This window comes from Trachurus trachurus (assembly GCF_905171665.1).
Source record: "Trachurus trachurus genome assembly, chromosome: 1".
In the NCBI taxonomy this organism is placed as follows: Eukaryota; Metazoa; Chordata; class Actinopteri; order Carangiformes; family Carangidae; genus Trachurus; species Trachurus trachurus.
Window position 1 is genome coordinate 8,540,006 of NC_139891.1, and position 71,010 is coordinate 8,611,015.

General features: G+C 42.3%; 6 protein-coding genes across 8 annotated transcripts in view; 1 reads left to right on the plus strand and 5 right to left on the minus strand.

Moving 5' to 3' along the window:
* Positions 1–4,343: 4,343 nt before the first annotated feature.
* On the minus strand, positions 4,344–16,979 carry cpz (carboxypeptidase Z). 2 transcript variants are annotated; one of them, XM_083969452.1, is made up of 13 exons: positions 16,670–16,979; positions 16,212–16,247; positions 14,587–14,638; positions 13,402–13,724; positions 13,099–13,314; positions 9,291–9,487; positions 7,011–7,172; positions 6,773–6,931; positions 6,543–6,678; positions 6,274–6,413; positions 5,695–5,794; positions 5,339–5,484; positions 4,344–5,226 (listed from the first exon to the last, which is right to left on the minus strand). In XM_083969452.1, the coding sequence occupies exons 1-13, from the start codon at positions 16,761–16,763 to the stop codon at positions 5,023–5,025; spliced, it is 1,965 nt and encodes a 654-aa protein (XP_083825578.1). In that variant the 5' UTR covers positions 16,764–16,979; the 3' UTR covers positions 4,344–5,022. The 2 variants fall into 2 exon arrangements, with proteins under 2 accessions (XP_083825578.1, XP_083825577.1); XM_083969451.1 differs by having other exon boundaries at positions 9,252–9,487.
* A 1,087-nt stretch (positions 16,980–18,066) lies between these two features.
* Positions 18,067–20,512, minus strand: gpr78a (G protein-coupled receptor 78a; the record flags this gene model as incomplete). Its single annotated transcript, XM_083977028.1, is given in 6 exon segments — positions 18,067–18,307; positions 19,073–19,186; positions 19,347–20,041; positions 20,045–20,142; positions 20,145–20,242; positions 20,430–20,512. Coding segments are annotated over 6 exon segments (1,329 nt in total).
* A 12,945-nt stretch (positions 20,513–33,457) lies between these two features.
* Positions 33,458–39,855, minus strand: htra3a (HtrA serine peptidase 3a). The gene is made up of 10 exons (XM_083983427.1): positions 39,425–39,855; positions 38,057–38,162; positions 37,545–37,767; positions 36,843–37,037; positions 36,691–36,723; positions 35,027–35,141; positions 34,861–34,911; positions 34,699–34,747; positions 34,052–34,147; positions 33,458–33,818 (listed from the first exon to the last, which is right to left on the minus strand). Exons 1-10 carry the CDS (start codon positions 39,849–39,851, stop codon positions 33,650–33,652), a joined length of 1,464 nt encoding a protein of 487 aa, XP_083839553.1. The 5' UTR covers positions 39,852–39,855; the 3' UTR covers positions 33,458–33,649.
* Positions 39,856–43,456: 3,601 nt separating this feature from the next.
* On the minus strand, positions 43,457–57,454 carry pi4k2b (phosphatidylinositol 4-kinase type 2 beta). The gene is made up of 11 exons (XM_083984346.1): positions 56,933–57,454; positions 51,776–51,927; positions 50,963–51,043; positions 50,722–50,841; positions 50,002–50,133; positions 49,145–49,298; positions 48,754–48,818; positions 47,588–47,690; positions 46,588–46,721; positions 46,366–46,425; positions 43,457–44,862 (listed from the first exon to the last, which is right to left on the minus strand). Exons 1-11 carry the CDS (start codon positions 57,285–57,287, stop codon positions 44,689–44,691), a joined length of 1,530 nt encoding a protein of 509 aa, XP_083840472.1. The 5' UTR covers positions 57,288–57,454; the 3' UTR covers positions 43,457–44,688.
* Positions 57,455–59,498: 2,044 nt separating this feature from the next.
* LOC310997873 (cysteine-rich protein 1) lies at positions 59,499–61,419 on the minus strand. Of its 2 annotated transcripts, none has more exons than XM_083987697.1 (4): positions 61,294–61,419; positions 60,117–60,211; positions 59,935–59,989; positions 59,499–59,826 (listed from the first exon to the last, which is right to left on the minus strand). In XM_083987697.1, the coding sequence occupies exons 1-4, from the start codon at positions 61,334–61,336 to the stop codon at positions 59,816–59,818; spliced, it is 204 nt and encodes a 67-aa protein (XP_083843823.1). In that variant the 5' UTR covers positions 61,337–61,419; the 3' UTR covers positions 59,499–59,815. The 2 variants fall into 2 exon arrangements, with proteins under 2 accessions (XP_083843823.1, XP_083843822.1); XM_083987696.1 differs by having other exon boundaries at positions 59,919–59,989.
* A 9,440-nt stretch (positions 61,420–70,859) lies between these two features.
* The window catches only part of rnf38 (ring finger protein 38), a 25,145-nt gene continuing 24,994 nt past the window's right edge, over positions 70,860–71,010 (plus strand). Inside the window, exon 1 of the mRNA XM_083972624.1 lies at positions 70,860–70,954. The gene's annotated coding sequence lies outside the window, so the exon portion shown is untranslated. The remainder of the gene's footprint in view (positions 70,955–71,010) is intronic.

A 71,010-nucleotide genomic window follows, 5' to 3' on the forward strand; every position in this document is an offset into this window, starting at 1 on the left:
CATTAACAGTTCTTTCTTCATTTGAAGACACAGTTTACAAGACAGTAAATGTCTATGTGGCCATACAGTATGGACCACACAGTGATTAGTGCTTTGGCATGACCTGTGAGTGTGTTTGTTCACATCCGATTGCCAGTTGCTTGGGAACATGCAGTGCTGCTTACTGTATGGCTAGGGCATAAGCATGTGACAGTTATCCTGATGCACAAATTAAAACAAACTGGTATTGGTGAGGTCACTGTGACTTGACACTTGACCACAGACCACCAAAGTCTGAAAAGTTCTTCCTCGAGTCCAAATGAACGTTTGAGCCAAATTGCACTGAGGGGTTTTTGAAATACTGGGTCACCGTGACCGTGACCTTTAGTCACCAAAATATAATCAGATTGTGGGTTGTGTCAGAGATCACTCACTCACAACTCAATCAAAGGAAAATATGACGAAGATCACTGGCAAAATAAAAAATCACTTTTGGAAACTACCAGGGTCATTTTCCCCTTGGCCTTTTACTGCCTTTCAGCACATGCGTCATGATGGTACATGTTGTTCTGTTAGTGATCATCAGTTGAACACTAGCCTATATCACTTTCACTATTAGGGCTGCACATCATCGGTTGCAGCCCTATACCAGTGTACATCTGGTCATCACTTCAAAAAGGCAATATCACTATTTAGACTACAGGGAGTAGTGAATCATTTCAGACACAGTCCAGGTTAAGCCTAAGACCTTACTGAAATATTGTGTGTGACAGACACCCCAAATGACGCAAGTGACACATTACACAGGAAAATTAACCCAAAGAAACTTGGCTGTGGAATCCCATCAATCACAAGATTATTCATATTCTTACCCAGTGTACTTCCACATGGAAAATCATGATAGTCGCAATAAAATCGGAAGAAATGAACTCCACTCATGCAATAATCAGTGTTTTGCTGCATCTGATAATCATCATCACTTTAGTGTGTATCTGATATACCATGCATTGGAGTTTTTAAAGTGAACAGGTAACACGCACACACACGTTGTGCTTGTGCCTCCGGAATAACAAGAATTCACTCAAAGACTTTAGCGTCTTGTAAAGTACCAGTTTATAACATCTATCATTTGCATCCAGCACGAGGAACAGTCTGACCTCCAACAAATGACTTTTAACACTAATGAAACACTTAACAATTATTACTGTTGGACTATTTGTGCAAGATTCAATTTAGTTCACTGACCAGTCTTATAATGAGGACATTTCTCCACCTTCTGCAGACAAGCACGACAATGAACCTGATCTTGTAGCAGCCTACCACTACAATACTACTACTTAAAGGGATAGTTCAACATTTTGGCAAATTGGCCCTTTGCCATAATCCCTATAGTTTTAGGAGTAGGTTTGCTACTTTTAATTGTTGGTGCAAGCTGTTTTTAGATCGGCAGAGCAGAGCTGCGAGCTGCTCAGAGCTACGCTACTGAGGCTAATGGAATGTCTTGGTTTCCCTCATCAAATTCATCAAATACACAATCCAACAACTCCAAAACGCTCTTGTGGACAAGTTGTGACCTGCACATTCACCACACTATGAGATAATAACGGAACGTAAGAGTTGTTTTCAAGACAAATGCAGAGACTGCTTGCCGAAAAACCGCCCCCGCGGGGAACATGCATCTGCAGTTTTGCATGAATTTTATTATCTCATAGCGTGGTGAATGTGCAGGTCACAACTTGTCCACCAGAGCGTTTTGGAGTTGTTGGATTGTGTATTTGATGAGGGAAACCAAGAAATTCCATGAGCCACCGTAGCGTAGCTCTGAGCAACTTGCGGCTCTGCTCCACCGTTCTAAAAACAGCTTGCACCGACAATTAAAGGTAACGAACCTCCTAAAACTATAGGGATTATGGCAGTGGGCAAATTTGCCAAAATGTTGAACTATCCCTTTAAGCTTCCTTGTTAACTGCATCAAGTCATAATGCAGACTGTCTATGTACCATGCAGGCTTTCATCTAGCACTGCTAATTACAGGATAGATTATAGTTGTGAATTGTGCCCTGGCTGCTTAATACACTCACATACATTAGTTCAAGCACAGGTCACTGTGCTTTAGGAATGGATGGCTTAATGGACTGTGAGGTTAGGAGGGGTTGCACGCGATCCAGTCCACAGCAGATATTGATAGATGCTACGCATTTCTGCTCCAGTTGTGACAATTGGGTTTAAACTGTAGGATGCAGGTGGCACAGTTGGATTACGCTTAGTGGATCTAAATAAACAGACGCAGCAGACTATGTCGTAAACCGCGGATTAAATTATGCCTATTACACTGCCGGCAATCATGGTTACGCAAGCATGGGCATTTATTTTGTTTTTGTCCTACAATTCATTCCATGATTCACAGTAGAACTATTTCAGTGCTATATTCATTCAGGTAGTTAACACTAATTAGCTGGTTCGGGCAGTCAGTAGGCATAATAGCCTACTTATTTTCTTGAATACTGCAACCATAGAATAAAATAATTTCATTAACTCACAAAAATTATAATATATATAGCCTATATATAGTTCCAAGTTATCCTGTCATGCTAACAAAGTTGTATTGTATTTGCTCAAGTTTTGAGAGATCAGACTCTGAGACTCCTGTTGCCATTCCAACAGGTGAATAAAATTATATCCATGGTGTTCATAGGATAAACAAGACACTGAAAAATGAGACGTAACAAATTGCAAACTCGATCTCACATACTGTCCCAGGAAAAGATTATAATGAAAAGTAATTACAACTGAGAAACAGTAGGCTATAAGTTTCTGCTCTTCTATGCTTTGTTCCATTATGGTGAAGATTTGCACAGTTTCAGTTCCAGTACTGTTCCAATGGTCATGTTGCGTTTCTAACCTATAAAAATCTTTCTAACTTTATCTAACATATGGCAACACAGGACAACTTTTTAGTTAGCATTAACAGTGGTTGGACTTAAAGTCAAAGTTGCCAAAAAAAGATGTGTACAAAAGTAACGTACTAAAACGGTGTAAAAAGTTTTGTCTCATCACCCTGACCTCAGGTAAAACTCACCCACTCATTTATAGGGAATACACCTTTTCACCGACTAAATGGAAAAATCCAAGCTGGACTCAACCAAAGCAGCTTCTGCTAGAGTCAGCAAAACTATCTATCAAAAACTTTATCACAACCTTTACCCACAAACAAAATTCAGACTTATAAAAAAAAGTGCACGCTAATTGAATTTGAGTCATTTTACAACAGGCCCACAACAAGACCCCCTGCTATTAAAGTGACCTTTCCTCAATAGGCCTTTATCAGCAGCAAACACAGGTGTAGCTGATTACATTAATGAGGACAGCGACATTCAGCTGTGACAGCAGACTGACCGTCATGGCTGACTGGTGGGCCTCACCAACACAGACCTAGAACTACTTTCCCAGTCAAAACAGGGAAACTAACCACCGATACTTCAGACAGGCGGTTACAATAACATGAACCACACTGGTCCTCTAACTGTCCAAGTGTCTTGAGGACGAAGAGAACAGCCTACCTTGAACTGAATGGAGAGGGCAAGACTTGCTAGGAGGTCTTCATGTCCAATGCAAACCTAGCATCATGGCTCCTCTGGTTCTTCTCCCACAAAAAACGAATAAGATAGATAGCCTATAGGTTGTGTCGGCCTGGCCAGTCTTCTCGCATTGAAAGGTCGGCTGCAGTGTGTACAAGCCCGCTGCTAACATCATTTCACTATGACTTTTTCTACCAAGTGTGTTAGCAAAATTAGCCCACTTGCTAAAAACAAACGAGTGACACCTGCTACGGCCGGATAACGTAGGTAATTCGCGCGCGCAGACACTAGACCCATATATGCAGCCTAGTACCGCCTAGTACCTGTGTTCAGGCCTGATAACGAAAAGTATTCCTCCGCAAGATAAGTTTAATAAATAAATAAAATAAAAATAAAAACAACAACGTGAATACCATCAGCAGCAACAGCTTGAATCTAGTGAGAACTGCTTTTAACTTTAATTTGAGATTTAAAATATGCCTGGGATGAAATCAACATTTGAAATCAAAACCAACCATTTGTGTGTTTAGAGTAGAATAAATTAATTAATAAATGAAGAGAACAAATTCCCTTTACCAACTCATAGCCTACTAATTGGACTATTCAACGTCGACTTTAATGAAGTTGGTATTAAATCGGTCATTGCATTGTCTCTAGCGCCCTCTGTTGGTCAAAAGCTACAACAGCAGTTCTAATGTGCAGTAGAAGCAGGGTCTATATTTTTTAAGTTGAACACATAATGCTCAATAATTCTCACATTTGAAGAATGGAATAAAGTATGCCAGAAATATTTAATATTTATTTTTGATGCTTTTGGAAAACAGACAAAGCAAGAATTTATACTGCTCACAATTAGCACAATATTATTGCTCACCTAAGCATAGTGCTATTCAATATCAGATGTTGGTGGTCCAGACCATTTTCACTGAATCACTTTGGCCTCGTATGATGCATAGCATGTGACTAAAACATAGAGGGAAAATTACTGTGGAATGTAAGTAGTAAATAGTCAGATATGAATGAAACACTTTACTCAATTCATTTTATAGGCTACAGCTGCCGTCCCATGTGAAATTGTAATCTCTTATTACAATATATTCAATGTGCATATCATTTTTTATGCGAGGTTCTTTATTAAATGGACCATTCAGCACAACTCATTTACTTCCCAGTGATTCAATTTTTAGTAGTAAGTAATTCAATTGCAGCTGCAAAGCTATTTCAGCCAGAACTCCGCATAGACACCATTATTAAATTTGTTTCCTGGTGGAAAAAAGCCTATTCACATCCTTCCTGGAAGCAGAGAAATCTGTTAAGGTAGCCTAATGCTGATTTCAGTGTCACGTCTCCCGCTACATAGGCTAGATGGCTCGGAGAGTACCAGTGGGACTGAATGTGGCACCATTCATCACCAGTCTCCATCTGCAGTGGCACACCTGGATTTTTTTACTGTCCCAAAACATATCTACACATTTCGCAGCAGCCAGTTTGGAGGTGAGATGCCGGACTGGGAGAAATAGTTCCACCACCAAGGCTTCTCCTGCCTCTCTACGCCTCCTTCAGTCACGTCTGGCTCGCTGTAGCGCTCAAACTGGTTGTAGGGGTCAAATCGATCCCATGAGTCTACTGTGGGGAAGAGGTGGTCGTCGATATCAGGCTCCACGGGAACCTGAATGCACAATGGGGGAGGTCGAGATGGAGCGATGAGATTACTGACTGTGAATGTAGGTTACATCAGAATAACATTCAGTGAACATGAATATGATGTCGAAGACCCAAACCTTCTCCAAGACAAAGTCCACACGTCCAGCCTTGTTCATGTTGTGAGGCAGATGAACCCTCTTGCTGACCCTGGAATAACCTTTAGCTGTGGCTGTCAGGATGTGAGTTCCAGGGTTCAGCAGTCGCCAGTAGTCTCCGTCCTCGGCTGAAAGGACGGGTCGAAACAGAAGAGGATGGCAAAGAAATCACACACAAGGGGGAGGGATAGCAATATAGAGGAGCACATGGGAGAAACACAACACAACAAAAATGTCAATTTTCCAAGGTAAACTCATGATTTAGAGCTATATGCTTGTTTAAAAGTCCCTGGTGAAACTACACCATATAAAACTATACCTTTTATCATAACATTTACCTGTGGTGACATCTTTCCTTATCCCCCTGACAGCGATAGTAGCACCTTTAATCCCATTGCCATCAAGATCTGTAACTACTCCCTTTATCCCTCGATGGACCTGTTAAAGGACAGGCAGCACAGTGAACATCTGTATGTTAGTTGTTGAATTTTGGCATTGACTGAGAGTGGCTACTTTTTTATCACTTTATTATTATTATTATTTCTTTATTGTAGAACTCCTTACCCCCTGAACTACCTTTTATTAATGACCTGGCACTCTTAAAGTTGAATCTTAAAACTCACTTATTTAGAAAGGCTTTTAATATCCAATGACATTTGTCATTTGTCATGTATTTTATCATTTCTGTGTTCTCTTTCCCTTTGTATCTGTTAATATAAAGCACTTTGTTCATCATTCCGGATGTTGTAAGGTGCTATATAAATAAACATCATTATTATTATATTATTATTTCAGACTTTTTTTGTTTTGGAAACCTCACAATTTCATTGTCAATTATTCAGGCCTCTACTCACAGTTGAAATAGATAATATAGTGTTATCATTTTCCTCAGTATGTCCTTACCAACAGATACTTACAGACTCAACAAAACTGAGCAGAGCTTCCTTATTCCTCTTCCACTCAGGGTAAAGCTCAGCCTCTGAGGGGAATTTATCACAGCCGAGCTCCACGGTGATCTCCAAACAATTACTGTGCAAGTAGTTGAAGTCTGACATGCCTGCATGACATGTAGAAAATGAGTCCCGCACAAGCAATGTGATGAATAGAAAAAATAATTTAATAAACAAAATAATTTAATAATTTAATTCTCTGTTAGTCTGGTAGTTTGAAAAGCGTTGTATCTTACCTCCAGCAAAACTGTACCACAGCGCCCCATTGATGATGCCCCTGGTTCGGTAAAAGGAGGCCCCACACCTCTCTGTGTCATTGTTTGACATGGTGGCATGGGCGTCTGCATAGGTACGAGCTAGTTGCTTGAAGACCTGAACATGGGGAGCATCATTAAACAGACAGTGAATATTACAAACAAACTCCTTCAGTAATATGTCTCAGTGCCAATCAATCCTCGACCCCTACCTGCTCATCTGGAGTGGGCGAGAACATCCTCTCCTCATGTGGGTGTCTGGAGAAGTCAAAGGGATAGGAGACCACCAGCTCCCCTCCATGGAGGCTGGCAGACTGAACAAAGGGCAGTGACCTGATCCACTTCATCACTGCATAGGTCTCTGGCGCCACCTATAGTCCAAAGGTACAAAATATCTCATGCCTTTCTTTCTCTGTGAATTCTGATGAATAAGAGCTCATGCAGTCTTACCTTCCCAAACCAGTAGGCATCAGGGATTGGAATGTGATCAATGCGGTAGAACCTGCTGCGGCGATTCCGGTAAAAGACGGATGTGAGATCCGGAAAGTTACGGTTCAGGTCGAGGTTCTGAGCGTTCGTCCGACCATTGGTCCAACCATTCAACAAGTGACCCTGAAACATTTAGGTTCAAGCAGCTGGGAGCATTAAAAAGTGTCAGAAAGACTTACATTGAGACTGATGAGAATGAATATGATGATGATGTGTAGACATTAGTAAGAGCAGTGACTACTGACTACATGAAGACAACATTTAGTAAATTATATGAATATTAGTCAGGAGTAGGAGGAGCATGTTAGACTAATTCTATTGTTAACATGTAGACAAGACCATATATCCGTCATGAGAATAGAATAAGTAGAACATACAGTGATAAAAGGAGATCACTGTTCTTAATATTAGAAGTTAACTGCAAATGCATTTCAAATATGATTTATTCATCCAAATGGTTAATTACACGGCATGTGTTGCCGTGTATGATAAAAATATAAGTTAGAGGCTTTGATTTGTTCTTTTAAAGAATGCATACAACTGAAAATAACTATATTACATGCAATACCCAGCAGCATATGAATTAATTTCAAGGATCTTGGCATACATTAAAACGTTCAATCATATTAATAAAAAGCACAATATGCTGCACACTTTTATTACGGTTTCAATCGTGTATGGATTGAGAATCACTCATGCAGGTGAACTCAGACTAAAACCCATGCATATGAAATTTCCTGTCTTTAGTGTAGCTGCGTGTCCCCATTATAAGATTCAGCGGCAGATTACTTTTTGGAATCTGTATTGCATACATGTGCAACAATGATGATCATGGCAGACCTCACAACGTGACCTGCATGGCCCCATAATTTTAACAGTCCATTGTCAAACGGCTACTGCACACATTTGAGCAGACACATGATCAGTCTACAGTATATACACTATGCATGCAGGGCTTGTTAGAGTAGACCTCATGCAACTGTGCTGTTAAAATGGGCATTAAAGACTGAAGAGAGGACTCTGTGGAAGACTTGTTTTCTCAGGCTTGTCTTGTTATCCACCACAACTGAGACCAGAAAACTACGGACAGTTGCACGTTGTAATGTACAGCAGGATAAACACAGACGTGATGGTTAGTGTTGCCTTTTCTATTCAGTTACCAGAGGGTGCATGCAGCACTCCCACTCCCAGCTTTTACATGTAATTGCCATAAAAACATATTTTCAGGATTTTAACAAATTCAAATCAGAAATGTTTGCCTCGGTTATGTTCTTGTCATTTATGTTTAAATAAGCTGACAGGTTGCTGCCTTTGTCTGGGAGTGGGAGGACAACTTCTAAATGAGAAAGGCTATGCAGATAGACAGGCAGAGAGAGAGGAGGTGGGGGGTGTCAGTACTCCAACTTTCTAACATCTAATTTAGCAACAGAGGTAACCATCTTGAGCAGTCACTAAGGACATGAAAACAGCCTTAAAGGGATAGTTCAACATTTTGGCAAATTGGCCCATTTCTATAATCCCTATAGTGTTAGGAGTAGGCTCGTTACCTTTAATTGTCGGTGCAAGCTATTTTTAGAACGGCGGAGGCTCATGGAATTTCTTGGTTTCCCTCATCAAACTCATGAAATACACAATCCAACAACTCCAAAACGCTCTGGTGGACAAGTTGTGACCTGCACATTCACCACGCTATGAAATAATAACGGAACGTTACAAGACGGAGTTGTTTTCGAGGTAAATTCAGTCTCTGCATTTGCCTCGAAAACTACTCTGTCTTGTAACATTCTGTTATTATCTCACAGCCTCCGTATAGTGTAACTCTGAGCAGCTTGCGGCTCTGCTCTGCTGTTCTTAAAATAGCTTGCACCGACAACTAAAGGTAATGAACCTACTCCTAAGACTATAGCGATTATGGCAATGGGCCAATTTGCCAAAATGTGGAACTATCCCTTTAAAGCTGAGCTAGAATGAGCAGTCCATACTTTCCCAAAACTCACAACTGTCCACATTTTCATAAGATTGCTCAAAGGAGTCCGCTTTCACAACCCACAGCCAACAAAAAACACATCTGTACTAAGAATACCTCCGCCCTCCACCTCCAATGTTAAACTCAGAGCAGAAACAGAAACAGAAACAGACAGAACAGACAGTGAACTGACAGCGGATAATGGCAGTTTGTCTTTTTTGGTTAACAATATTTACTTCCTGGTTGCTGAGCTCCGGGTCATTGCTATCCTCTACCTCTGAGGCGGCCAGTTCATAGCCATCGGGGTTCATGGATGCCAGAATATGGATGCGGGTTGTGTTGATGATGGCCTGAATCCGTTGGTTCCCCAGAGTGTACTCTGAACACAGATACTGTGCCAGGTAGATGAGCAGCTGGCGACCCAGCACCTCGTTGCCATGCATGTTGCCCACCAACTTGATCTCTGGCTCCACTGCAGTTCACAGACAGAAGCAAACAAGATTAAAGCTGAAGTCTATGGTTTTGGCTTCTTGGACAATAAGCAATGGAACAAGCTGTAAACACTATTAATTTGGAGTTGTCTCTCCTTTCACCTTTGTTTTGCATCAACTGCTAATGATTTTATCTGCTTATCTCTTTGGATGCTGTTGGGGAGATCATCTGTGTCCTAATTCAGAGGCTACACCTGAAGAACAGCTGCATTACAGTGGATGCCCAAACAATTTGCTCAAATGTGACCAAGAAATGCTGCTTCCTTTTCTTGAAGGCTCCAACAGGTGGATCCTCCATGGCCCAACCTATCCCAAAATGCATTGCATATCAGTAATGAAAATAATATTGTGACAGCCAACACAGAGGAAATGTCTGTCTCTGTCTGGATACAGGCCTTGAATAGAGAGAATAAAAGAATGAGCTGAATGGCACTTAAGACCTCAAATACTTTAGGGCTAGCCATTATGAGTGACCCCATTCATAATAGCAGTCTCATCCAAGGTTAATATAAAGTGTAATCTTTGTCAAATTGTCATTAGAACTACAAACATTTCAAACAACTTGTATTCTCTAAATCAAATCAAACTTTATTGTCATTTTGTTTTTACCAAAAGGAGAAAACGTTTCTCAGAGATCAGTACAAGTTCAGTTTTTGTTTAAAAGTCTCACAGCTTGTGGCAGAAAGCTGTTCTGCAGCCATGTGGTCTTGCACCTGATGCTGCGATAGCGTTTCTGTTAGGGGAACATCTGGTAAAAACTTACAGAAAGGGTGTGAGGAGTCTCTGAGGTTCTAGGAGCTTTTCTAAGCCTTGTTAGTACTGTTCCAATAAACCACTGTTGAGAAAAGGTTTGTCTGACTGTTTACATTAATATTTAATTTGGCTTAAGTTGTTTCTGTGCTAAGGACGACAGATTCTGGAAAACTAAAAGCGTAACAATTGGTTAGGTTCGGTTACTATATGGTAGATTCAGTTTCCACTGAGTGAGTCGACAGACCAGACAGCACATGACATGGACTTTAACATGATAGAAAGTGACTTGTTACGATGCATTAGATTTAACGGCATTGTTTAACAGTCATTTTTACATTCCAGCAGCATCGTCCAGCACCGTCACTGCTGCTGTTGGTGTTATTTTCAGCACAAGGCTATTTTCATTTGACAAACTGACTGCAACTGAGCACCAAAGGTAAAACAGAAACACAGCTAATGTCGCTCTGTGCAGAATAAATAGTAAATAAGACAATAAATGCAATCAGTAACTGTGTGGCCATTGGGAAAACTGGGATTTTTCCTAATGGTCACTTACAAATTGGCTCAATGCAGAAAGAAAACACAAACCATCAGAGCTAGACGGATTAGGAGAGTGAGCTACAGCGAGAGAGATGGATGTGGCTGTGTTGCGGTGACGCTGGTGGTGTACGCACTCTGTGTTCTGTGTTATGTGTTGCTGCCCCCCACCCACCCCCCCTTACTTGTGTTTTGTTCAGTTGTGTAGCTCCGCCCACTCACTTACATAACAAAGAAAACAAGCCACTCAAGTTGTCTTCAAAAAGTTGTAAATCTTCTAGAGACATCAGACAGGAGGAGCTGCGCAGCAGAGGGTCCACAGCTCCCAGCAAAGCTCCCCCTGAGATCTGTACTTACTGCTATTCTAATCAGTGTAAAACATAATCTGCACCCCCTGTACTAACCTGTAGTCATGAGATTGCATGGTCATTTTGAGACCGCAGTTGTAGCTTTTCTCATACAGTTGTTCAAACTACAGTATTAAAATTATTGTTGAATCTCTAATTGTATAATGTAGATAACAAATGCTATCGGCTAGTATCATAACAAAATTACATAAATGCATTTAAAGCAGATATCAGTGGAATGTTTTTGTTAATATAAGTCCTAAATAGTCCTATTTTCCGTCAGCAATCACTTACATGAAGTATTTCAGCCTAAACACGAGTCTCTCCGTCACTCTGCTCTGCTGTAACCCGAGGAGAAAATTTTCCTTGTGGGATACAAGTGTTATCCAATGAGGAGAGAGAACGGCATGAAGGGCTGTGTGTGCAGCCAAGGGATGCGCGTGAATGTGGTGACGTAGCACGAGGACCAATTGATGCCTGACAAGGGCGGGGGCTGCTAACTCATGGTGCGTTCAAAGAAACTCGTACTTTGTGTTTTTCCTTCCTGTGAAGTCATACCAGTTCGATCTGGTACGAGTTCACGGGTCGGAAGTTACGAGTGGCCGTTATAGGGAACTTTCACAGACAACAGGATGGTAAAAACACGAGCTACGGGTTACCTGGAACGCTACCAAGTCGTAGTTGTGACTTGAAGCTGTAACTTACGGTTTCAAAAGCCTGCCTTGAACGCAGCATTAGCCGAAACGGCCGTGAAGCTGATATCTGCTTTAAGTGTTGGAAGTGTCGATATTCTAATATGTTAATAAAGGGATAGTTCAACATTTTTGGCAAATTGGCCCATTGCCATAATCCTTATAGTTTTAAGAGGGATTGTGTATTTGATGTGTTTGATGAGGGAAACTAATACCCCTTTCCCACTGGTCAAAAAACCCGTTTAAACCCGCTAACAATCGGCTTTTGGTGGCAGTGGGAAAGGCGCATCGAGCGTCGACGCGTCAAACGACTCGGCAAGCGACGTGGGTTAAAATCGCCTTTAATCGGCTCAGCTCCGATCAGCTTGCAGTGGGAACGCCAGACCCACGTCAACCCGCTAATTTACGTGATGACGCTGAACGTTACGTGACGCCACGTCATCGTGCCGGTCGCGTCTCTTATCACGTACCAAAACAAAGCTCTGCTCCGCTCTGCTCTCATCCGAGACTGGGATCAAAAGATCAGAGAACACCGACCAAAAACGATAGAAAAAAAGAAAAGAAGCGACAGTCTGTTTAACCGACGTGTTGTGCTGCGGACGTCCGTCATATGGCCGCGGCAGACTCGCTGTCCTCCACGGTCCTGGTGCTCCAGGTCAGCCAGACACCTCGTCTGCTTCGGCGGACGGACACTCCGCGGCGGGCGGCTGTGGCATGACTGTGTGTGTGGGGGCAGACTCGGTTCATTTTGGTCAATGGGAAAGGGGCCAAATGCCGATTGTTAGCGGGTCGACCCGCGTTTAAAAAACCTGCGTCGACCCGCTAATTTTAGTGGAAAAACGGCTTAAGAAATCCCATTAGCCTCTGTAGCATAGCTCTGAGCAGCTCGCAACTCTGCTCCACCGTTCTAAAAAGAGCTTGCACCAACAATTAAAGGTAACAAACCTACTCCTAAATCTATAGGGATTATGGCAATGGGCCAATTTGCCAAAATGTTTAACTATCCCTTTAAATGTATAAATCATCATCAGTTGACTGAATAAAAAGACATGGGTTGTTTTGTATGTGATTGTGTGTGAGACTGAGTCAAAATACTCTGCCACTGCAGTGCGATAAAACTGCTTTTGTGTTCACATCTCATTTTAAAAGAAGCAGTTGAAAATAAGACAACATGTTTTGCGTAGAACATAAATTACACAACGGGAGGAAGTGAACTAGGAGTTACAAAAACAATGCAATAAGGCTCCACAGTTTCTTACTCACGTAGCTCATGTTGTCCAGGGTTGTTGGAGAACTCAATAGCCAGCAGGTCCCTGCCCTCGACGCTGCGTCCGATGCTGTACACATGAGAAATATGGGAACACTTGGCTGCTGTCCTCTTCAGTAAGCTGTACATCTGGGCATTGGTGGTGTAAGTGAACTGGATGATGGTGCTGGGCTCTTCGGGAGAGAGGTTCGACATTGCTATCTGTTGTCTGGCTGAAGAAGGGATAGCAGGATTTAGGGAAGGAGAGAAAGTTGAATTGGTAAAAAAAACAAAACAAAACAAAAACACACTGTCTTTACCTTTCAGCCCTGCCAGTGGGTCAAAGCAGCCCTCTTGGTCGCTGGCAAAGAAGCGGTCACAGTCAAGAAAGTAGGGCCAGGCCATATCGATGGCCTCAAAGGCATGGATGCAGTCCTTCCTCAATGCCTCACATGTACTGCGGCATGGTTTGATCATCTTGTCATTCTGGCAGGGGGAGGCCATCACTGAGCAGCCTACCAGACGTATCTCAGGGGAGCACTCCCCGTTGAGCAGGCCGTGGATGACACTCAGAAGGAGGTACTCTGCCCCAGATTCAGCCTCCGTACGACTCCGGTGGCCGAGGATGTTTGGGAATATAGTTCTAGAGTTCAACAGCAGGTTTTCAACAAGATATTCACAGTTAGATCAAAATGAGATATGAAACATCCCAGCAATGACTTTTAATGTATGCGTGCTTACAATTCAACAGAATAGATTTACTCTAATGACAGACCAGCTTTAAATACACATCTATTCACCCTACCCATCCCAGATGTGGCTACCTTAATATCTGACTGTCTATCAGTTTTATGCAACACATCCCTCAAACCCAATCTGCTATTTGGAGTCACAACCACAGAACTACATACCACAAACACACAAAAGAGAGCAATAGCATTTTGTAGCCTCGTAACTCGTCAGATGAGATGGAGGGGGGGGGGGGGGGGGGGGGGGTACTATGGGATTATGTTTACAAATGTTTGTACGTTTGTATGTTTCCATAACTGAAAATGCCTTAAATAAAGTTATACAAATATATGTGTGTTTAATGTTTATAGCTCCTTCGATCCTCAGAAGGAAATCTCCTCGCCCTACCCCCTCGTACCAAGCACCGAACTTGGGGGGACAGAGCCTTCTCCGTCGCCGCCCCCACCCTCTGGAATTCACTCCCCCAACCCATCACAGACTGTACAGACTCCCACATCTTCTAATCACTCCTAAAAACCCACCTTTTTAAACTGGCTTTTAATCTGTAAATTATACTGTACATCTCTGACTCTCTACCCCATCTCATTTCATATCTCTTTTTGACCTTCCACATTGTTTTTGTATTTTAATTGTGTTGTTATTCTGCATTGTTTCTGTATTTTGAATTATGTCGCTATTTTAATGTAAGCGTCTTAGCACCTGTAAATAAAATGTATTATTATTATCTACTTGCCCAAACACTCTCTATGACCTACCTGGTGTATTCCATATCATTACAGTAGCCAAGGTTCATCTCTGTACAGGTCGCTGCATGTGGGGAAAGAGAAAGCACATAAGCAGGTAACTTTTGAAAAAAGTGTGTTTGGTTTACTAAATGAATCATAGCTTTTCTTTAGTGACTGTAAGAGCTGCTGAATCACTGAAAGACAGTTTTCAAAAATTGCTAAATGCTTATAGGTCTTGTGCTTTTCAAAATATGTATTCGTCACATTTTTGAGAGTAGTTGTAAAAACATAATTGTGTAGTAGTACAAAACTACTACACATGACTGATGTAACATCTTGTGCTTCAAAATAGAACTATTGTGGTTGTCTGTCTCCACCACTCAGGCTAGTTTCAGGTTACGTCACTGTTTCTTCAGTTTTATGAAAACCACTGAACCATGGACCATTTATGAAATGTAGCTATTATTGCTATGTGAGGACTTAAGTAATGGCTAAAAAGCATTTTCTGAGGTTACTGTGACTTTTTACCTTTGGCAACCAAAGTGCAAAATTTGAAGGGATTCCCTTGGGTTTTTGGAGACATTGCATTCACAGGGCCAATCTCATGTGTTTGTGAAGTCACTGTTTCCTTAACCTTTGACCTGTGACCCTCAAAATCAAATCAGTTCATCCTTGATTCCTTGTGAATGTTTTATGCCAAATTTGAAGACCGTCTGTCAAGGTGTTACTGAGACATAGCCATAAATACTACAAATAGACAAACATCGATCGGTACAGTGGCATGCAAAATTTTGGCCAAAATTTCTGTTAATGTGAACAGTTCAGCAAGTGAAATGATCTCCATAAGGCATGAAGTTACAGATGACACATTCCCTTTACATTTTACTTTTTTTCCCCATCTTTTATATTTTCAAAATAACAGAAAATCAAAAGATCCCACAGCAAAGGGTTAGGGTTAGGGTTGCATAGTTAGTACCTAGGAGCCCCTCTTTGGAAACTATCACAGTGTAAATAGTAAATATCTTGTCTGACAAAGTTATCTGAGAGCTCAAGTCTAATAGGTTTCCCATTCTTTTGCAGGCTGCTGCTTTGTATCCTTTTTTCACTCTAAAGTTGTAAAAAAAAAAACAACAACAAAAAAACACTGATATTGCTTAAAATATTGCAAAAGAGCGTTTCATGTTTGACTTTCTGCCTTTTGGAGATCATTTCATATTCCACTTGCTGAGCTGTTCACATTAACAGACATTTTGACAAGAGGTGCCCACACCTTTGCCTGCCACTATGTCTCTGTTTTCAGCTGCTGATAGTACAAAGACCCAAAAAATCCAGAATTAAATTTCTGAACTGAATTTCTGCTCTATAGACTCAGGCGCGCTCCAGACTGAGCTCAAAAGCAGCCACTGCATTTCTCCACTGGCTATCTGGAGAGGAGACCTGTTTCATCTTGCAGCAGCACTTGGTATTTCAGCCTGAAGGTCAACTGAAAATGTAGCTATAGGGAGTCTACACTTTAAGTGGACGTTACATTTTAAGGCAGATATGATCACTTTTTGTATTTGTAGGCCTAAATGTAAAGATTCCACTTGTGCCATCATACACATGATTTATTACAGGCGATCACAACTGTATGAAGGTCGAATGAATCCACCTACGTTTTTCTTCCTGTCCTACGCTGTTGCTGCATCTTCCTGTGGGAGAAAAAAACAAGAAGCCAAGCAAAGTAAACTTCAGGTTGCATGATGAGAACATCAGTCAAACGCTAGGAGGCGACACCTCCAAAAGCAACACGACCCAGAGCCACAGGAGTCTGCTGTCTGAAATCTCTGTCAGGACAAACTCTGATGTGGTTCAGCAGATAAACAGCAGGTGACGGTGAGTCTGGGGCATGAAGTACTGTAGGCGAGCCTGCTGGACGGTGAGCCGTATCCATGTTAGGATTACAGCGCCGTGCATCTATCGACTGTTTATAGTCGATACTAAGCGGAAGTATCGTTCTTTTAATCTTATAATCACCGCTTTAATCTTTCAGACACAGCTGCTTTAAGTCCTGCATAATGTCAGCCACCATGCCCTGGCTTGTCTCTTGTAGGTAAAGTTGAGGTGGTCTTACCTAGAAACTCGTCCCCCGGCGCACAGAACTGCTGCGGGGCGCTCCAGCAACTTTTCGTCAGGAAAAGCAACGCCACCGAAAGTCCTAAATGCATGTTGTTGTAGTAGTGCAGTGAGCTGGCTTGTCAACGGCCGTGTGTGATGTGGCAGAGTGTGTTTGAAGCTGCAACTTTTTTTTTCGATCACTAGCTGGGGCTGGATGATAATTACCACCCGCATCACAGAGACCTCCTTCCTTTGTCTGCGCGGAGCATCCCTGACCCGAAAAAAAGTGCGGCGCGCCAGGATTATGGCTCACTGCTGTGCGTTACGAGCGGGCGCCGATCATATTTCACCGCGCAGGGCTGTGTGTGTGTGTGTGTGTGTGTGTGTGTGTGTGTGTGTGTGTGTGTGTGTGTGTGTGTGTGTGTGTGTGTGTGTGTGTGTGTGTGTGTGGGAGCACGAGGAAGAAACGTGGCTTGTGGGGGTGGGAGTGAGAGAAGTTCAAGCCTGTGCTGTTTGACATAATAAGGCTGCAGATTCTGCTCTCCGATGGAAATGCAAAAATACATTTCTGCACCTGTGTCTGCTCCTCGCTCTTGTGTATATAATAAAAACGCATTATTAGGCTTTTACATGGATTATGTCTACAGCAGTGATTCCCCAACACAGGGGGGGTCAGGACCTCAAAGAGGGGCCCAAGATAAATCTGAGGGGTCAACTGAAACTTTGAGAAATAGTAAATAAAATAAAATAAAAAACCGAATTCCAATTTTTTCATTTCATTCTACTGAGATCCCCTTGAATTGATTCTCATAGCAACATGATGTGATCAGGTGTCACAAGCAAAACATCTGGGAACCACTGCTATAACACAAGAAACAGGACTCAGAGTGTCTGTGGCAGTGGAGTTTATTCTTTAATGTTTTGTTTTTTTGCAATGATAGAACATCTTCACCACTTTATGTGTTAAAAATGGCACTCATCAACATAAACTTTCACATGGGTCCAGTGTTGCACTGAAACATGAAGACCACTCCCTGACAAATGCAAGATTCCTTGAAACATACATTTATATTTATGATAATAATACTGTTGTGGTTTTCATGTGGCGTATCCTTGGCAAAGCCTCAGCAGGCAAACTGACGGGCCGTGTGGAAACAGCAGGCTGCACAGTCTGAAAGGGCCTTTGGCACACATCGGAGGCCAGTGAGTGTATAGTTCTCCCAGTGGACTGCACTGTGGTTTAAACAGTCACATGGCCTGACCCTCTGTTAAAGTGTCCTTGAGCAAGGCACTGCCTCTTTTCCATCTGCAAAAGCATCTGCTTTTTTTAACAGGCCCTGACCTGTAACCTTCCTGTAGAAGGTACTCATTTATGAACCTTTATTTTCTTTTAAAAAACCTAGCACATGGAGCTCAGGTAATCCGTGCAATGCAGTTGTCATCTGTGGTATCCAGTGTGCTGCTTATGCTGCGGGCAGACAGCGAGTGATCCTTTCCCAGAACCCGGCTGATAACACTGACCAGGACCTTCCTGTACTGCTGCCGCAGCAGGCAGTAAACGAACGGGTCACTGGAGGCCTTGGCGTAGGTCAGACATTTGGTGGCGATGCCCAAATACCTGGGGATGTGCACGGAGGGCAACAGCTCCAGCAGTCTGCATGCAAGAGAAGGAATACAAGCAGAAGACGTTACCCCTTAAGTACTGAATATGGAACTCCACCTCAACAAAAAAACACCACATTTCACTATTATGACTCATCATTTCGTAATTTTGACACAGCATTTCATAATGGTTCATGATTTTGTGAATACACTCAACACTGCAGTGTGGATCTTTTTTTGAGTGTGATGTAATGGGCCTATAGTGAGACTGTAGAACCCCAACATAAAACCAAGAATCAGCATCATGTAGGGCTGCAACTAATGATTATTTTCATTATCGATTAATCTGTTGATTATTTAAACGATTAATCGATTAGTTGTTTGGTCAATAAAATGTTAAATGACATCTTCAAATGTCTTGTTTTTTCCACAAACCAAAGAGATCCTCAGGTTATTGTCATAAATGAATAACAATACCAGACAATTAATTTAATAATCGATTATTGTTCAATTAATCGATTAATTGTTGCAGCTCTAATCATGTGAGTGGAATTTTTGTGCAGAACAGGTATTGAGACTCTACTTATACTGCAACATTTAATCACAAAAGTTTGTTTGAGACCGAAATTCCTCTAAAACTTGTATTATGTTGCTGTGATAATTATTCAAGCTATTCAATTAAAAAAGAATATGGCCATGTATGACATCATAAACCCATCAGACAAACTGGAAAGCATATTTTCCTTAAGGCCACTATTGTAAAAGCATCTGTAAGTGTAAGGGGATATTAACCAACAGCCACAGAGCAGCGTGTTACCTTGTTATAACATAGGGTGAGAAGCAGAGGATGAAGGAGCCGATGAAGATGCAAATCTTTTTAGTGGCGCGTTGCTTCCTCTTCTTCTGCTCTGCCAGACATCTCTCCTTCACACTGGCAAACAAAGAGAAAGATCAAAGTTATATGTGATGCCAAAGTGAACAATGATGATCTGGGTTACAAAATAGGTCTCAAATTGCCCTGGAAACAGAAACATCTCAAACTTTTGAAGAAGGGGTCTCAACCTTAAAGTTTAAGCTCCAGTTGAGTTTACCTGGGGTGAATATCGACCAGCAGGAGCAGGGTCTGCACCGTGATGACATCTATCCTCTTGCAGTGGGACCTGGCCACTCTCAGAACTTTCATGTAGGCGAAGCACAGGACGAGGAGGCAGAGCGCGAAGCTGCTGATGTGCAACAGCACCGTGAAGGTCGCATAGACGGCCAGCTGCGACCTCCTGGTCTGATCGCCCCCCGCGGCACCGTGCAGGTGAACGGTGCACGAGGCGTATGTGTGGCTGTACCCTCCCCAGTCCATCAGCAGCTGGGTCAGGGAGAAACTGAGGGAGTGGAGCCACGAGTACGCCACGATCAGAAAAGCGTCTCTGTGGCGCATCTTGCTGGAATAACTCAGGGGAAACACCACCGCGACCCAGCGGTCCATGCTGAGCGCGGCCATGGTCAGCATGGCGTTAGTGGTGAGGAAAGTCTCGGCGAAACTCACGCCCTGGCAGAACGAGTCGCCGAAGGGCTGCGCGCCGTTGGCCACGCCGAGAAAAGTGGAGGGCATGTTGATACAAGCGAGGAGGATGTTGGAGATGGAGAGGTTCAGGATGAAGAGCCCGGGGACATGGGATCTTAACTCGGCGCTTTGGGTGAAACATAGCAGCACTGACACATTGGTCAACAGCGAGACAACGGCTACCACCACGATGGACACTTCCAGTAGGAACTCCGGTATGCTCATCTCTCAGCGTTCGGAGTTAGTAGCAGCAGCAGCGGCGGCTGTGGTGGGGAGGAGGAGGATGCTGTGGAGAGTCCTCCATGCTCTCTGCTCGTGACCCCCTGCGACTGTGAAAGATGCTCATTCTCCGGGCGCACATGCCAGAGGCGCGCCTGTAAACACGAGGCACGAGGAGAGAGAGAGAGAGGGAGGGAGAGCTGTCCAGTGCTGAAATGCCCAAACAAACCTCCCTGTCAGTGGCACGGCCTATTTAATAAGCCCATTCTATGTTATTCAATCTACCTTGAGGTAAAAACCCAGTGCTGCTTCCCACTGTTGTTTAGTCCAAAGTGTGAAACTGATGTGGGAATGATGACTTCAGCTTACCAAGTGCTCTCACACACTCTCTGTTTACTCACGGTCATGCGCACTATCCAGCGCCTCCTCTCTCGTTGGCAGTGCCGTGCGCCCTGCACGTGCAGTCTGTAGCTGGCTCATGTGACGCTTGAGCAATATTCATGCATGCAGTTAATATCAAACATGGGGATGCCATCGTGTTTGCACACACATTCCACTTTTCCCACAAAAGATGGGCCGTGTTTTTGCACAAATGACCAGTGTAATAGGCGTCAAAGTGTCATTGTTAATGACACCGTTTAAAATCTGACAATAGCCAATTAATTTGTAGTGTGTATACATTTGTGTATAAGGGAGAGCCATTTGTATCCAATATTATATGGTAAATATAATACATTTCCTTTCAACTAATTCCAGTGGATCAACATTTTACCACACACATACAGCCACATTTAAGCTTTGATCATAGTGACAGATTTAGGCCCCCCTTCCCAAAACATCAGGTGCAGCACACGCACATACACACACACAGAATCACTTGTCTCCATAGCAACACCAAATCTCTTGTGGCTTCATCACTCTTTGATTTGAACTTGGTCTTCTTTAGCTCTGATTTGTGTTGATCTCCCCTCAGATGAAACCATTTGCCACAGAGCATGTTCATTTCAGTGCACTTGGAAGTATCAGACACCATGTTAGGTATAATCTACATTACAAATGCAGGTGTGAAGAGAGGGAAGGACGGGGAGGTACGGAGCCCCACACTAAGAGAAAAACATAGATTAACGGGGAGGAGGGATGTGTGCAATAGGGATAGATGGAAAAAGGGATGATGGTATTAACTCTGCACCTTACCTTTCCAGAATATCTTGTATGCAACCACAGTCAGGTGATTTCAATTTTTTATTTTTTTATTTAACACTCACTATCTTCCAAATATTTCATCTTAACATGGGGGAAATTATTTTTGCAGTGTTTGGGGGGTTACTGAAGATTCAAAATACCTAAATAAAAATTAATCCTACAAAAATTAAGTAGCCTAATTCATTTAATACCTTTGCCATCTCATATAGCTAAAAAGCTTTGTCATGCCTCCTCGTGAAAACCTATTTGGTCGTAAATGTCAATTTTGACTTAAAGGTCATAGCTACAACTTCATCAAAAATGATTAATCTTTCAAAAATAATACATCCACAGAATGTCTAGAGGGGTGCAGAATAAAAGTATTAATTTTACTGAAAAAATTATAGTATAGAAATAATTGTTATAATCTCTGCGGCAACAGCATTAGTAGGCCTACATTAAACCAACACTAAGGAACTTTTCAACATTCATATAATATTTTCATAACTTTTGTGATGGTACATCGACTTACAACAGGTTGAATGACACCTCTGTCATGGCCTGAGGGGGTCTGTATTGCCTTCACTGGCACTAAGTAGCTTTGAGGAGCATGGTAGGACACCGGCTCTCACTTAAGTTTCACTTTCACTTTTGCGAGTCACGACGAGGAGGGAGCAGCAATGCGGCACCTTTCCGTCGGATTGTGTATGTGTGTTTACTGAGAAATGATCCGCTGGTAACAGAAACTTATTTTTCTGTTAATTTCCATGCACCGGGAGATCAGGATGTTTACGGCGCTACGCGCTAGTGCTCATGGGAAATGGAGTCTTCCTTCAGGCAAAACACTACCGCTTTGGGCCACTGACCAGGCCAAACTCAACCAAAACTGAAAGTTCTTTAGTAGCCTACTGCTTTAATGTCACCTGAGGCGGAGCTCGTGATAGCTAATGCTAACTAACGGTCAGCCAGTAGGTACTGTAACGTTTGATGCTGCAGGTTTGTCGGGTTCGTCTGCTGGTGAGTTAGTGTGAAATGATTCAAATGTGTTTCCAGTCCACGTTAGCTTAGCTTTAGCTACTAGTCGCTCCGGTATTTGGCGTACCTGGCAACCAGTAGCCTACAATTATAGGTTGGGGCGATATTATTTAGTAGTCGGCTCGCCCAGCATTTCCTGGTTTCCCGGACGCTGCCCGGCAGGTCATGGGAATAACGCCGCCGGATCGCTAGTTGGCATCGTTTATGGTCAGAACCACGACAATATCTGATCGTCTTCCAACCTCCGACTTTCCTTCTTGATGAATGAAAACATTCTTGGCAAATGCTTTTGCTTTCGTCCGTCTAGCGCCGGTCCAAGAATTTCACCGTGCGCACGGAGGCTTACGGGAAATGTAGTGTGAAAACACTTCTGCTTTCCGAAAGTCCTCGTAGTCACTTAAAAAAAAAACTGCGCTGAACTAACCAGTCTAGAATGAACGTTGGGAGCTCGGCGTCAAACTTTGACCATCTATATTGTTAGAGTTATGACAACTTTGTTGTCATGGTTCATCCAACTAGCCTATAGGTTTTAGGTCACTACAAGATAACATTGTCACTTGAACATAAACAAACAAACCACTCTGATGTTGTCATTCCCCTTAGGAAAACAGTCTTTCACCTCTGCAAGTGTGAGTGTGCCCATGTGTGAAAATGTGTGGGCAGCTTTTCCCTCAGCGTGTAAACATCATATAGGCTTACTATGTTTCTCTATGGACATGAAGGTGGGCTGTGGTTATTGTCTTTCTCAGCTCCACACATGTCATCCTCAAACCCTTATATCCAAACATCCAATAGGTTCTTATAGGATATAGTATATGCAGTAACACACCCAATAGTCTGTAATCCTGCTATCCTCATTGGAACTGCCATCCCTGAGCATAGGCTATTGACTTAATGGCTCTATTGCTGTGAAGGAAAAAGGGAGAAAAAATGGAGAAAAAGAGGAAGAGAGGGAATGAGAAATCACCCCTCAGCCAGAAGGAACCCTCTTAGTGGGCACGTGTTTCTCCTGGTTTCCCTGGCTAGAGACGCTATTATGCAAGCAACAGAACGCTGATGGCAGGAGCACTTAAGACATCCCGTTAGCAGGCGAGGGGTCCATCCGACTTCCCCCGAAGTCACTGCTTCTGGCTGTATGACTCTGTGTATATGCTTTGAGTGTATGTGCCATTACGTAACATCGCAGTTCCCACAGTCGGCAACACAATATGGAGCTCTCTCATCACCTTAAGTTCGCCTTTATTCCTTTTCCCTCTGAGCTAGAAAAGGATGTTCCTCTGTCCAGCAGTCCATGCAAGCATCTGTCCCTCCATCTCTTCATCTCCACTGCTGCACGCAAAACTCAGCCTCGCTCCTCTGTTTCCCTGCAGGTGAATTTGTCTATTTTAAACACAAAGCCACGTTTTAATACATGATTATTCCAACAGTCTACACCCTGGGGATGCAGCTCTCTAGTAAAAACTAAAGGCTCTTAGTGACGGAGGGAAGAGAATTGCACCTTTTTGGCAGCAGTGACCCTGATCTGTCTGCTCTGTTCAGTTTCCTAGAACCTTTGCGCATGGCACTCTGCTGAGGTGACGGTAGCACGGCCCTGCAGCGCAGCACTACCTGTTCACTGATGGTGATGATATGATGAGAGGAGAGCGAGGGGTGTGATACAAAGACATGAGAAGATGATATGAGGAAGAGAAAGAATGGAAACAAATGTCATGGCTGAGACTTTGCGGAGCGTGGGAGTGCGGCTGTATATAAATAGGTCTACGCACAGAAACGCTAACTCACACAGACACTCACATGTCCGGACACACACACCACACACACACACACAATATTCTCTTTCATCTATGCTCTCTGTCACTCTCTCTCTCTCTCTCTCTCTCTCTCTCTCTCTCTCTCGCTTTATCTCACTCTCAGTCACGGGCTTAGAGTATGAGAACCTAACGTGGGAATGAGTGTGTAATTATATGATGATGATGATGATGATGATGATGATGATGATGATGATGGTGGAAGACACCCATTTCACACTTTCGATAATACAAAGATGATCTCACTTCCAAAAGCATTAAGAGAGGAAAATGGCTGACGGTATAGGCTCACGCGCTGTCACATGACCAGACCAAACCTGAATCATTCTTTGCATGCACAGCACATTAGAAAAAAAATAAAATAAATGACACTAACATTTGCTTTTGTATTGTGAGTTTCACTGGTTGTGGCTCAGAATTAATGAATTATTTTTATCTGTTTGCTTTATAGAATGTGCAGACCTACTGAAGATATTTGGCTCGTTGCTACAGCCTATAGAAATTCTGGCGATGGTGTTCTTTCAATCACAGTAATAATCAAAGGTGGTGTTGGATGCTGGTCATGAAATAACAAGGGATCATGGGAGCTTCTCGATTCATTCAAGTTAGTTAGTTTTTTTTTTCCTCCACCAGAAGCCAAATTATCTACAAAAGTCCTCTTCTCTCCAAAAACCAGACCCATTAAAAGCACAGAATAAATGTACAAACGTAAAGGCAGTAAGTCACCAGTGCTCTTAGCAGACACAGGACATTTCAAATCCGAGCTGCCAAACATTTGCTTGGCTTGTTTCTCCGATAATTTAAGATCCCGACTACATCTGATAACTAAATCCTTATAGTCAGTGTCAGGAAACAGGAGGAAACTGATTTTTACTATTAAAATAAAAAATGTTCTGTATTTGAGAACTATAGTAGATGGATCAAAAATATTTATACTCGATCATTTTTTGACATTTTAATGTTAAAATTATAACTTTAAATTGCTGACGATAACCGGTGTTTATTCTGGTTTATGTTTGAGTGACTATGCATTATATGATGCAACTTTTATTAACCATATATTTGAGACTTGGTTTTTTTTTCACAGTATCTCTTTGTTGTATGCTGCTTTATGAGAGATGGGCTCCTCATCAGCTGCTTCAATGATAGGAAAATATGAATACAAATCCTAAAGGAGTCGTTTTAAGTTTGGTGTTTATGTAGAAGTCAGTGTAACCTGAGCCAGTTAACGAATGACTGACCCAATGTTCCAGCCATCACTCATACTTAATCTTCCAGACCTATAAATATTTGGGAACAGATTGAAATTTATTGAAAGAGCAGATGTCCCCGCAGAGTCTCCACTGCCCACAAAACCCCTGGAGTAGATAAGAGAGAATAGTGACAACATGTTTTTCTTTTTTTTAATTAAAGTATTTTAGCTGTTCAGCTGCAGGTGTTATTAACATTGACCCCTCTGAAAGCACAATGATCCCTTGCACTGCTTCAAACTGAACATGTCCTATTATGATCCCGCAGGTCCTTTCTGACTACTTCATACTGATGATATCAAGACTCTAGCTCAGGTTGATTCAACAGCTCTAAAGCTGTCAGACTTGTGAACACCCACAGTGTGAGAAATGGTCTGTGACGCTTTTCTCATAATGTTATTAGTTTGACTGTTTTTGATTAAAGGGATAGTTCAACATTTTGGCAAATTGGCCCATTGCCATAATCCCTATAGTTTTAGGAGTAAGCCGTAACCTTTCATTGTCAGTGCAAGCTATTTTTAGAACGGCGGAGGTACTAACGGAACGTTACGAGACAGAGTTGTTTTCGAGGTAAATTCATGCAAAACCGCTGATGTGTGTTCCCGTCGGGAGCAGTTTTTCGGCAAGCGGTCTCTGCATGTACCTCAAAAACAACTCTGTCTCATAACGTTCTGTTACTATCTCATAGCGTGGTGAATGTGCAGGTCACAACTTGTCCACGAGAGCGTTTTGGAGTTGTTGGTTTGTGTATTTGATGAGTTTGATGAGCGAAACCAAGAAATCCCATTAGCCTCCATAGCGTAGCTCTGAGCAGCTCGCGGCTCTGCTCCACCGTTCTAAAAATAGCTTGCACCGACAATTAAAGGTAACGAACCTACTGCTAATGCTACGTTCACATGGAGTCCGGCAGACGGAAAGCCGGATGTCATGTTGTCATGTTAGTGGACGAGAGGACGACGGTAAAACTTGGGGGAGCATGGCAAAAAATAACGTGGACGGCAACGGAAAACGGCAATGCCGTCCCGAGTTCAAATATTTTAACTTTTGCCGTCTACCGCGACGGTATCCTCAATCGAACGTGACGTATGAGTACGAGTATGTTGACGTTGCCATAGCGTCTTGCCATTGTGCCGTGCTGTCCGACCGTTTGTCTGTTTTTTACCGTTCCGTCCAGCGGCATTTGCCGTCAGCCGTCTGCCGGACTCCATGTGAACGTAGCAAAAGACTATAAGGATTATGGCAATGCGCCAATTTGCCAAAAATGTTGAGCTATCCCTTTAAGTTAGGAACAGTGAGAGAGAGACAGGAAGATTAAAGAACAACAAAGGACCAGAGTCGCTCAAACCCTGGCAGCTGTGGAGACTGAACCTGAATGGTATGCACTCCACCAGGTGAGCCAGCAGACTGTCCCTCTCTGGTGTTTATTCAGCTTTGGCCTGCACTACAGTTCATTTGAAATTAATTAAACTAAATTCGTCTTGGTCGACTCCACCAAATCTGTGTTTGTTCTGATGTATCTCTCTGCGCCAAAGTGTTAACAGTATGGGAACAGACTGATGGCCCAACCGGCCAACCGAGAGGCATCTATCTTTAGCTGCTGTCATTTGGGGTGGGGGAAAGGGCTGCATTGGCATCAAGTCATAAACAGTGTTTTCTGTGTTGTTTCTGCAACATTCACATAAATACGGTGTTGTTTCTGTTTGTTGACGTGGCTGTTCTTCTATTTGTCCTTCCTTTTTGGTTTAATTTTGCATGTATACAAAGTCGTTATTCCACATGTTGTGCTTCGTGCTTTTAAATTGTGGTGAAACTAGAGCAAAGAGTGTCAGGCCTACCAGGCAAATAAAGACACAACTGGCTAAAAGCTGAATAATCAAAACAAGAGGAAGCTTTTCCAACTGTAGTAAAACACTGGTTTCCATGTGTTAGCCAGCATTGCCCACAGAGCGCCTGCCAGCACGAACAGCAGGCATTATTCTCATTAAGAGACTTAGGCAGCTATACAGCTACAGTGTGAGGCAATTACTGTTTCTTCAAACACTGAATAAACACCACAGGCAGGAGGGATGATTAAGACTGGTTACACACCCACACACAATCCACAAACTTAACCAACAAAGGCATGCACACGCGTGTGCGCACACACACACACACATGCATACAAACACCCACGCAGAGGTCACAAGACAAGAAAATGCAACTGAATTATTCAAAATACTGAGAAATGCCTGAGTAAGAAAGAGGGAAGAGGCTGCAGACTCCATTTATAAAGGGAGAAAGAGAGAGAGAGAGAGAGAGAGAGAGAGAGAGGAGTACTAGAAAGCATGAGTCAGCAGTCTGCCAGAAAGAAGGAGTTGAGACAGAGGAAAGGCTCACAGGATTTCGCTATCACTGGAGTCCTGACAAAAGAATTTCTGGGCTCAGTGTACAGTGTCTGTGTGTCTGTTTGCGTCTGTGTGTGTCTGTCTGTCTCATTTCCTCCACAGTGTGTCTATAGGGCCCTGCAGTTCAGAGTGGAATTTGTGTGAAACCATAAAACCACAGCAAGGCACCGACTTCTATCTGGAGTTTTGCTCAACGGTTTTGCTCTGGGCCTGACAGAAGAACTCTGTTCTCAAAGGAACAGTTCAGTATTTCGGGAAACACACTCAGTCGCTTCCTTGCTAAGAGTTAGATGAGATCAATAGTAAAAAAGAAAAAGAAAAAAAAGTTATACATATAGCCTAGTTTGACATAAAAACTGGGAATAAGGTGGAAAGATACGGCAACTGTGCCCAGGGTTTTTAGAATAAATCTCCCGACCAGGACCTTTTAAAATAACAATCACTGGTTTTACAAGAATTTAAAAAAAACGACTAAACCTCAGGTTATTTACTAAAGATCAACAGTTTCCAGCTACAACAAGTCACCACATGTCTCATGAATATATTGTCACTGAATCACTGATTTTTAAAGGTTTTTGGGGCATTTCTATTGGAGCTAGTGGGAGAGAGGATAACCTGCAGCACACGGACCAGACCGAACCCACTCTGCTGTGATTAGGCCTGATCTGAGCTGACACAAACTGTCATTGGTGGTGGTGAAGACAACAACTCCCATGGTCCCACACTTTTTTTATGACGTCATCCGATGGAGTTTTTTTGTTATTGTTTTGGTTGAGAGACCCCTCACTGCAGAGATTACATGGTGTGTGTTTTATAGAAACACAGGAGAGAAACGGAGGAGAAGATTCACCTATTTATTCCAATTGGAGTGTGACTTAATGTAGATGTGTATGTGTGTGTGTCTATGCATTAACAACTAATGTATGTCTGTACCTGTTTGTGAAATGTTTCCCCCGTGAGTTTCATATTCTTTGTTTTTTGATTTGTCTTTTTTTGGTGATTTGGCTATACTATACTATACTATACTATACTATACTATACTATACTATACTATACTAATTTATACTATACTATACTAAACTAATCTATGTTATATTATACTAATCTATACTATACTATACTATACTATACTAATCTATGCTATACTATACTATACTAATTTATACTATACTATACTAATTTATACTATACTAATCTATACTATACTATACTATACTATACTATACTATACTATACTAATCTATGCTATACTATACTATACTAATCTATAATATACTATACTATACTAATCTATGCTATACTACACTATACTAGACTAATCTATACGATACTATTCTATACTATACTATTCTATACTATACTCATCTATACTAATCTATACTATACTATACTATACTATACTATACTCATCTATACTATACTAATTAATACTATTCTATACTAATCTATACTATACTATACTCATCTATACTATACTAATCTATAATATACTATACTAATCTATACTATCCTAATCTATGATATACTATACTATACTATACTAATCTATAATATACTATTCTATACTATACTAATCTATACTATAATATACTATACTATTATACTATACTATACCATACTAATATATACTATACTTGTGACAAATGAAAACCAGTAGAAAAAATTCTATATATATATTAAAAAGAAAGCAGCTCTAACTGATCCACTGTAGTGATGTGGTGAGAATTAATGAAGGTGAGAGCTGTTAAACCAAAACAATGCGCTGACACTATAAAGCTGTGTAGAGGCGGGGAGTACTGCAGAGTCGGGTAATAATTATATGTGAAGAGTCATGGAGTCATCACCGGGAGTGACTACTTTATGTGTATGTAATTATGGGATGCACTGGCAGTGCAGAAATATTGATTACAGATACAGCTAAAATGCAGCAGCAGTTGGTGATGTCTGATGTCAGTGCATGTGCAGGAATACCAGTCAACCAAACACTATTTTCAAGTCCTTGGTATGATCACTGCTTTCTCTATATCTCTTTTTTTTTCTTTTACACTGAAACTTGTTAGGTTGAATTACAGCAACAAAGAGCAAGAGGAAGATAAAACAGGAGAAGATCATCCACTGTCTCACTTCAGTCCAATAAAAAACTTGGAAATAACTGTGGAGAGAAAAACAGATCATGATTCACCTGGAATGCCTGGAATTTCAGTTCCCACTAAATCTAAAAAAAAAAAAAAAAAACTTTGGAAAACAGATATGTTTACACAAGATAAATAATGTCCTTGACAACCTGGAATCAGTATATGCATAGACACTACAGCCAACAGCTTTGCACCTGAATGCAACATAAACTAATCTATCATGCTTGTGGGGGGAGGAGGCAGAGCACAGACCCCAGCAAACAACACAACAACAACACATGGATCTACTTTGAATTCTCCAAGTTTAATTGTCCAGTTGTGGCGACGTCGACTTTACTGTATACTAAGGCTGTACGTGTGTGTGAGAGCGAGAGAGATTAAAAGACATCTTATTTTCTCTTCATACATCCAGTTGCTCACAGTAGTTCTGGTCAGTAAGGCTGTGAGTCATTCAGTCAGAGTTGGATGCCAGACAGATGGAAGTAGTTAGTTTTTTCTCTTTTTTTTAATTGAGTCCAATCTGTCTCGAGCTGCGCTGCCATGCCAGATGCCCCAGTCTGCAGTCTGTGATTACACACTTTCTCCAGCTCACAACTTCACTCGGAATTTCTGCCTATCTGGCTTGCCTGAAATTTGGATGTGGCCTCTCTTTGTTTTGCTATTGCTTCTTGGACCGTATCCCACTCGTAGTTACTCACTCCCTCGAACAAATGAACACACACGAACACAACCATGGAGGCGCTCACCATCTCCATATTGCCAACTAGTAGATGCTTCCACTCCAGGTTAATTTGTGTGTGTTTTGTTGTTGCATCAGAGAAACGATGCAGATCAGCATCCATTAAGTGCTGCCGATGGCACTCAGAATGTCATCGGGTGCTGAGGTCAATGATGACTCACAGTTTGACATTACACAGGGCATGATGATGGTGCCCTCCCATAAATGTCTGTCATCCTTTATCTCTCTCTCTCTCTCTCTCTCTCTCTGAATAATAAACAGCAGCATCATTATGGTTTTCTCTGGATGAACATGTGACTGAGCTAAAGGTCCATAGTTCCCCATGGTGGTCTCTCTCTCAGAGCTCCAACCTGGGAGCCGCTCAACCACAGAGCACTGACAGACCAGGGCAAAGTTTGGGTAGATACTTTCACTTACTAGAAATAAAATGATGGATCAAAGACAAGGGCAGCGGACATTAAAGAAGGTGAGATGCATCTAAAAGAAATAAAGGGGCAAATGAAAAACTCAAGAAAAGAAGAGGTCGGTCCTTTTTCTTGTACACAGTAAACCACTTGGGGTAAGAAGGTGTCATTTTGTATGATTTCCTAATTGTAGGCTACGAGGTTTGATTTCCACTGTCCAAGTAGATGTGTGCTGAGCAAAACAAGAATTTAAAGGGATAGTTCAACACTTGGAACGTTACGAGACGGAGTTGTTACCTCATAGCGTGGTGAATGTGCAGGTCACAACTTGTCCACCAGAGCGTTTTGGAGTTGTTGGATTGTGTATTTGATGAGTTTGATGAGGGAAACCAATAAATTTCATTAGCCTCCGTAGCGTAGCTCTGAGCAGCTCACGGCTCTGCTCCGCCGTTCTAAAAATAGCTTGCACCGACAATTAAAGGTAACAAACCTACTCCTAAAACTATAGGGATTATGGCAATGAGCCAATTTGCCAAAATGTTGAACTATCCCTTTAAATGGCAATAAATGTCTGTGTGTGCAGAACCTGCTCTTTACTCTGCATGCTTCCCTTTGTCCTTGAATTAGATGTGCACAAGAAAGTAAACAAATATATCAGGCTGAAGACAATTGGAGGAAAATAACTAACCAAAGCTCTAGAGAGGGCAAACAAAAAATACCCATGGTAAAAATGGTAAAACTAATCTGCAATAAATACATAGAATAAGAATGTATTTAGCAGCAGTGAGGCTTTACACACACACACACACACACACACACACACACACACACACACACACACACACACACACACACACACACACACACACACACACACACACACACGCACTCGTGAATACAGTTTCCATGATAATCCTGCATGCAGTTCCGATGTTTAACTGTGCCCTCTACTTTAACTTCATAATGATCTAGTCAGAAACCACAGCTATAAATAGACTGCAGCACGTACAGAATACAGTGGTCTTATACTGTATGAATCTGAACAGTTGCCATGTCGAGAGTACATTTTTTTGCTGCACACTCCATCTACTGGCTTGTTCAGGAACCATAAATCATGTTTAATTTAAACCAGGCTTGACACTGTTTGGCCTCTAGGTGGTGATACAGTCATTGGTCCACTGGCTCCAACAGGGGTTCAACTCATCCACAGTGTAAACATGGAGGCCGTTTGTGAGGTGGACTGAACATGCTCCACCTCTTTAATTTCAAATTTCAACACAAATCTGAATCTATCCTTTTTTCTTTTTTTTAATCAAAGGAAAAAGAAGTTTTGATCCATTGAGCTCCGTGACACAGTTTTGTCTGTATAAGGACAAACAGCTGTGTCCTCTGTTCGCTCTGCTCAAGAAGTCTGGTGCTCTGCCATGACAATATGTCTTGGCAAGACAAGAAAACACTCACAAAACTGGGTCAGCAGCACACACACATACACACACACATAAACACACACACACACACATTGTGGCTGAGGCTCAGAGGAGCGTGTTAAAGGAAGCCTGTGATACGATAGTAATTTGTTCACTCTCATTATTCTCTCAACACTTTTTTCCTTCTTTCCTGATTCATGTCCCATCATCCCCTCTTCCCCCTTTTTTTTTCTAACTTTCCTCTGCGTCTGTCTGTCACAGCCAATAGTAACATGGCACAGTGGTTTTTTCAAATAAGCAGAAAGGATTGTCTGTCTGGGTCCAGTTTATGAGCTGTGCCCAGGGTTTCTCATAAGGTAATGTCATCATGGGTAGGGAGTGGGTCGACTGTCTCTATAAATCAATGCTCACAGTGTCTTCAGACAGCACCGACAACAGTTTGTTCAAATGGACTGTGTGTAATTGAGTTTTATTTTAACTTACTTTTGCTACCGAGCTGAGTTTTGCCATTCATTTATTCATTTCAAAACTGCATCTGGATGATCTAAAACACTGACACCGCAGCCTCATGAGGATTTTCTGTCCTTAACTTCAAGGTTCACCAAATGCTATGCACGAGGATTTCCATTACCAAAACAGGAGAGGATAAAAGTGACTTTTCCAGTCACAGAACTTGCTAAGTATGTGAGTGAGTGTGTGTGTGTGTGTGTGTGTGTGTGTGTGTGTGTGTACTAGGTGCTGGCTTAGGTTTGTTTAAATTAAGAGAATGTCTTTCCAAAGTGGAGCAGAGGGAGGTAGGATAAGAAGACATAAACAAATGAGGCGTATGGCCTTCTGTGCAGAGCAGCTGCTCAGCGGATTGGACAGACTTACACACACACACACACACAGTACACTAGGACCTTTTTGGGGGGCTTTTATTCTGAAACTCTGTGACCCTTCTGTCAGCATACAGCTCAACACATTTTCCTTTGCAGTATTTTTAGTACTGTACTGTCTATGCCACACCATGCCAGTCTGTGATGAAGCACACTTGGAATTTTCCATTTAAAAAAATCAGCCATAGAAAATATGCATTAGATGGGAATGAGCTGGCATGAAACGCTCTGTTTCTTCTTTAATTGAAAATCTGAATCAGGTCATAGTTGTATATGTATATTCACATTTCCTTGCAGTACATTTCCTATGGTCGGATGAAATCTTGGTGCCACTGTTCTGTGTTCCCATTTGGAACAAATGCACCTTGTCATTGTTCAGTGTGCTATAACCTGCGGGTGGATGTTGAACAGTAAGTCATCGTTGCCTCGGCGGATCTCCAGCAGCAGAGGCTGATCACCCCGCAGCGCTTCACGGATGTCCTCGGTGGTCTCCACTGGCTGTCCGTTCAGCTTCACTATGACATCACTCTCCTGGAGCCCTCCTCTAAAACACGGAGGAAGAACAGCGGTCAGTTCAGTTCCTGTGGGCACAGAATCCTAACAATAATAAATGACATTATTGACATTACAGCAGTTGAAGGAACACCAATGTCTGGCTGATGGATGCTACTTTGAGGAATCTCCATCTGGTTCCAAGCTTTCTTCATTGCTGCATGTGTGTCTGTATGTGTGTGTGTGTGTGTGTAAACGAGGTTTTGCATGTGTGTGTGAACATACTTCTCTGCTGCAGAGTTGGGTATGACCTGTTGCACCAGCACTCCGCTGCTGACATCAGGGAAGTCTGGGTTATGACGTTTTAACTCTGCTACAAGACTGAAAAACAGAAGAAAAAAAACACACCAATACTTGAAACTTTTTGTAGGCTCTTTAACATATATTTGGGTGTTCGTCTTGCCTTCCAGCCCCCAAAATGTGAGAATTGACAAAAAAATCAGTAATGTTCAGGCTCCTGAGGTTGAAATCCATGTGGTTTTATGAGGTGTTCACTCCAGTCTTCCAGTGATGTAACTAGGTTTCAAGTTTGCATAACCCCACCTCTACCTGGGTCCAGTAGAAGGGATGGGGCGGGGCAAGCAGTGGTTCATTTGCATTTAAAGGGACAGGCACTGAAACCAGCCGTTCTGAACAGGGCTGTTTTGAGAGGATGAAAAGAGCTGTGATGTTTGATCCTTGGGGGATTTTGACTAAAACATGTCACAGACATGTCTTTAAGACATCTGCATGGGAACTATTGTAATTTGTGGAAAAGGGGCAGAACATGTCTCCTTTAATACAGATTCTGAAGACCTTTTTTCAGATATTAAAAAAAATCATCTAGATTATACTGTTTAGTATTAGGGGAAAGTATATGAATACCAACTCACTGGTCTGTGACTGTGAGCATCCTGATGCCTAAGATGCGTTTCTTCACTTCTGCAAACGGCACAAAAACACAACAATTTATCTGCAATGAGGCTGCACCTCAAATATGCAAAGAGTCATGTGAAGTATATTCTGACCAACGGATGAACACCTGCAGCTCTCACCTCCATCAGACAGTGCATCCTCTGTTAATCCTCCCTGCAGTTCTGTCTTTTCTGTCACAACAACAACAACAACAGCTGGAGTGAGGTTCACTGAGAAATTCACAAGAGATATTTCTAGAGGTTGGAGGACCTCACACAGAAAAGCTCCGATTCTATCTGTCTCCACCTTGGCTGTGTTTGGTCTGTGACTCTGTGAGGAAGCGGCTGATCCTGTCTGAGGGGATGGCGAAGGCGATCCCTGCTGTCACTTTCAGAGTGTTGATGCCGATCACCTCCCCATCCTGAAAAAAATAAAATAAATTAAGCTAAACCCAAAGATATGGATATATATCTATTAAATACACTCGATATCTACAGGTGTTAAAGGGTAGACTGTCAGTGCACACACATTTTTTAAAGGGATAGTTCAACATTTTGGCAAATTGGCCCATTGCCATAATCCCTATAGTTTTAGAAGTAGGTTCGTTACCTTTAATTGTCGGTGCAAGCTATTTTTATAATGGTAGAGCAGAGCCGCGAGCTGCTCAGAGCTACGCTACAGATGCTAATGGAATTTCTTAGTTTCCCTCATCAAACTCATCAAATACACAATCCAACAACTCCAAAACGCTCTGGTGGACAAGTTGTGACCTGCACATTCACCACGCTATGAGATAATAATGGCACGTTACGAGACAGAGTTGTTTTCGAGGTAAATTCATACAAAACCGCTGATGCGTGTTCCCGTCGGGAGCAGTTTTTCGGCAAGCACGTTCCATTATTATCTCATAGCATGGTGAATATGCAGGTCACAACTTGTCCACCAGAGCGTTTTGGCGTTGTTGGATTGTGCATTTGATGAGTTTGATGAGGGAAACCAAGAAATCCCATTAGCCTCTGTAGTGTAGTTCTGAGCAGCTCGCGGCTCTTCTCCACCGTTCTAAAAATAGCTTGCACCGACAAATAAAGGTAATGAACTATCCCTTTAACATGATTTTAAATACTACAAAATGGAAAAAATAATTTAATAATGTTTGTTTACATATGCTTGACCTGAACTTAAATCTGAATCAGCATTTGGTTTTGACTGAATTAACACATTTGAACAGCTGAACACAGGAGAACCCGGCCTCCTCTGACCTGCACCTCAGCAGCTTGTCTCAGAGCTGACAGTATCAGTTCTGCCTCTAGAGCTGTTCCTCCTATTTGGTTTTTGATTTTGATGCAAATGACTATAAATAAACTGCATGTTTATATTTTAGCATTTGTTCTTTTTCCTGAACGTGTCTGTTCGTTCTATTTGTAGTGGCACAGAGAGGAACAGTGACAGCAATATTAAGCAGAGTCTGAGTGGTAGCAGGAGTTGTACGACATCATTTCCCTCTATTGTTATATCTGACATTTTTATTTGCTCACTATTAACCAACAAGTGTATAAATCCTCAGGCCAGAGTTCCAGTTGTTAACTTTATGGATATTTAGTTTATTTTTACGTGCACAATGTAAAACTAGTCTCTTTCCATTGTCATAAAACACTGTGCTGTTGCTGTTATGAAAGTGATAACATGCTGATGGATTATCCCCTGTGTTGTGGATATCTCTAAAACTGATTTGACAACTTGTATTCTTATGCAACACTATGTTTGAAATACATCACCATAATATCCGTATAGCACCTTTGTAGTTTCCTGTCTGCTCTTGAAAATAGATCTCACTGACGCTCCACATTCACATATCAAACAAAGTGCTGATTCACTGGGTGAAGAGAATGTGGAGGCCTTTTCAGATACGACTGCACCCAGGGCCTTTAACAGCTTTGTTGAATAGTCCTTCACAGTCACAATATACTCACCAAGTTAACAAGAGGTCCTCCAGAGTTGCCGTACTTCACATGGACCAGAGACAGAAACAGATCAGTCACATCAATGGTTCTATTCAAACAACCAATACACCAAATACAACAATAGTGGGAATAAATCTGCATGTGTGAGTGAGTGTGCTCACATTAATAATAGCATCAGTCTGGATGTAGTCCATGTCTGAGTCTTTGATGCCCAGCTCCTTGCCGTCCCTCTGTGCCGTGCTCACGATGCCGGTGGTGACGGTGTTCTGCAGGGCGAAGGGGCTGCCGATGGCGACCACAAACTCCCCTGGCCTCAGATCAGCCGAACGGCCGAGAGACAGCACAGGGAGCCTCTTCTGCTCCCGCACACACAGACACGAGGAAGCAACGGACATGTACGCAGATTGACGTGACATGTGGAGTTGTACAGAGAACAGAGGAAAAAAAAAGAGACACAAGTTAGGAACGAGCCTGGAAGACAGACAGACAGACAGACAGAGAGGAGGAAGAATTTAAAACTTACAGAAGTGTCCAGGTATTTGAGATATGGGTGTGAGAATACACACACCAGCGCTGTGTCTGTGAGTCACAGAGCTGCTGTTTATGAAAGTGTCCCAACTGGCCTTATGAACGTCTCGCGGAAAACTGTCAGTGCTTTGTACAAAGGATGTGGGCTCTTGTGCAACAGCGCGGAAAACTTTTTGTACATGAGAGCGTTTAATAAACATGACATTTGTGCACGTCATTTCAAATAAAGAATAAGGGTCAAAGAGGAGAGAATGACAGATGATATAAAGAGGTGAATGAAGGAGCCTGTGTGTGTGTGTGTGTGTGTGTGTGTGTGTGTGTGATTGTTCTCTCACCTGAGGATTGACCTTGATCGTGGCGATGTCTGCCTTCATGTCCACGTCCGTGACCGCGGCCTCGTACGCGTCGCCGTCGTGCAGCTGGACGCGCAGCTGTGGCCTCCCCGTCACGGCGCCGGCTGTGGTCACCACGTGAGCGTTGGTCACGATCACACCTGAGTGGGTCACAATGAAGCCAGAGCCGCTGGAGAGACGCATGTGGCGGCCGAACAGAGGATGTCTGGAGAGGAGAGGACGGACAGACAGACAGACAGAAACGTCTCTGTCTGGTCGACTCAAGTGGCAGCAACAGATTAAAACATGCAGACTCCTGCTCTTCAGCTTCACTTCATGCAGGAATAGGAAGACTTTCTATGCAACAGAATCAAATAAAGAATTCAAACAAACAGTTTTTCCTTTCTTTGTCTCTACTCTTCGTGTTGCTTTGTCTTAGTTTTCTACAACAATCCCTCTGACAGTGCATCAGCAGCAGATAAGGATGACAGAAACACACATAAACACACACGCACCTTACAAACAGCTCAATGTGGACAACAGCAGGGGCTATCTTCTCCACCACGTCGGCGATGAAATTGAACTTGTAGCGAGGGCTCCCAGGATGCACCACGGGAACACCTATACTGACATGAAGAACCCTTTGAGTTAATACACACACTCTGCACACCTTATTTAATAAGTATGGATGCTACTTCATGGTTTGAAGAAAATGGATAACAGACTATCTATCTATCTATCTATCTATCTATCTATCTATCTATCTATCTATCTATCTATCTATCTATCTATCTATCTATCTATCTATCTATCTATCTATCAGTGTTGGACACGTTACTTAAAAAAAGAAAAATGAATTACTTATATTTATAGTTACTTTCCCACAAAAGTAACTGAGTTAGTAGTGAATTACTACATTATAAAAGTAACTAATTACTTTCTATGAAATTGCCTGTTATTTCTATATTTCTAGACATTATGATGCAATTAATTGTCGTTTCTTGGATATTTCTTGACATTATCACGTAATTAATGGCCCGTAAATTAAGGGTTAAAATGCTCAAATATGTCAAATGACTTGGACTCACTCGTTACAAAAAAAGTTGCGCTGTAAGTAAAACGTTATTCCCATCACTGCTATATGTATATGTATGTATGCATGTATGTATGTATGTACACTGCCTGTCCAAAAAAAAAAAAGTCACACACATTTTGTTGGACTGCCTTTAGCTTTGATTAGGTTACGCATTTGCTGTGGCATCATTTAGATAAGCTTCTGCAATGTCACAACAACATTTACTTCCGTCCAGAGTTGCATTAATTTTAAAAGATTCTCAGTGAGGTTAAAGGTCTGGACTCTGTGTTCACAATGGACCACATTTCTTCCTTGAAGATGATGGTTCCCTACTGTCCTTCCAGTTTTTAATACTGGACAGTTCTTAACCCAGTTTTAGTAGTTTCAGCAAGCTACCCCCCCCCCCGTGCACACCACTGCTCCTTAGATGTTTTATTTGATTGATGCCAATAATTTGACCCTTCTGAAACAGATGAACATCTTCTCCATGACCAAAGGATGTGTCTTCTAACATGGTTGTTTAAGAAATGAGACTGCATCAGTTAGGGTTAGATAAGTTGAAACGTAGTTGATACACAATCTATGCATTAGTTATCCAATGGGAGGCTCTTACCTATTAGCTTAGTTAAATCCAAGTAGTGACTTTTTTTTTGGACGGGCAGTGTATCTATAAAATAGGAAAGCACCTGGGTAAGTGTGTATGTGCAATATAAACCAGTATACAACACCATGTTAATGAAGCTTTTTAGATTCATGTGCATAGGCTATCAACCCAGACCTCGCCCTCCTCTGATGAGATCCTCCCTACCTGTGTCTGCAGGTGAGCAGGCTCCTTTGTGCGCTTGGCTCACCTCCGCTCTTCCCTTCTGCTGCGCTCTGCGGCTGGCTGCCCTCAGCTCACACGCATTACCGTACGTTCTCCCGTCGCTTCCACACACCTGATGCTCCGTCTTGCACCGGCAGACCCCCCCGGAGCCCCGCCGCCTCCCCGCAGCCAGCAGCAGCGTGCACTCCAGGCCGTCCCCGCAGGGCAGGTCGTTCTTGCGGCCGCAGAGGTCTCCTTCGCGCGGAGAGCACACCAGGCAGCAGTTACATCGGTCCGGGACATACCCGCCGGCACAGCTGGGGCTCCAACAGGAGCTCACGTCGCACCGGGAGGCGCACTTGTCGGGACGCACGGCTCCAGTGAGGTCGTGCGTAAAGAGAAACGCGGCAGCGAGTAGCAGCAGCTGCATGGTGGTGGACACTGATGGAGAGGGTTTATCCTGAGGCCGTCATGTTACACACTCCCTCTCCAAACATCCAACCTCAGGACCCTTCTTTTCTTTGCACAAATAAAGATAAAATAATAAAATAAATAATGATAAAGTAATCCTACACATTCACTGGTTACGTCACACCTCTCACCTGTGCTGATCTTTGGAAAAATAATTAGATGTTGGCTACTAAGCTCGGGGCAGCCTGAGCTCCGGACATCACCGAGTCATCAGTGACTCTCTCAGCTCTGTGACTGGACATCACTGAGTTTGGAGCCGGGAGGCGACTCGTGCAACTGCTGTGATGATGATGATGGTGATGAAGGGCGCCTCCTAATGGAGAAAAAGACACATAACAACACACAGTGTGGATCAGAGTTTGAGCGCAGTGTGACCCTCAGCCTCATGTTATTGCACTGGCATGGTAAATATGAACAATAAAAATAACTTATTAACTTATTTCAGCCAGTCAGAAAAAACAAGATATATGACTCTGAATATGTAATAGGTATAAATGATGTATATATATGACATTATTTCTCTTTTACAATAACTTAGCATTTGCAGCAACAGGATGATCTCACACAGAATTCCCATCATTAAACAAAAAGACAAAAAAAAAAAAAAATTAAATAAAGAATTGCAAACTATGTGGACTTGCTACTGTTTTTCCCATACAGAAAAAACACATAAACTTTGCACATGGGAATCATGTTATTTGCACATGGGAAACGTGGTTTTGGCCCAATTTTATGTGAATCACATGTGAATTTCCATGTGAACCCACATGTACGTGCTCTACATGGTATGACTATGATCACATGTGTTACCGTGTAGAGCACATGTGTAAAACATGTTACCACATGTGGAAAATTGTTTCACATGGGAATTCACATGTGATTTACATAAAATTGGGACAAAACCACATTTCTCATGTGCAAATAACAGGTTCCCATGTGCAACATTGTTCACATGTGAAGTTCATGTGGTTTTTTCTGTAAGGATGTTTGAATATTTTTGTTCTGTGTTTTTAACAGTGTAAAGTCAGCAGGAAAAGATTCATAAAATAGCTGAGTTCCATTTTGCTGCTTCAGTGTTGATCCTGACTTACTGGGACCCTTGAATAGAGGAGAGACAATGTGCGTGTTGTGAGTCATACCTGTTCTTTACAACTACTGTGTCAAGTCACAATGGCAGCTGTGGAGACGTTCTGTTGTTCACCCTCTGGTTCTGCTGTAAGGAGAGAATGTGCAGCTGAACGGCGAGGCCACGTCATCCTCTGTCCATGAGAAACCTGCAGCAAAAGACTGTTTCTTTCTGGGCACAACTTCAAGGACTGTCTTCCTGTCACTCTACCTATGCAAGCCTCCAAGATATTTGATCACTCGTTACTGAAAAGTAACATAAAATATTCTAACAGCAAGTAAAACATCCATTTCTATATATGGATCAGCTGAATTTAATCATTTTAATTGTTTAGATATGAAGCAATATCCAAACAGTTGAAAAAAAAAAATCAAGACTTTCAGGCCTTTCTCCAGTGCAACTATATTATAATATATATAACTAGAAATGTGTTGCAAGAAGCACAGACAACAAATTAAGAGTTTCCAGGGGAAACAAAAAGTGAAAAACACCTGTCATCCTCTGTGCTACTTGCAGAACATTTCTGCATTTAACTGTGTGTGGTTCTGTCAGTTTGCATGTGTTTTGTTAAGCTGGAGTAGTCTGGGCTGTCAGGGCCACTGTAGGTTGCTAAATCAACTCTTATATTACATACAGATGTGTTTTTGTTGAAATTATACAGTGACTGATGTGAAGGCATTGGAAAATGAACTATTAACATGGACCTCTATAAGGCTGCTGTACTGTGTTATTGACTGACACAGCTCTCCACACGGGGGCAGTGTTGGGTAAGGTTGTGTGGCACCCTGCTGCTCAGCACTGACATATTGCAGAATATCTTTTTCCATTTCAGTTCCTCTCCAGGTGTGTGCTTTTATGTTTCTGAAAGAGTGTGTGGGTGCTGCCTTTACCTCAACAGATGAGTCTCTGTGTGTGTGTGGTGACACTTATCTGCCGTACCTCGCTTATACCAGTGTCACACCAGGGAGGGAACGAGTGCAGAGGAGTGACTGTGTGGGAGGGTGTTTGTGCATGTGTTTCTCTTTCATGTGCACGTGGAGATATGTATATGAGGTCAGGTAAATAATGCACGTGTTTGCATCCACATGTCATCATCTGCTCATCAAGGCCTCTGTTACAGCATCATCAGTGGAAGCTCAAGGCAGATACACAACTGTGATGAAGGAGGTTTGAGTAGAGATGACCTGACCTTGCTTTTTAAAGGCCGTTGTGGAGTTTCTGTGCCCCTGGGCTTAAGTGCTTTTCCATATTCGAGACATGACTAGTCAATTAAAACATTTTTGATTATCAGTAAATAACCAGGTCATTAAAAAAAAATACAAAAACCAGTGGTTGCAGTGCCTCCACTTAGAAAAGATATGCCATGGCATGAACTATTGTATAATGATTGAAAAAATATTATTTGTTTTCGTGAGGACACTAAACCAGAGGGTACAACAAACAAAAATGCATTTCTCTTTTCATAGTTTTTCACAGAGTCAGGGCTCCGTGCCGGTTCCGGAACCCAATTTTGAACCAGGCGGTGCGTTCAGACCGAAAAAATAACAGGTTCAGAACCTGAAAAGTTGGTTCTCAAGGGAACCAAGAAATAATTGGTTCTTCCCTGTGAACCATGACATCATCAGTGGGTGTGTCTTAGGCTGTGAAGATGAGCAGGAAGGAGCCGGAGAGGGCAGCGAATGACAACCTGGAGAAAAATAATTTGTAAAAGCTACTACGCAGAACAAGAAAGAACAAGTTGTATGAATTTCTCTTCAGGGCTTAATTAAGTAAAGTAATTCTTATCTTTGAACTTGGAGAAGAGATGGCCAAGGCTGGGTTCACTCCAACACCAGACCACATAATTACTAAACTTATAAAACGTAAGAAGGATTACAGAGACAGCAAGAAAGCAAAAATATTGCCTCTGTTGTGTTTAATTCCTCCTGAGTAACGCAGAGTAACAACTTTGGTTCCACTTAAACTGGTGTGAACACAGATTCACCAGAAAGCACCGAGGTTCTGAGACTAGAACCAGAACCAGAGCCGTGTCTGTCTCTCTCTGCCTGTTAATCACATCATCAGTTTTCTTAGATGGCTCTATTCTGCCAATGCCAAGTACATGATGCAACTAACAACAAACATATTTTCAAATTCCTGTAAAAGACAGGGCACAGACCAGTTCATCTGCGTTTGACTTCAACAGTTATTAATAACTTTCTCTGCTTGAGGCATTACATATTCATACTGTCATCAGTTAATCATTAAGTCCAATAACCTGTCACAGGTATAACGTAGCACATCCTCATCTTAGCTGTGCTGAACGTAGACCTCAGTACTGTTGGTAAACTGGAAATGTACACAGCTATACATCATGTTCTTCATCACCCTAAAAAAACAACAACTGCGGATTCAGATTTTTCTGTCAGGTGTAACACTGACTGACAAAGATTCAAATTTCCAAAATTTTATTATTCATCTGTTAAATATACAACTTTTCTCATACAATCATTGAATTGGAATAAAAATTTCAAGATGCATACATAAGAAAACACAACAGCATCAAGCAAGTGTGAAATATTGTCGGCTGTTCTGTTTTTCCTCTTCACATAATGTATAATTAAAGGGGAAGGACGAGTCCAGATCCCCCATGCCATGAGGTTCAAGAGAAACCTGCTCACCAGCAATTAAATACATGTCAAACAACAAATACATTCATTGTTACGAGAAAAGTCTATTTTTTTTGACGGCATTCACTCGTACTGAAATGTTTAGGAGCAAGAATTCTTGTGTAGAAACCGTAAACGGATTACATTCAAGCAATGTGTTTATTCCAAGTCCTCCTCCAAACTGATTTCAAGTTTCAACAATGTTCTCTTATTGAGGCTTTTCAATGATCCTTCCACAAAGAAACTAAAGATTTTGGCAGTAGTCGGAGTTGAAGACACTGGGTTTTCGTGTTTTGTTCAGCAGATGTGGATTTTGAAAACAACACTGTGTAAGAGTGGCTCCACCCAGATGTGTAGAAACTAGTCAAACACTTTCCCGCAGTGCAAGTGCACATCTATACGTGGATAAGTAATCCTACAAGGCAAAAAGCAAATGTTTTTTGGACTTAATATCCCGGACCAGGGGCGACATCGTCCTAAAGAAAAACTCCATTTTTCTGGAGACACCTGTGGAACCAGATTCCCAAACACGACAAGACCACGGTGACTGAGTGTGTGGTTTCTAAGTGCTTGTTCTTTGGCCGTTAGCTCCACTACCAGACCTTGCAAGAGACTTCAGTAGGTACTTTGGGTGAAAAAAAAAAAAAAGCGCCTTCCTCTCTGCCTCCTAACAATAAACAAAGCCTACCTCTGTGGAAAAGCCGATTATCCAATCTAGTCACCATGGTAACCACAAAGATCCACAAGGTCTCTAGGAGACACTGGTATGTCAATCTCTCCAGCTCTCTCTGTGCTCTCGAGGCCCGAGTTCATCGCTAAACGTTCTTCGTGCCATCGTGTCTCTCTCTTCATTATCTTCTGTGCAGCGAACCAATAGGAGCAGTTTCCTGTGTGACAGTCTCATCCTCTCTCTCACTCCATCCTTCCTCGCTTCATCACTGACCTCAGGACAAAAAAATCATCTGTAGCAGATTGCCTGCCTGCCTGCCTCTCTCCCAACCTCCCTCCTCATCCCTTCCTCATTACCATGAGGAGAAGAAGGGCCGCTTGCAGTGGAAGGTCTGTGTGAAGGCGTTGCCCAGTGTGACCACGCGCCCCTGTCCACCTGAGCGGCTGCGCTCCACCACCACCCGGGGCATCTGCACCAGCTGGATGGGACTCTTCCCGTCCTTCAGCGCCTGAGTCAGGTTCAAGATCTGTGGACAAACAGGCCTTAAGTTTACAATATAAAAACGGTGCGGTGTAAAGTGAACGAGGACAGTGGTTTACAGGTAACATCCCTGTTTATCCAGAGTTATGTGGAATGTTAACGTAGTTGCTGCATTAGTGTTGAGTCATGGTTGAAAACTCTCTAAAGTCACTATGACCTTTGACTAACATCTAAAGGGATAGTTCCTTAAAGGGATAGTTCAACATTTTGGCAAACTGGCCCATTGCCATAATCCCTATAATTTTACCTTTAATTGTCGGTGCAAGCTATTTTTAGAACGGCGGAGCAGAGCCGCAAGCTGCTCAAATCCCATTAGCCTCCGTAGCGTAGTTCTGAGCAGCTTGCGGCTCTGCTCCGCTGCTCTAAAAACAGCTTGCACTGACAATTAATTAAAGGTAACGAACCTACTCCTAAAACTATAGGGATTATAGCAATGGGCCAATTTAATTTTATTTAAATGTTGAACTGTCCCTTTAAATTCATGACAACGTTTTTACCCAATATGAAGACATTTCCTCAGGGAGTTACTGGGAAATTGTGCTCATGAGAATAAGAAAAGGCATAAAAAACATATGGTGAAATCTACAGTAATATTGTCAGATAATCTGTTTATGGTTATTTTGCTACTTTTTTTTAAAGTCACAAATTAGGGAAAAAACCTAAAGATATTGAATTAACTATCACATGGAACAAAATAATGAGCTTTCTGTTTAAAAATGAATTCTCTAAATATTTAGTTTTTTTTTAAAAACATAGTGGTTTCAGTGAAAACCGAAACAACAACAACAAGGCTCTGTACTGCCAGAACTGAACTGAAGAGGATTTCCTCCTTGAAGAAGATGGGAAAATGTTTTTGCTCTTCTCTTGACTGTCTTTGACAAGAATGTGTTTTAACAACTGGTTCTCCTGGTAACAAAAGCATGATGGGAAGGACAGAGCATCGAACTGGTTGAAGTTGGCCTGTGATAAACAGCAACACACAGATGGTCCAACCAAACACCCGCCAAGTACTTCTTGAAAGCGCCTGCCCTTTTCCACACAGTTACCTAAGAAACGGTCCCAGACGGTTCTGTGTAACCAACCATCTGGTAGGTCGGGTTAAATAATACATAATATCTAACTGACTACTAGTTTCAGCCTTAATGCAAACACAAGGAAGTGCCATACAGACTGGACGACCATTTCATTTCAGTGTAATCTTACAAAGCCTTTAACAGCCACAGAGACACTAACATACATATACATGACAGCAAGAGGTGAGGAGAGGTGAGGCAGAGAGAGGAGGTGAAGTTCAGATGGGTGGTGATGAGGTTACGGAGAAAACTTTGGAAAAGACTGAAAGTGGGCCAGCAGAAAGAAAGGAGAGCAAGGTAGGATATTAAAGGAAAGAACAAAAAAGAGGACAGGAAGGAGGACAGAGACAAACTGACAGGAATGGCACAGTCAAAAATGTTCATCTTAAAAAAAAAAAAAAAAAAGGAAGGCTCACCTGTCCCCTCATAACAGACATCTGTCGCTCAAACATGGTTTTGTCAAAGCCTTTATCCGTCTGAAAAGAAAAGACAGTTAACTGATGTTTGCAGGTGTCCTGTGTCTGCACAGTGTGCTCTGCTGCTGGACAGATGCTTCTCTCCAGGATTATCAGTGTCAGTGTCTCTAAATGACACAGACAGAGAAAAAAGGGCAGAGAAGGGAAAGAGTGGCCCTGTACCTTGAACATCTCGTAGAGGTCCTCACAGAGGTCCTGGACAAAGTTCATGTCAGAGAGACGGGACAGCACCAGCTCTCTGGTCTCCTGGGAGAAGGCCACTTTTGCCTGGGGGAGCCACGCCCAGTGGAATGGGTCTGATGGGTGGAGGCAACAATAAAATACAGTTTGTCAATACACTGATATCAAAGACATTGTCTGCCTAAAGCCTGCCACACACAAAGATAATCTAGCCGATTTTGCGTCTTCCGACCAAGGACAAAAATGGGCCGACTGTCTTATGGCTCTCAAGATTACCCTGCTATGAGATTATCCTGTGGTGTGAGGTGTGTTAAAGGTCCAGTGTGTAATATTTGTCAAGGTTTATTGGCAAAATCTGAATATACTACCCATGAATATATTTGTGTAGTGTTTAATCGTTATAAAATCTGTTTGGTTTTCATAGCCTTATAATTCTTTTTTTATATAAACAGTTTAATTCCATTTTGGAAATAAATATATGCGAAGATAATGTGAGTTCAGATCAAAAGACTGATACCACCCTGGCGTGTTTATGGTAAATATGCAGCTGGAGCCAATGTACCATTTTATTAGAATGATAAAAACTGAGACAAGTGGGCAGAGTGAGCCTGGTTCTAACTAAAAGGAACAACATCTGTAGACAATTCAACATTGTTGTGTTTTTTTAGAGGATGTTGAAAAGTCAAACTAATCTGCTGCCTCTAGCTTCATGTTCAACACATGGACATGACAGAGCCATGAGATAATTATCTTCATAGATCTGAACAGTTACAGAGGTAATAATATTATTATGATTATATTGTTGTCTGGTAACTTCAGGTCTTGTCAGTCTTTTGAGGATTTTTATTGACTAAATGACAGAAAAATGAAACAACCCCGAGTGAAAATCAATACATGCTGTTCACGCCATTATTAATAAGGTCTGGCTGTTGACAGGGAATGATAGAAAAAAAGCTGCGAGGGAGAGAAGAGACCGACGTACAGGCTCTCCATTCGTCCGGGTGTTTGAAGGGGAAGGCCAGGCCGTTGTCAATGGCTGCGATCTTGATGCAGGAGTCTGGACAGTTCTCTGACCACTCTGGGTCCTGTGGAGAAGATCAGAGGACACATCACCACTGAATGACTAATGACCGATTACAAATTATTGATCACGGTGCAAAGGGCTGATTAATTGGGACAGATAGATGACAACCTTTGCTCATTTATCAGCGGGTTGCATATAATGACTGGCGACGGCGGTCAGATAGTGCTCTGGTTGTTCTATGCAGCGAGGTCAGCGAAGTGCTGGTTGGTTCCAGGCCTGTAATATTCAGCCTTCTGTCTTCTCATGAATGGCCCCTGTGTGTGTGTGAGTGTGTGTGTGTAACAGAGTATAAAGTATACAGGAATGTGTGTTTGCTTATGCTTTTGTGTGCGAGTGTCCACTGAGTCATTGACCCTGCAGGCCTGCAGGCGCACTTTATTTTTAATGTATTTTATCTATTTCTATTCATTTAATTTTCTCTCCTCATCAAAATTACTGCTGTCTTTTTTTTTTAGAATTATTGTCTTGTCTTAAAGGGACAACGAGGAGTTTCTATTCGGTTATAAAAAAGTCTCACGTTAATGTGGATGAATCTCCGCTACCCACACTTGTTAATGGGCCCATTTTCGATAAATATATCGTTTTGTCTCTATCGTTATTTTGTTATTATTAGTGGTGGCGGAGATGCTGGTCGAGCCGACCAGCGTTTTTCACTTTCGGTTTCGCAACGAATCATGAGAATAACGCAGCTGAATCGCCGTTTATGGTCGGAACTACGACGGTATGTGAACCTCTTTGAACCTCTGGCTTTAATTCTTGATGAATGAAAACATGAGTCCGTCTTGCGCCGGTCAAAAGAATTTTACGGTGCGCGCGGAGGCTCATAAATGTAGTGTGAAAACGCTTCGCTTTTCCAAAACTCCTCGTTGTCCCTTTAAATATGTCTCCTTTTTATAGGTCCAGCAAACAATATGACATAGGGAGAACTCGCTCCCATGTATAAACAATGTTTTTCATGGAAGTGATAATAAATTAAATTGAATTGAAATGCTCTGAGCTGTGTCTTGTGATGGAAAAGTATTAACACGTCAGCAGTTGAAGCATGTGTGTGGGTTTAACCTCACCTTTTGTCCCTCTCCTCCTTCTCCTGGCTTCTCATACTTGATCAACCAGTTGTCATTACCTCGATCTGAGTGGGAAGACAAAGAGAAAAAGTGCAGGGTTAGGTTTTACGCACAGATATGACGCTGAGGACCGTAAACAGCTGTAATGACGAGTGCAAATACAGTTTAACAGATACCAACAAACCTGCTTGCAGACGTCAGACAATATCAACAAGTGGCTGATGTGTACCAAAGACAGCCGGTGACGCTGTCAATACATTAAGTCAACGCCAGACAAACTGACAACACATTGTGGGAACAAAGTGTAACTGGTGGCCTGCTAGGCGGTGCTGCGGCGTGTTTAAGTTGAGCAAACACTGCAGCTCCACTGTCAACAAAGACACTCCCTCACCTGTGTTTCTGATAACGTAGTCCAACACCACCAGCCGCTCAAACTGCGACTGCAGCTGCTTCCTGATGTTCTCTGGCAGCGGCTCGGCCTCGAAGCGCCGCAGCCAGTAGTCTGCCTCGCGGTAACCCTCCACGAACAGCTGGAAGGAGCCCACCTGGGGACACACACAGGCACATGCACATGTCACATTTTCAGAAACCGCTTCCGTGTCACAGGGTTCAGTAATCTCACAACAATAGGCTGTTTGTTTATGTGCGATGCGTGGCGTGGCACGGCGTCATCACGCGGGAAAACTTGATGAAAGTGGAACAAAATGTCAGCGGTGCGTGACATTTGAAATGCGAAGCCGACTTCCTCATAGCTGCCTTTTTAACAGCGTCTAACGTCAACAAAGGTTTCACCCAGAGGGCCGCCTCGCATGAAAACCAGTCGGCTTCACAATGCACCCGCACAGGTTTTAGATTATACGCTAAAGTTGGCACCGGAGGTGAGAACAGTGCCTGATACAAGATATTATGATATCCTGCCACTGTCTGAAAGATTTCAAAGTGGAGATAGCACGTATGCTTCCTCTGACCTATTTATTTGAATTAACCTGTCTTTCCAGGAAACGCAAATATTCAGCATGGCCACAAATGCTGAGAGCAACACTGACACACTAACAACTGGGCGTTATCACGTTGAGACAGCAGACCAGGAATATGTAAAAATAAATCACCACCTGATATGAACTAAGCTGGTTGAGTCAAGATGTTCATTTTATATTAATTTGTGTTTATCTTCTGCATCTGACACTCTTATTTATTCACTAAAGGCTGCTGACATCGGGCTCTGATGGAGGTACCGGTCTGTGTTACCTTGGGTGGCAGTCCCACTCTGTGGAAGCGTCGTCCAACCTTGGGGACTTTCTCTAAAGCGTACTTCTTCCCCCTGGACTTGGCTCTGTCGATGGCGCTGTAATGGAACGTCTCACTGGCCAGGTACACCACCTGATGAAGAACAAGTTAACACTGGTTTTTAGTTGTACAACAGCTGGGTGGCCATTTTGACAGCTTGTAATAAATGAATCCAGTCACGTCTGTGGCCGGGTTCCTTCAGGTGTTAATTTACTCCATTTGCATGAACTCATTTGTCAGTTGAATTTCAAGTAGACTGTCAGTGCACACACACTTTTTAAAGGGATAGTTAAACATTTTGGCAAACTGGCCCATTGCCATAATCCCTATAGTCTTAGCAGTAGGTTTGTTACCTTTAATTGTCGGTGCAAGCTATTTTTAGAACGGCGGAGCAGAGCCGCGAGCTGCTCAGAGCTACGCTACGGAGGCTAATGGGATTTCTTGGTTTCTCTCATCAAACTCATCAAATACACAATCCAACACCTCCAAAATGCTCTGATGGACCAGTTGTGACCTGCACATTCACCACGCTATGAGATGATGACGGAACGTGATGAGACAGAGTTGTTTTCGACTCCTAAGACTATAGGGATTATGGCAATGGGTCAATTTGCCAAAATGTTGAACTATCCCTTTAAAAAACATTCACATGCAATGGCAGGCATGCCCCGTGAGCCCCACCTTGGTTTTTGGCACCACTCCCAGGCCGAGCTTAGTATCAACCAGTGAAGCAGCAGCCTCTGAGAGGTAACCTTGGTTAGGCAACAGGCAGCCTCGGCCAAAACAACATGGACAGCACAGCTGGTGAGAGAAGAAGAGGACAAGAACAAAACCGTCAGAAAGCTCATTTTAAAACCAGGTCCACACTGATTCTGTGATTCAGTCTGTTCACAGACAAACAAAATGTGCAACACAAGTTTACCTTGTGAAAATATTTGGTCCATTTGGGGTTCAGGTGACCGTACGGTTCTTCTGACTTTGGTTTGAAAACACCAATGATCTTCTGTAGCAGGAAAAGAGAGTGACAACATGACTGAGCAACATAGTGAGATTAAATCAACACTTCTACATTTCTGTATGAACATGTTTTTTTTTTTTTTAAAACACAGGCCAGAAGTTATTAACAGATGTCCAATGCCAGAGATGCTGCTAACAAGTTAGCGATCAATATCCCTTTCCCTGTGGTGGACATTAAACTTGTTAATGTGATGCTAATCGTGTATGCTGGCTATCTGTTATTGATGCGAGCATCACTGGTTGCATTATTCAGCTCCTCTCTGCTGCCCGCGCTCCTGTGTATGACTCAACTCACTTCCTCTTCACTCCTTTCAGCTATTTCTATTCGACTCTGCATGACAGCGCTGCAGAACAACCTGAGAGGGAGTTTACAGTGAACTAAGAGTCGTAAAGCTCGACACACACTTATCATCACCAGGAAGAAAACGCATGCTGCTGCATTCAGGAAGTGTTAAAGGCCCTATGGGTTTTTTATGTTAAAATTTAAGTTGAGGCCTCTTCCATTGCCCTTGATCATCTTTAAGATAGTACTTTACCTTTATGGAGATCCACCTGTTGGAAAGTCGTCATTTCAGCATGTGGCTGCAACTAAAAGTGGTTCTGCAGTAACCTTACTAAAATAAGACTTTTCATATATTCCAACAACTATTCTTAGTCCGTGTTCTTTCCTTCCCCCTCCTCGTCATCTATCATTGCTGCTCCTCTTTCCCCAGCTCACCCCTTTTGGGTCTTTGACAAAGTAGCTTCCGCTGGAGCCCTGTGAAATCCTCTCTGGAAACGCTCCGTTCTCGATGGCCTGCTCCGCCCTTTGGATAATATCTGCAAACTCAGGATCATCAGGGAAATGGTTGAAGTCCCCACTGTTGGTACCTAGGAGGGAAAAAGCAAATAATACTAAATATGAAAAATAGCATGGAAACAACATGGTTAATGTTAGTTTTGAGTCTGTGTTGACGGCAGACTACAAAATGAGTGGCAAAAAAGCCATCAAAGAGTAAAAAAGATTATCTTGTTTTATAAAAAAATAACTTGGGAGGTGAAATATTTGATGGTAAACTCATGTGCAGAATTGACTGACAGCGAAAACAGGCATTGAATATCCTGCTCATCAGTGCTGGGTCTTGTGGTGTTGGAGCGAGCTCAAGCTGCCATGAGGTGTGGGTGGGTTCAGCCTGGAGGACACGTCTCCAGTCTGTCACAGGGTCAATCAACCTCACACACTCGCGTTCACATCTATGGACACTTTTTAGAGTTGCCATGTAGCCCTGGGAGAACATGCAAACTCCACACGGAGAGGCAAAAACCAGGAGGCCACGGTGCTAACCATAGATATAAGAAGACTAGATGACTCACCTGACGCTGATGCCCAGTGACACAGCGTTGCTTACACGGCTGTCATCTTGGCTCAGGCAACTCTCTCCCCCAGAGCATTAAGCCTATGGTGCATGTTCTGCTATTATAACCAGAACTTTTGACCGATTTTCAAACGGTTTGGGTTGTTATGAACGAAAGAAATGCAGCTATGATACTGCGTACTTAAAATCATAAATAACACTGTACACACTGTACTACCATAATATCTACATACAGACAAAATTAAAGTTATGAATAGTTTTTTTTAGTGAAGATGACTGGATCACCCATCTACTGCAGAGCAAGTTACGCCTGCGCGTAGTCCGATCTACCCCCTTGGTGCTAACCACTGGACAACCATGCCGCCCACAATGGAAATACTTAAAGGGGACATACTATGGAAATATCACTTTTTGAAGGCTCTTTAACATATATTTGGGTGTTTGTCTTGCCTTCCGGCCCCCAAAATGTGAGAATTGACAAAAGAATCCGTAATATTCAGGCTCCCTAGGTTGAAATCAACGTGGTTTTACGAGCTGTTCCCTCAGTTGTCGGATAGTGCAACTAGTTTTTGAATTCCATAACACCACCCCTACCTGGGACCGGTAGAAGGGGCGGGACGGGGCAAGCAGTGGTTCATTTGCATTTAAAGGGACAGACACTGAAACCAGCCGTTCTGAACAGGGCTGTTTTGAGAGGATGAAAAGAGCTGTGATGTTTGATCCTTGGGGGATTTTGACCGAAGCATGTCACAGACATGTCTTTAAGACACCTGGGAACCATTTTAATTTGTGAAACAGGGGCATAATATGTCTCCTTTAAATAATGTATATTTAGGCCTATCTAAATCTTTCTATCCATTTGTGTCATATCTAACACACCATTTCTATCCACTCTCTGAACCACTCATCCTGTTCATGGTGATAGAAGGCTGGAACTGTTCCCAGCTTATACTGGGAGGAGAGGAGGGATAAAACAGGTGGCTGGTCTATCACAGGGATCGTACACAGCAACACACAAACACATTAATATCAAATTCACCAAACCTGCATGTCTCTGGACTGTGGCATTAAGACACAGAGAGAAAATATGAACACTCCACTCCACACTAAGAGGCCTCAGCTAGTCAGATCATTTGAGCCAAAGTTCTTCCTGCTGTGAGGCAACAACGCTCTGAGTGACTCTGCCTACACAGTCAGAAAAAAAAATTTTCTTTTGCTTTGCAGATCTAATATAGTTCTTTAGATGTGACCGCTCTCTGATAAGTATGGGGTGTTAATTACTCCCGTGAAGAAGGCTCGGTCATATGACAGGACTCCATATGCTGTCTATCAGTCACACCAAAGTCACAGTGGGATGCGGGGGAGAGATGAAGAGACTTGACACTGGGGAGGGAAGGGGGTGGACAAAGGGACAGGAGGACGGTTAACTGGCCATTTGTCACAGAGAGATAAAGGCAAAAACAAAGATCTCTTTGAAGCTAATTCACTTGAAGAGAGCAGAGGGAGGCTAATTAAAAAGGAGGAAGGAGATAATGGAAGGATGGAGATGTGAAAACAGTGGACCTGAATCCCCACAGGAAAATCTATTCACAATATAGTTACAGAGACTACCTGAGGGCACCACAGACCGTGGACGCTTTTAAAAATCTACCTTTTTAAAAAAGCCTTTTTTTAAAGATGCTCTTTTAAATTCGTATTTCTTTTTCGGTAGCACTTTGAGATTGTGGGTTCAATATGAAGTGCATTACAAATTAAATTCATTATTATTAATATTGAATCTTTTACTTTGGGGGTCCAAGATATTAATTTTGTAGTCATGGTCTTTATCCCCTGATGGGTTCAGCTTTCAAAAAACCAAATGCCTCAAAACATTAGCAGTGAAATCTCTCTAAAAGCCACAGATTTTGTACATAAGATTCACTTAACAAACAAGTATTAATATTTTAATTAAACCAGGCTGTACTTCTGCTTTGTACTCTAAGGCCGAGTCACACAATACCATATTTAAAAGTCTACCATTTGGGCTTACACCAAGGCCACCATCAGTGGCAAATATCATCCTATGTTCCATGGTAAACTGTTAGGCTAGTTGATATCTTTAGGCTTTGAACTGAATCAAGTCAAATGAGAATTTACACAGACATGCTAGTTGATAGCACACTAGGTGAAGGCTGTGGTAACTGAAAAAGGTGTTGCACTTACACTTACATCTATAGAGACTCCAAACTTCCTGCTCAGCATTTGGAGGACATGTAAAATGTGTACGCTATCTTTGAGCCAGTCAGACAGCTCTGATTATGCACCACTCTACCATAAGATGTGAGGCCATGATGTAACTTTTTTGTGGTCTCCACTGAAGCTGACTGAGCTTCAAAAACCTGCTCCATCTTGACTTTAATATGGAAATAATATGGAGATAGAGTGTGATAAAGTCTTGCAGGCAGTCTCTGATTTACAGCCAGATTTATTCTGTGTGTTTGTGTGTGGGGCTGATGTGACAAATATTTTATCTTCATCATTTAATTTCTAACAATAAATTCAGTGTGTTTATTCAGCTGTCGTGTTTGATGAAGGATGTGCGCTTGCACTGGATTGCGCTGTTGATGAAAGTCTATGATAATGCCGGTGCGTAGTGTGACTGCAGGATGCAGAGATGTCTCTCTCTCGCGCTCTCTCTGATCCTCTCTTTTCATTATTCTCAACCTGCAGACAGCCAGAGCGAAAGTAAATACACATGCATGCTTTCCTCTCTCCCCAAATTCCCCCTTCATCAACATCATGCTCGCTACTGGGCCAGAGAGTATTTGTGTGCCTGTTTGAGCAGCGGCCTTATCCATATTTAATGTCTGTCTCTCAGCTCTTGGTCAGTTAATGGGCTCAGCAGAGCTCACTCATGGAGGGGGTGGGGAGGGAGGGTTGGAGCTCACTCTCATCTCCAGAGACCTGCTGACCTGCAGTGCATGGTGTGCGACATGTCACAACACAAAGCGTGGGTTGCTGCCAAGATGTGCAGCTACAATTAAAAAACAACTTTAAATTTTAGTCATTACCATCTCATGTCCTTCATACATGAGTACTTTAGTGTATTCAAACAAATCAATCAAGATTAAAACATGTTGTTTAACACACACTGACTGCTGCTTCTGGCAACTATAGACTGTTGAAAAATGGCTGCTATATTGGGTTAAATGCAGCTTCATAGGTTGGATGCATGTAAATTTTACAACTGACCTATAAATCCTCAAGTAACGTTCCAGTCGTGTTCAGGGAGATATGCTTGGTAAAATTTAACTGCCACAATCTAAAAAGGGAGATTGGAGGACATCTTGGCACAATGGCTCTCAGGACTATGTGTGACTCCTCATTTGTAATGCAAACTGTGTTGTAACTCTAGATCCTGACCTGAACACTATTATTCTAAAAGGCCACAGGAAATGGGACACTAACACCTGCGTTTTCAGGCTCAGCGTGTCTACCTGTGGCCTAGATATGTGTGTGGCCCTGCTGGAACATCATTGAAAAACAGATCTCTGCAGAGAAACACAGAACAATAGTAATAATAATAACAAAAGGTGAAAATGGATGGAAACAAATGCTCAAAAAAGATGCTGCAGGGAGAAAAAAAAGGTGGGTGTTATAAGAGGGAGAGGTGCTAAATCCAATTAGCAGTTAAGTGAAATATGTGCCGCTTCCATGGTGACGAGATCACTTCTTCTTTGTTTCCAACAATAACCTTTCCTTTTATAGTCCAAAACAAAGATGGTGTTGTGCAAGTGACAAAAGATAAGCAATGCAAAAAAAAAGATTACGTAAACCTTGGTTCTGTGGCTGTACAGAGAGAGAAGCGTTGACACCTGCTGCACAGGAACTGACACTTATGCAGGAAACTTCAATACTGCACCATAATAACTACGACAATTATGGGCCTCTGGTGTGTGACGTCATTTAAAATGGTTACAGTATTAGCTGTACTCGTGGCTGGACCTGTGGTGTTGATGTCATCAGGTGAAAGTGCCAGCTCATGTCATTCACGAGTGATAACGTGCAGCTGTTACATCAGCTGACTGAAGACCACAGTCATGGTACAGACTCCATCTCAACGTAAACACCAGACAGATGTCTTCACTGTGCCATTAATGTGCCAACAACAAAAACACATTCAGTTATTTGTCCTTATTACAAATACCTGGGGATTTCCCTCTCAACAAAGGCAATAAGTTACTTATTTATCTCCTATCCAAAGTTGTTCAAGGCAGGGACCCTGAAGGGGGTCCCAGTGGGCGCCACAGGTAAAGGGTCCGCAGAGGACAACAAGTGCACAACATTTTGACCACGTTGCATTCACGGTGAGCTCACCTACCAGTAATCAGTGTTGCTCTGCAGTGAACCATATGCAACAAAAACATAATGTACCTCCGGACGCTTCCTCGCTCAGCCATGAGCTCCCTGATCTACCTGTCTGTTAATCATCCGCTGCTTAATATAATAAGATTTTGACGGCCTTGATCCGAAACAATTACCTGGGGAGGCCAAGGTGTCTTTATCCGACGACGAGCTGTGTCTGTTCCGCCTGCTCCGCTTCTCTCGCGCTCCCCGCGGAGACGACGAGCCTCCCGCCAGGCACGGTAACAACAACGCCTCTTCGCCGGAGCCGTCCGTCTCCAGCTCGGTCAGGACGCTTTCACAGGAGTCCGAGATACGGACGGCGGCTCCGGGGTTCGCCGCCAGCCCCAAGCCCATCTGTTTCCTGTCAAATAACACCTTGGGAGGCTCGGCGGAGTGAAAGTTAGACCCCAGCACACACTCCGCTGTTGCCCCGGCAATCGGTCCGGGCTCGGTGGTCTCTGTCTCTGTCGGGTCGCATTCTGACATCATTGTCGCTCCGTTTTTAACACATACAAATACACTAATTTACACCGAGTTGTATTCAGGTTGTCAGCCTTCCATTGAGAAGAAACCCGAGTACATGAAACCCAAATAAATTAATCGAAAGCAGCTGCTTTCGCTCACCGACATGTCCACATAATCCTTCCAGCTTGTCTGTGTCCTGCTTCCTATGTAGCCCAACGCGCATGCGCACCAAAAAGAAAACGGTTGGCCAAAGCTGCCTTCAGGTGCTCCTCGGAAAGTCCGGACTTGCCGGAATCAAATTTGTAGGCTACCTCATTAACAGATAAACTGCATCTTGCAAAAACAATACACAAAACTCATTTCTATCACAAAAAATGTGCTAGTTTTAACGTCGACAAAAACAAATAAAGCAACTTAATGGAAATTAGCCTAAATGTGTGAGTCAGACAGTTTTAGGCTAATTAGCAGGCAGTCATTTGCTGGCCTGCTGTGAAACTACTCCTTCCTTTCGCATGTAGCCTATAGTGTCTATTTTCAAAGGAACTATTCGGCTACACTGTAAACAATTCCTGACATTTGAAGCGCCATTCTCTAACCCGAGCTGATGCCCCACGGCAGTCGTTTGTTTCAGTCTAATCCAGTTACACAGTAGGCTAATACAGCAATAAAACCACCCCATATGTTCTACATAGGCTACGTGTTGCTTTTTTTTTTTTAAAGACGAAATGACCTTTCCCCAGTCTAAAAAGGGCTAGGATAATTTTTTGTTGTTGTTTTTGTAAATGTTGATTAAACAGACTAAAGACAGTTCCTAAAAAAACTACACTGATTTCCATACAGTGATGCATTCGCTGGCCATTCATTTATGTTGCTGCTTGCCTGTCTTGTCACTTTTAGGGCCACTAGATGTCGACAATGATACACAAATAAAAACGGCTGCAATAATGTTGAATCCCACATAATGGCCTTCTTATTAGTTTTTTTTTTTTTTTTCCCCATTTTGATGTGAAACATAGGTGTTCCTTATGAGCCAATTTTAATTTCTTTCATCCAGTGCCATCTTTCTTAATATCTGCCCAGTGTGAAGTAATTTATTTCCTACCTGCATCACAAATTTTCTTGTGCAGCCACCAAATGGAAAGACAATGATTCATTTTACTTAGCTCAATTTTTGCGGTTTGGGCCCAATGTGGATAATAATAATGCATGTTGAAAACGCTCTAAATTAACTTTGCGAGTACTAATTCAGTAATTTTCCATTCCTTTATTTTACTTTCCCCTCTCTCTTCTTATCTCTCCTATGAATAAGTGTGGCCACTCTTCTCTTTATTCTCCTAGTGCACTCAATCACCCAGTGGTCTGCACAGCACCAGCTCTACCATAACCCTCAGCCCCTCTCCACCTATAACTCAGCCCCTCCACCACCACCACCACCACCCAGCTCTCTAATAAGGGAGTAGCTGAAACACATGCAAATGAGCAGTCAGCCAGCTGGTATCACAGCAGTCATGTGATCTATCAAGGTAGGGGGTTAGGGGGTGAAGGAGACATGGAGAGGGGGGGGGGATGAGTACCGGGACAGAGGACGAGGGAGGATGAAGGGGGGATCTTGAGAGAGATGGACAGGTTCAAAGACATGTTATAGAGACACCCTAAAATAATCCAACCAGTCCTGTTTCTCCTTGTCCATCAGCCTTCTCCATAGTGCCTTCTATGATCTATATGTCTATATCTCTCCATTCTTCAAGGACAAATATACCTGAAATGTCACTCACGTGACGCATGTCACTTTACAGAGAAGCACATCAGCACATCCCTCTTTTTTTCTGTGTGTGTGTGTGTGTGTGTGTCAAACCTATGTACTTCACCCACCACTGGATGACAAGCCCCTGCAGCAGTCAAGGCACACTGCAGACACACTCACTGCATGAATGCATGCGTATGTGCGCATATATGTGTGTATGTGTGTGTCTTTGCCTGACTGTGGCACCCAGCAGATTCTGCTGGCACAAGATCTGATTTACTCTGCCAACAGCAACCACCCTCATCCATTCCTGCTTCCTTCCTTCTCTCTCTCCCCCTGCTTGATGAGGGAGAGAGGGTCCTATACCTCAACTCTATTTTGTGTGTGCATTGTTGGTGATTAGAGTGTATTTTCGTATGCGAGCAAATACATCCAAGTGTAATCCTGCGGGCTCTTGATTGCAAATTCAAACACACAGACAGTCAGCAGGGTTTGATGTTGGAATATTTAAAAATGTAAAAAAAATACTGATTTACAATCTCCACATACAAAGTTAACTTACATTATAAAAGTGAATAATCACATACACATGGCTTTAAGTGGTCATTACACATTTATAAATATTTAATCTTGCGGAATAATACATGATAGTCAACTGAAGTTAAAAACTCTGTAATCTATATTCATGAATTAGGTTTGTCATTTTGTGGCCAATAAGCAGGCCCTGTGCATAAGTCAGCACTTGTCCATTTCAGCTCAGTCTGCATGGTTCCTGTGGAGGGGATGCGCTCTGCCATGGTGACACCAGTCACCTGTTACCTGTCAGGAGAGATTCACACAGAGAAAAGAGATCCAGAAATTGCATGTGTGTGTGTTTGTGTGTGTGAGTATATGTGTGTATGTGCATTCACCGTGGGAAGGCAGTACCTCTTGGACCGAACATCCTCATGTAGCAATGTGAACAGTATGGCTTCTCATCATACTGAAATTCAATCAACAGGGCATATTTACATTTGCATTTATAATTGCATATCTGGTTTATTTATGCAATCACTTTTGGTTTGTAATAGTTTTCTATATGCATTTCTTTGTTTCTCTTCCTGATGTACCTCAGCATGTTGTCCAGCTGTGAGCTGTCTGTTGCACTTCTGACACTTCAGACACAGAGGATGGTAGTCCCTTCCTAAGGACCTTTTCTTCTCACCTGACCAAAGACAGATGAGGCCATATAAATGAAAGGAAGAGTGAGATATATTTTTTAAATAAAATAAAATAAAATGAAATGAAATAAAATAAAAATAAAAGGGAGTTTTCACATTTCCACATTTTCACGTTGTAGGATGTATTCTTCCAAATGTGTGACAATCAGTTCAATTAAATAATATTTTATCACCTAATTAAAGAAGGACATAACCTTGTGATTCAAATGTCTGGTTGGGAACATGCAGGTTGTTACTCTCCTCAGTACAAATAGGCCAGAGAGTGTGGTGTGGGAGGAAAAGAGGTAAGTAGGCCAGGTCACATCAGAGCATTTGAACTTAGCTGACATGAATAGGAAAGGAGAACTAGCAGTAAAGGAACAGCAAAATAGACTTGAAATAGGTGGTTTATGGGCTGTTGTGAATCGAATACTGAGTTCTGACTGTAGGAGAGGACTTGACTAAAAGAGACTGAAGGTAAGGAGGAAACCCAGAGAACAGCACGCACGCATGTTTGGCTAGACCCACATCCTGTTGTCATCATGGATATGTGTATGTGCACTTGTGCGCGGCAGAGAGAGAAGCAGAAAGCCGGGGAGAAAATCTTTTTGTCCTCAATTTAAGCAAAACTAGATAACTCTGGCATTTAAATGTGAAGATTTTATAACCTATAAATAAACAAGTTGTCATTATGATGGCATAGGAGGAGCACATAACGAATGATGTTGCTTTGGCTTAGTTGTATTTAGCTATGTCTGTGCAAAATTTCAAAGAACTAAGTCTGGGTATACTTACATATACTTGTAGTTTGTGTTAGAAAGCCCACTGTATAAATTATCACTGATAATCATTATCAATCTATCTTTACCTATTCCTCACTTCTCTTCCCATTGACATTTTAGTGAAATTCTGACAAAAATCCCTGTTAAGATCTTTTTTGTTCTTACTTTTCTTATGAAAGTAAATCCAGTGAGTGAAGGCAAAAGATGAAATCAACAGACGTTCAGAGCAAAAATGCCAGGCAGACAGAGGAAGACAAACATCTAGATTAAAAAAAAAAAAAAAAAGTGAAATAGGTCAGACTCACCAAAGTAGACAGGCTTCCCGCAGATTGGACAGTAGCCTACCATGATAGCATATAATTATTTATCATACAGTGTGTGTATGCGTGTGCGCTAGTGAGAAACTATAAGCTACCCTCCGAGAGCATACGCGTGCATATGTGTGAGAGCTGAAAATTGACAGGAAAACCGTTAAACTGAACATATGTCGATGTCTTGTCAAGTCAAAACCAGGATGTGGTGAGTGAGACGTCAGAGGAAGAGAGAAAATGTGATTTGAACTATAAATGCTATCATCAACAAAAATAAAAAGAGAGACAGGCGGTATCTTAAATCAAGCCTTTAGAATGTAAAGTCATATAAATAGGCTTTTTTTTTATCTTTATTGTCAGCTTTGTATTTGCTTACATCAAATGCTTGGGGACCCAGCCCTGACACTATGAAAAGAAAGAAGAAAGAAGGAAAGAAAAAAGAAAGAGAGGGGGTGAGAAGGGAATGGACAAAACCCAGCTGTCAGCAGCTCAAATTCCCAGCTATCTCATCTCCTTTCCTGCTCTTTTCACCCTCCTTTCTAGATTAAAAACAAGGAATTGAGCCTCTGAATTGAAAAAGGAAACCTGACACTTGTGCCTTTCTTTCCTTCTTTCTGTCTTTCCTCTCTCTCTCTTTCTCTCTCTCTCTCTCTCTCTCTCTCTCTCTCTCTCTCTCTCTCTCTCTCTCTCTCTCACACACACACACACACACACACACACACACACACACACACACACACACACACACACACACACACACACACATACACACACACTCTGTCTCTCCTTCCTTGTCACATACTCACACACACACACATGCACGCCCCCGCTCCCACTGACTCACACAGACACACACCCAATTACACACCACGCACACACTAAAAGGCCGTACTTCTCCTCAATGACATCACATAAAGAGGCTGTAGCCAGAGAGCATAGGGAGAGGCAGGGTGAGGCTGGGTTGGTTGAGGGACAGACGGGGGCGGGGGAGGTGTGTGTGTGTGTGTGTGTGTGGACGCCGTTATCCCCTCTGGATATGTGATGGAAGCAGACCTGGGGAGGGACAGGGGTGAGGAGAGATGAGCGAGACAAGGATGGAGACAGTAGCCAGACTCAGCTCAGCGGGGACAAAGAAGATGAACTCTGATGAACTTCGCAGAGCCGAACAAGGCACCGAAGTCACAGAATACAGGCAAACGTCTGTGTGGTTCGATCCCTATCACTGTCAATGGGACTTGTTTCTGCCTTATGAATGACTGAAACGCATGTACAGCTGCATGAATTAGAAGTCAGGGTATTATGATGATGGGAGAAGTACAGTGCAGATCCTGGAGACACCAAAAAAAAAATGACCTGGCTACAAGTAAGTGGTCATTATGACGAATGCTCATTGTCAATGTCAATGTGTTACATTACAGTATATCATGTGATTATAATATCATATTTTTATGTATATAATTTTATTTAACTACTTTTTTTGTATTATTCTTAACTTATTGTTCAGTTGTTGTTGTATGTCTTTATGTGAACGTCAGAGAGAAACCAGAGTCAAATTCCTTGTATGCAGCATACTTGGCCAATGAATCCAATTCTGATTCTGATTCTGATTATAAAAAATACAGGTACACTTCTTTAGGCTCAAATGCATAATTTTATATTATATTATATTATATTATAGTTGTTTCCCAAACTTTAAAGGGACAACGAGGAGTTTTGGAAAGTGAAACACTACATTTCCCATGAGCCTCTGTGCACACTGTGAAATTCTTGGACCGGCGCAAGACGGAAGAAAGCGTAAAGAATGTTTTCAAATCAAGAATGAAAGTCGGAGGTTCGAAGACGATCAGATACCGTCGTAGTTCCGACCATGAACGGCGATTCCCATTTACCTCGAAACTGTTCCATTATTATCTCATAGTGTGGTGAATGTGCAGGCCACAACTTGTCCACGAAAGCGTTTTGGAGTTGTTGGATTGTGTATTTGATGAGTTTGATGAGGGAAACCAAGAAATCATCAATCAATCACCATTAGCCTCTGTAGTGTAGCTCTAGTCTGAGCAGCTCCGCCGTTCTAAAAAAAAAGCTTACACCGACAAATAAAGGTAACGAACCTACTGCTATGACTATAGCGATTATGGAAATGGGCCAATTTGCCAAAATGTTGAACTATCCCTTTAAGTTGCATCATGGCTAATAGGTGGCAGCCAGGGTTTGACAAGGAAGAAGAACATGTAAACTGAGGTAAGACAATATCCCTATGTTGCATCTGTTATAAGATCCTGAACAGAAGGAGAATGTGAACTTCACGCTCGGCAAGATGTGAACACTGAACCTTCCTGTGCTGAGGCGTCAGTGCTAACCACTGCACCACCATGCTGCCCCGGGACTTAAAGACAAATCAGCACAAAATCTAATTTGCTCATGAAGATGTCCAAAGGTTTCTCAAAAAGAAGAGACCCACATCTATAACAATAGATGACCTTCTATAAACCCCCCTCCATGAATAGAAAACCTTGACCTCCTTGATATAACTGTCAGATAAAAAGAGGAGTGAGAGAGTACAATGCGATGGAATAAAGTAGGCTTTGATGGAACTACATCACTGAAGTAAAGTGCATTAAAATAGTACAATAGTACTATTTTAATGGCACATATACATCTACGGTTGCATTCATGTTCCTGGCAGCATTTGTGATGTTTTGAATGGTATTTTCACAGAACTCTCACATCACAAACACATCTGCATACCATTTCTGTTGCTGATGAACTTCACACAGCCACAAAATATATGAAGTATTTCATCATTTGCATATTTGCCGGCATCCCTCTCCTGTGTGTCATGCTTTGCAGGGGGATGGAATACCAAGTAGCTATTTCATCTGACCAGCGTTCCCTACAGGATAACCTATCATGTCTCTCCATCAGCATTCATTGTGTGCGGACAGTGCTAGGAGAGTTACATCCTGAATTGCGGGCCCATACGCATACCCAGCTTACAATGTTTTTTGATGCAAATGATGATGTTGTGATTTTAATAGAGAGCAGAGAGCGAATACACACACACAACAAAATCCGAAGATTTGCCTTATTGAATATTATTATTGTATTAAATTCTATTCTATTCTATTTTATTTTTTATTTCTATTTTTTATATAGCATATGCATATTTATAGTATATGCGTATTTTTTTGCATATAGTATGGTAACTTTTTCACTAGAATATTTCAATTCATTCTATTTTATTTTATTTTATTTAAATTCTTAATTCTATTTTTCTATTTAAACTATTTTTGGTACCTTTATGTTTGCACCTGACACCAAGACAAGTTCCTCGTGCTGTAAACTGACCTTTACTGCTCTTGGCAATAAAAACAGTTCTGATTCTGATTCTGATTCTGATTCTGAGGGGTTTCCACAGGTTGAACTGGAGGAACAATGAAACTGAATTGGGAGAAAGGGGCAAAATTAAAAAATGAAAGAAAGAAAGAGGAAGAGGAGCATGGAGAAAGAGAGGCAATGTTATTGTGAAATGGAGAGAGAAAGGAAACAAGAGAAAAGAAGAGAAGAGAGGGGGCGTTAAAACCACATTTCCCACTGGATCTTTTGGTAAGACTGCATTGAGAAAACTGCCAAAACTCTTAACACACACATTCCCGCACAAGCACGCACATATGCATGGTTCACTTCTGCCAAGTCATATGAGATACACCAACACACAGTGGATGGAGGGACGTGGGAATATGTGTGTGTGTGTGTGTTTGTGTGTGTGAACAGGATTTATAATAACATTCAGTGAGTGGTGGAAACAGGCAGAGTTCGCAGGAGAGAGAGAGAGAAACACTGGCTCCTCTCCTCTGTGTCCTCTGGTGGGTTGGCTCTTGTTGAGGCCAAACCCTCCGACGCCGGCTTTGAGAACTGTGTATGTGTGTGTGTGTGTGTGTGTGTGTGTGTATGTGGGGTGGGTGTGGGGGGGGTGACAGGAAGAGGCTCAGGAAAGAAAACGGCTGGAAGGATTCCTTCTTCCCACACATACATGCACTCATGATCACATGTGCGTACACATGAACGCACACTCACACACACACATACATACACAAAGAGCCAAAAGGAGCCTTTGGAAGCTTTTTTTTTTTCCCCCACTCACTCTCACACACCCACTCGTCATCACGTTTCAGTTCTTGGCATCCTCCTTTCTCCTCCAAGCCCAGAATATGACATGGCTTTGGGGTTGCATCTCAGCTGCATACACACAATCAGCTTCACAGTACAAGACATATGGCAAACAAAACCAAACAGCCCTTCAGACATGTGACACGATGAAGATAACCAAAGGACCACATGGCGATTTGCTTTGTGATACCTATTTGAGGTACAGACAGCTTTTTTTTATTTTATTTCATTTTTCTCCCTCTGATACTTTCTCTTGAGACATTTCTGGGGTGTGTTTTTCCACAAGTCTTCCCCTCTGTGATGGCCATTCCGGAGTCAGACGATCTAAAGGCCATAATCCCCTTCTTAGGGTATCAGCGGATGGAAAAGTCAGGAAAATAAATCCTTGTTTTTCACTATTAATCTGGTAAAGCCCTTAAGTCCCCTCATACCTCTATGTAGTGATATGATTATGGCATGGTGACTATAACTACATGATTAGTAGCTGTGAGTGGCTGGGTCAGTCAGATTTCATTATGGCATATTTGGTTTGTTTTCTGTGGTGTGTGCAGAAGCAAATGGACGATGATGGCGTGCTGGCTTTGAGCTCTTTATGCAATGGCGGTACTCCAAATGGCTAACACGCACAGGTCTTGAAATACCACACACACATGCACGCACATAGGCAACAGGTACTTACATGCCATAGCAAAAACACCAAGAAGTTAAGTTTTTTTTTTTTCTCCTTCTCTTTATTGTATAGGCTACTTTTGTATCCCAATTCCATACAATAGTGTGAAGGCAAATACATTTATGTATGCAAATTTAGTGCAATATTAGAAATACATCTGCATGTGCAATCGTGTGCCATGGGCATAGTGCAATTTAAGTCAATCCTGCACTTTATTGGGGCATTGTGCAATCAGAATAAATTTCATCTTGCACTCATGCGTCACTTTAGCAAACAGCACTTTAGCACGTAGCACTTTAATTAGCACTGTAGCACTTTAATTAGCACTGTAGCACTTTATAACTGTTCTGTAATCTTTTGGTCCCCTTACTTCTTTGGTCAATTAACATACTATGTCATATATGTTAGTGTAGGATGTCAAGGTGTATCATGATGCATTGTTCTATTGTCGTAGTCCTGCCTCTTGTGCTTTTATCTCATTGTTTTTATCAACCTGCCAATGGGACTGGGGATGGAAATTAGCCACTTCCTACAATCCCACATATTTACATGATAGTGTTCATCAATATGTATACTGCTCCCATAAAAAAGAAAAAAATCTGAAATCTGTAGTTCTTGCACATTTGTTGTTGTGATGCCATCAGCTTCAAGAGAGTAAACACTGTAGGCTAAAGCTAAAATCCGAGCTAAGATTCAATTCACAACCAAGTCAGTACATTCATGGGCCTTTAGAAAAGATCTCTGCACTGAGTTTGATGATCCTCTTGACTTTTCCACTGGTGTCAGCACGGCTTTGATTTGAAATGTTGCTTGACATCTAGTAAATCTGGTGCCATCTGCAGGTCACAGCTTTGACTCATTCAGGTTTTCTACCATTTGGATTGGCACAAATGTTGACGCAGACATCCATGACCGCCTCAGGATGAATTACAATAAAATAACTTTGGGAGATTTCCTGAATTTTCTCCTAGCTCCATCATAGGATCAACTTTCTAATGAGTAAAATGCCTGCAAAGCTAATGACATTTCCATCCACCTCAGCTGTGCTTTCTGTTTGCTGCTGGTCAGCGAATGTTAGCATGCTAACACACTAAACTGAGATGGTGAACACAGTCAACATTATATACGTACTAAACTTTAGCATGTCGGCTCCTATAGTTATAGCATTTAAGTCATCGTTATGCTGTGCCCATACAGGCTCGCAGAGCTGCTGGCATGGCTGTTGCAGCTTGGTCCACTCTAGCAGATATTTCCACTGTGTGATCAATGGTCTGAACATTTTTCACATTTTTTTTTGTAACACAAGTAATGGACTGTGGCCCCTGGTGGGCCAATCATTACAAATGCATCCCGTGCAGCCAAACATGGTTCAAACCCACAGAACAATAATTTGAAGTCGAAAGCTTTCAAAGATAGTCCTACCAACGAATCTCATGTAAATTTATGTGAAATGCTTCACGAAACATCTCAAATATTTCCATTTGATTTAGTGATGCAACCATGAAAACATGTCTGCCTTGAGTTTAAAATATGCCACTCAGTGTAAACATCTATGGCCTAGCTGAGGACTTGGAACACGCTCATACCTGCAGTGAGACTGTGAGGAATAAGTCGATTTTAACAGCCTCAAAACTACTTAAATGGAAACAAAGAATAGAAAACGTATTTTAAGGCTATGATAGTTCCACATGGTTTCAAACACCCAGAGTTAACCTCAGTTTACTCAGCAGGGTTCTGAGGGTATAGTGCTCAGTTCTCCAGGCTGGACCCACCTATTGTTTAGATCAGCTTAGGGAAACAGAGAGGCAGGCAGAAGGAAAGAACCTAATGTGTTGCTTCTTGCCTGTGCATTCTTGGCATAGCTCTTTGCCCTTTTCATTTTTTGACTGTGATTTTTTTTCTCCCTTGCTTTAATAGTGAAGCCAAGGGTCCACAGCCAGCCAAGTCCCACCGCTCCAGTCTGGCTAAGCCACAGAAAGCTTGGCTTCCTCTACTCTGTGCTTTCTCTCTCTCATTCTCCATGTATGAATACAGTATGTGTCCCGCTCCCTTTCTCTTTGTATGTTTCTCTGTGTTGCTATGTCTTTTTTGTTTATCTCTTTCCTTTCCGTTTTTATTTTTGCTGTCCGTCTGAATTGGTCAATCTGGCTCTTTGTCTTTATATTCTTTTTTTTTTTGTCTTGTTCTGTTCTCTCCTAACAAACACTCACACACATACACATACACATACACACAACCCTCTCTATTTCCCTCCTCGTTGTCTGTCACAGCCAGCGGACTGGTTTAGCAGGCGGGGTTCAGCTGGGCTCCACAAACACATGGCTCTCAATCTGCCTTCTTGTGTGTGCTGGAATGGTATTTCTTTTTCTATTCTGCCCAGGCCCTCTATTGAATCTTCTTTTGATTTTACAGTCTTGCTTAAAAATAATTCAAGTATCTCTATATTTTTATGTATGTGCTCAACGGACATATGGCAGGGCCATATGTTTCACTTTTTTTTCTGTGAACTTTGTGTCTGGATTTACAAATTTCAACCACTCAGATCATTTGTGTTGTCTTTATTGTCAAATATAACCGTCAAAAACATATTGCATAACCATTAGGTAACGCTGAAGGTATTAAAGCCGTGACGTGTCATCTAAAATTCAGCTGTTCCTCAGAAGACGCTCAGTCTTTCTCAACACAATGTGAGTTTGAATGTATCCGAAAGAGACAGTGTTGGCAATTTGCTCCTCTCTGTCTCTCAAGTGAAATTGAATTATAGATCAAGAACCTCTTGTGTGCACTAAAAACAGAATCCTCCAACTCAAGCAAAGCCCGCTCCCTCTTCTACTACGCCCATTTCTATCTGATCAGCACCATTCATTCCGCCACTTAGACAGGAATCTAATTAGACCAGAATATCAACATTAAAACACATATCTGCCCCCCCTCTCTCCCTCCCTCCCCCCTTCTCTCTCTCTCTCTCTTTGTTTCTGTGCTCTTCCCTACAGCTGGTGAGAGTATGGTTTGTGGCTGCCCCTCCCCCAGCGTTTGAACAAGCCAATAAGAGAGCACGTCAGCAAAATAACCCCCCCCCTCACACACCATCCCTCTTTTCCCTTACCACCCCATCCATTCCCAACCCCATCCCCCAGAGCCCTCTCCACACCCCATCCCCCTTTCCTACCACCCCTAACCCACTTACTCATCCTGCCTCCACCCTCCCACACACCCACGAGACTTCCCCACCCTCTCCACTTTCTCACCCGTCCTCTCTCGTCTTCCTTCCCCTTTCATCTCACTCTGCTTCCCACTCACCCCTTTTTCCTGGACACCCTTTTTTCCTCCAACTCCCTTCCCTACACCCACTCGCCATTTTCCTTATCCCCATCTCTGCTGCTCCCCTTCCTTCCCCCACCTTTCTCTCTCTCCTCTCTCTTCTGTGGCCTTATCTTATGAATATCGGTAGCACACTGGGTGAAAAATTGATCCTCCCCGCCTGTCTGTGGACGCTGCCACAGCGCATTAGCCTGTGTGTGAGTGTGTGTAATGTGTGTGTGTGGAGGCTTGCTGCTTGCGGGAGAGAGGAGAGGAGGAGTGAAGGGAAGGAGGGTGGGAGGGATATTTGCATATCATCAAAGTAGGGAAAGGGAGTGTAATGAGGAGAGAATGCGTCTGTGTGTGTTGGGTGTGTGTGTGTATGTGTGTATTAGAGGTGGTGTTGATGTGTTGGGGTTGAGTGTGTGTGAAATGAGAGAGCAAGACCAAGGGACTGGGATATGGGAGGTGGGATGGACTGGGATGGGTGTGTGTGTGAAAGAGAGACAAGACAGACAGACAGAGATCACACATGTTTCCCCTCACATGCCATCCATCACACATCTCACACTTGCATAGAATATCAACACTACACAGTATTCACACTAGTTTCTGTCATACATCCTTCACATATAGGCCATTTCCCTGACCTTTGCTATAACACCCCTACAATGCTTGCACAAAAAAAGATATTACGCTTTTTCTAGCTCAACTGAAGGTGAAAAATATAATACAAGAACTTGACATCTTCCAACATATTATACCATTGCAAGAATTCGAGGAGCTAAGCTGCTTTGCCCTAGGATGTAGATACATGCACAAACCTGTTCTGCTGGTGAGAAATGTCTCTTTCAAACACACTCACTCCCTTTACCGTTGGTGGCCTGAACTGCATTAGACGAATTTATTTCAGGTTAGGGCTACACAAACGTTTTAAAAAAAAATGTTTATCACTATTTTCTTTCTCTTGTTTTCTAGCTACCGCGAGATGGTAGCCAATATATCGTTTACAAACACAACGAATACTTATTTTTAAAGCGAACTTTCGGCTCCAGAGGAAACAGCTGCAATGGGCAGGCTTGGTATTTGTAAATAAATAATTTAAAGCCCCTTTTAGCCTGCCTCTCTGCTATCCACAGCTTCTGATTTAACAGGGCATACAATCGATAACCGATCATAAACCGGTTCATATTACGTGTAAACTCGTGATTTCCTCCTACTAAAGTGAATAAAAACCTCCACGTTTAACACTTTGAAATGTTCTTTCGAGTTTCCTTCGTCTGGGTGGATGAATGGGAAGGGCGTATGGTAATAGCGACTACAAACGCTTTCTTTTATCTGATATCGACTGGGTAGGCCTGGTGAAATCCGACTTGAGCGTTGACGGTCTGTCACATTTCACGCTGACACCGAGCGAACACTGGGCTCATACACACACACTCATACACTCACGCAGGGCTCACTGTATTATCGACATATCCGCGTCAGAGCACAGTCGTGGAGAGCACATTGAAGGTAAGTTGTTATTATAAAAAAAACTACTCCGGGCAGGGTAATAAGAGCGGTTTTCA

Bases quoted from the DNA above. Each gene is read 5' to 3' on its own strand.
- pi4k2b (XM_083984346.1), bottom strand. From the start codon at position 57,287: ATGATGTCAGAATGCGACCCGACAGAGACAGAGACCACCGAGCCCGGA. The intron at 46,426-46,587 runs GTACAGGGCCAC...TTTTCTTTTCAG, and splicing joins ACCTCTACGAGATGTTCAAG to ACGGATAAAGGCTTTGACAA. The intron at 44,863-46,365 runs GTGAGCCTTCCT...GTTTGTCCACAG, and splicing joins TGTCTGTTATGAGGGGACAG to ATCTTGAACCTGACTCAGGC.
- LOC310997873 (XM_083987696.1), bottom strand. From the start codon at position 61,336: ATGGTAGGCTACTGTCCAATCTGCGGGAAGCCTGTCTACTTTG. The intron at 60,212-61,293 runs GTGAGTCTGACC...GTCTTTGGTCAG, and splicing joins CGGGAAGCCTGTCTACTTTG to GTGAGAAGAAAAGGTCCTTA. The intron at 59,990-60,116 runs GTACATCAGGAA...ATTGAATTTCAG, and splicing joins CAGCTGGACAACATGCTGAG to TATGATGAGAAGCCATACTG.
- htra3a (XM_083983427.1), bottom strand. From the start codon at position 39,851: ATGCAGCTGCTGCTACTCGCTGCCGCGTTTCTCTTTACGCACGACCTC. The intron at 38,163-39,424 runs GTAGGGAGGATC...ATGTCAGTATAG, and splicing joins CTGCTCACCTGCAGACACAG to GTGTTCCCGTGGTGCATCCT. The intron at 35,142-36,690 runs GTGAGTATATTG...TATTTTTTTCAG, and splicing joins GAGGACCTCTTGTTAACTTG to GATGGGGAGGTGATCGGCAT.
- cpz (XM_083969451.1), bottom strand. From the start codon at position 16,763: ATGCATTTAGGACTTTCGGTGGCGTTGCTTTTCCTGACGAAAAGTTGC. The intron at 14,639-16,211 runs GTAGGTGGATTC...CCCCACATGCAG, and splicing joins CGTAGGACAGGAAGAAAAAC to CGACCTGTACAGAGATGAAC. The intron at 7,173-9,251 runs GTAAATATTGTT...TAAATGTTTCAG, and splicing joins CGGAGCTCAGCAACCAGGAA to GGTCACTTGTTGAATGGTTG.